The 72089-nt window shown below is 37.4% G+C and overlaps 1 protein-coding gene and 1 pseudogene across 4 annotated transcripts; both read right to left on the bottom strand.

Annotated features, from left to right (window-relative positions):
* Window positions 1–4961: 4961 nt before the first annotated feature.
* LOC117072133 lies at window positions 4962–7206 on the bottom strand (annotated as a pseudogene).
* Window positions 7207–38962: 31756 nt separating this feature from the next.
* On the bottom strand, window positions 38963–68880 carry TMEM168 (transmembrane protein 168). Of its 4 annotated transcripts, XM_033192321.1 has the most exons (7): window positions 68331–68880; window positions 67440–67519; window positions 66616–66707; window positions 61908–63163; window positions 48322–48464; window positions 45985–46259; window positions 40421–40968 (listed from the first exon to the last, which is right to left on the bottom strand). In XM_033192321.1, the coding sequence occupies exons 4-7, from the start codon at window positions 63033–63035 to the stop codon at window positions 40421–40423; spliced, it is 2094 nt and encodes a 697-aa protein (XP_033048212.1). In that variant the 5' UTR covers window positions 63036–63163; window positions 66616–66707; window positions 67440–67519; window positions 68331–68880. The 4 variants fall into 4 exon arrangements, with proteins under 4 accessions (XP_033048210.1, XP_033048214.1, XP_033048213.1 ...); XM_033192319.1 differs by lacking the exon at window positions 67440–67519 and having other exon boundaries at window positions 38963–40968; XM_033192323.1 differs by lacking the exons at window positions 66616–66707; window positions 67440–67519; window positions 68331–68880 and adding an exon at window positions 51259–51448 and having other exon boundaries at window positions 38963–40968; window positions 61908–62029.
* Window positions 68881–72089: the final 3209 nt, after the last annotated feature.

Raw genomic sequence — 72089 nt, 5'->3', positions numbered from 1 at the left:
TACATTAGTATCCTTTTAGTTGCATCCAGTTGTGTCTTGGATTCTGTATTGTCTCTTTTGATAGCATATAGTTGAATGCTGCTATTTAAATCTGGTCTGAAAATCTCTGCCTTTCAATTAGACTGTTAGCGCACTTACTGCAATTATTTATTTCATTGGATATGTGACTGCCATTTTGTTGTTTTTTTTAGATATGTCATGTATTTTTCTATCTATTCCTCTTTTATGGCCTTCTTTGGTGTGAAAAAATACTTTTAGTGTATAATTTTAATTCCTCTTGCAAATTCTTAAGTATGCTTGAGTTATTTTCTTGGCAATTCTGCTACGGATTACTATATACCTCATAATTTATAATTGTCTATGTCAGGTTAATACAGACTTAATTACAGTAAAATATAACTTTTCTCTAATATAGCTTTGTGTTATTATCATATTATAACAATTTATAATATAAACCCAACAATATAGGGTTGTAATTACTGCTTTATATAATCTTACGTCTCTTAAAGCAATTAAAAGAAGAAATTAGAATATGTATACTTTTTTATACTTATCCACATATTTACCATTTCATTTCATTCTGTGGATTCAAGTGACCATCCTATGTTGTTTCCTTTTGGTATGAAGACTTTCTTTAGTGTTTCTTTAGTATTTCTTGTTAGGCAGATCTATGATCTATGATCTCTCAAACTTTGCTGGGTATAAAATTATTGGTTGACAGTTGTTTCTTTTTTTTTAACCTTCAACCTACTCACATCAGATAGTTTTTTTTTTTTTTTTAATTCCAGCACTTTGCATGTTTTTCTGCTCTCCACTGTGAAGATAATCCTAAAGAGATATAACTTCTACCTTCTTTTTGAACTCAAAATCCAAGTCTTTCCTGCTTCATAATCTTGGCTCTTTTATTGTCCTATAGTTGGTTCTCTTGGCCCTATGTTTCCTATTAGTCCTGAAAACCCTTGAGCCTCGGTAATTGTGCCTTCCCATTACTAATGGATTAATCTCTGGAAGAAAAGGTGAACTTTAATTTAATTTTATTTTTTTAATTCACACAATAGTTGTACATATTTATGGGGGTACATAGTAATGTTTCAATATATATAATGTGTAGTGATCAGAGCAGAGTAATTAGCATATCCATCTCAAACTTTTATCATTTCTTGGTGGTGAGAATATTCAATATTCTCCTTCTAGCTGTTTGAAACTATACAATACATTATGTCTAACAATAGTCATCCTACAGTGGTACAGAACACTAGAATTTGTTCCTCTTATCTAGTTATAATTTTGTACCCTTTAACAAATCTCTCCCTATCCCTTATTTCTCTCTACCTTTCCTATCCTCTATTATACTCTGTTCTATTTTTTACTTCTGTGAGATCAAGGTGTTTTTTTTTTTTCATCTTCCACAAATGAATGGAGGACATGTAGTGTTTAACTTTCTGTGCCTGGCTTATTTCACTTAACACAATATCCTCCAGTTTTATCCATGTTGCTGCAAATGACAGGATCTCATTATTTTTTGTGGCTGAATAGTATTTCATTGTGTACATATACCATATTTTCTTTATGCATTCATTCATTGATGGGCACTTAGGATGATTCTGTATCTTTGTGGTCTGAGAAAAGATTTTATGAATAAGACCTCAAAGGCACAGCCAACCAAAAGCAAAAATAAATGGGATTATATAATACTAAAAAGCTTTTGCACAGCAAAAGAATCAATTAACAGAGTTAAAAGACAGCCTATAGGATGGGAGAAAGTGCTTGCAAACTATTAATCTGACAGGGGATTAATATCTAGGATGAACAAGGAACTTAAAATCTCAAGAGAAAAAAATCAAATTCAAAAATGGGCAAATAATCTGAACAGATATTTCTCAAAAGAAGACACACTTATAGCCAACAATTATATGAAAAAATGTTCAATATCACCAATCATCAGGGGAATGCAAATCAAAGCCACAATGTGGTATCATCTCACCCCAGTTAGTATGGCTATGACCAAAAAGACTAAAACCAAATGCTAACAGGGATACAGAGGACAGGGAACTCTTATACATTGTTGGTGGAAATGTAAAATACTATAGCCACTATGGAGAACAGTATGGAGATTTCTCGAAAACTAAAAATAGAACTGCTGTACAATCCTGCCATCCCACTACTGAATATTTACCCAAGGGGCAGGAAATAAGTATATCAAAGAGAAACTTGTACCCCAATGTTGGTAGATTTGGTTTCCTAGTATTTTGTTGAGGATTTTTCTGTCTATGTTATTGGCCCATAGTTTTTTCATTTGTGTCTTTATCTGGTTTTGTTATCAGAGTTATGCTGGCTTCATAGAATGATTTAGAAAGAATTCCCTCTCTTTCAATTTTTTTGGAATAGTTTCAGGAGAACTGGTATACTTTTTTAAAGGTTCAGTAGAAATCAGCTGTGAAGCCATTTTATCCTGGGATTTTCTTTGTTGGGAGACTTTTTTATTACTGATTCAATCTCATTACTTGTCATTGGTCTGTTTAGATTTTCTATTTCTTCTTGGTTCAATTTTGGTAAATTGTATGTGTCCAGGAATTTATCTGTTTTCTTTAGGTTTTCAAAATGACTGGCATAGAGTTGTTCACGGGAGCCTCATAGTCCTTTGTATTTCTCTGGTATCTGTTAAATCTTTCTCATTTATTATTTATTTTTTTCTATTTTTTTCTTAGTCTAGCTAATGGTTTGTCAATTTTTATTTTTAAAAAATTCCATAATAAAAATTAAAAATGGAAAAAAATAAGCTTTTTGTTTCATTGATATTTTTTGTGGTTTTTGTTTTGTAGTCTCAACTTCATTTATTTCTGCTCTGCTCTTTCTTTATACTAATTTTAGGTTTGGTTTGTTTTTGCTTTTCTGCTTCCTTGAGATGCATTACTAGATTGTTTATTTAAAATCTTTCTAGTTTTTCTAGATTTGGGTTCATTTTAAGTTATTTGTTAAATTATTTGAAGAGATGGTGTTCTCACTATGTTGCCCAGGCTTGTCTTGTACCCCTAGTTTCAAACAATCCTCTTGTCTTAGTCTACTGATTGACTGATAGATTGACAGGTCTTACGTTGTCCAGGATGGTCTTGAACTCTTGGCCTAAAGTGATCTTCCTGTCTCAGCCTCCCAAAATGCTGGAACTGAAGATATGGGCAACTGTGCCTGGCCTTTTCTAGCTTTTTGATGTAGGCATGTATTGCTATAAACATTACTTAATACTGTTTTTGCTGTGTCTTATAGGTTTTGGTTTGCTGTGTTTCTATCTTCTTCTTCTTTTTTTTTTTTTAGTTTATTCTTAACATTTTCCTCATCTATTCATCATTCAGGAGCATGTTTAATTTTCTTGTACTTGTATAGTTTCAAATATTCCTCTTGTTAATGATGTCTAGTTTTATTCCATTTTGGTCAGATAAAATACTTGATATAATTTTTATTTTTAAAAATATTTTGGGGGCTTATTTCATGTTTTTATATATGGTCAATCCTGGGCAATGTTCCATATGCTGATGAAAAGAATATATATTCTGCAGCTGTTGGGTGAAATGTTCTTTAAATATATGCTAGGTCCATTTGTTTTATGGCATAATTTAAATTTGATGTTTCTTTGTTGATTTTTCTGTTTTGGTAATCTATCCAATGCTGAGAGTGGGGGGTTGAATTAACTCCCTGACTATTTATTGTATTGCAGTCTATCTCTTTAGATAGAATATTTGCTTTATATATCTGGGTACTGTGGTGTTGGGTATATATATATTTACAATTGTTACATTTTCTTTCCAAAGTGATCCCTTTATTATATAATGTCTTTGTTTGTCTCTTTACAGCTTTTGACTTAAAGTCTGTTTGTATTGCTACTCCTGTTCACTTTTGGCTTCTGTTTGCATAAAATATCTTTTCCAACATTTCACTTTCAGTCTGTGTTTACAGTGAAGTGAATTTCTTGAAGGCAGCATATTATTGGGTCTTGCTTTTATTAATTCAGTCAGTCAGTCTATATATTTTAAATGAGGAATTTAATCCATTTACTTTTGAGGTTATTATTGATAGATGAGGACTTACTCCTGTTATTTATTGATGTTTTTCTGGTTGTTTTGTATATTTACACCTGGTTTGTTTTGTATCTTTGTTCTTTACTTCCTGATTGTTGTTGCAGCTGGGTGATTTTCTGTAGTGATAAGGCTTATTCCTTTCTTTTTCTCCTTTGTGTATTGGCTTTACCAGTGAGTTTTATAGTTTCTCATGTTTTCATCATGGTGGTTACCATTTTTTCACTTCCAAATGTAAGACTCCCTTGGGCATTTCTTGTAAGGCTGATCTAGTGGTAAATTTCCTTAATTTTTGTTTATCTGGGAAAGATTTTATTTCTCCTTCACTTCTAAAGTATAGCTTTGCTGGGTTTAATATTCTTGGCTGACAGATTTTTTTTTTTCCCCCAGAACTTTGAATCTATCATCCTGTTCTTTGCTGGCCTGTAATGTTTTGCTGGAAGTTCACTGTTAGTCTAATGAAGATTCCTTTATATATGAGTTAATGCTTTTCTCCTGCTGTTTTTAAAATTCATTGTCTTTGATTTTTGACAATTTGACTACAATATGCTTCAGAGAGGACCTGCTTGGGTTAAATCTAATTGGGATTCTTTGAGCTTTCTGGATCTGGATGACCATCTATCTCCCAAGACTTGAGAAGTTTTCTGCTGTGGTTTTATTAAATATGTTTTCCTCTCCTTTGCCCTTCTCTTCTCCTTGTAGAACACCCATAATATGAATATTTATTCACTTAATGGTGTCTCATACATCTGTAGGCTTTCTTCATTTCTATATAATTAGAACAAATGATTTATCTCAAGTTCTATGAGTTTAAAGTTTTTCAGAAGTTATTACAGAAGTCAACACTGAAATCAGAAACAAACTTTCACAGCTGTAGCATTTATAAAAAAGTCAGTATCTACATGACCTTAATTTAAGAGATTTAGGGTGTTTCCATGATTCAGAATCCATGACTAAAGTTTCAAAGTCCAGATCCAAGTCAGAAACAAGGGCACTTACAAAGTAATCAGTAGAAGGGCACTTCTGAAGCATACCTTCAACCATGATCATGGGCTCCTTGCCTCCACTGTGGGCCAGCATCTCCCTGCAATAGCACTCCCTGGTGGCCCTGTTGAAAGGATTTTGTAGAAAACATTCCTTCCAAACCACGGAAGTGACTGTCCTAGACATGAGGTAAGAGCAGTATTTGGCACCACAGCCCACGAGGTAGCTGATCCGCAGCTTCCAGGCAGTATTTGGAACATATGGTAAGCCATAGAATGTCTCTTGTGTTTTCTTGAGAATGTCTGTGGTTGAACTCTTCAGGGGATGCTTTCCCTGGTAGATTTGATCCAGAGTGGCATAAAAGACCTGAAGTTTCATATTGGCTGTGGCACAAACCTTTTTAGATTCACAAAGCTGAGACACCATCTTTTTTTGGCAGTAGCCCATTCTAATTATGTCTGGCAAACTGGTTGCTCAATAATCATTTGCAAAGTACTCCATTAGAATAGAAGGAACCTCTGCAAAATCAGTGAGACAGCCTGGTTCCGGTGACGTGTTGGTAACAAATATGTCCTGGCATTCAATGCATAGCATGTCCCATTTCATGGACAAGATTTTCCTTCATTCCAGGAGTTAGCAAAGTTGGTGAACTCCTTGAGGAATGGGGGAGAGTCAGCATAAGAACTATGACTGGGAGTTGATAGTCTCTGTCTTCCTTTAATCTGCCTCCATGGATTGTAAAATGGCAATCCTGATGTGGTTTGTCTGCTTGCTGAAGAAAATCAAAGTTAAATGCACCCCAATAATCCTTCAGATTTATGAATAATGGCCAGTTTTTGGACATCTTCACACATACCTCTCCTTTTGCAGGCTATTCTGCATATAAGGAAATCCACAACAGTTTGTTAAGCCAAATATTCAGGCCTTCCATGCATGCTCCAAGGGAGAAAAACAGGCAATATAAGCCAGGCTCAATATTATACCTATGTTCATGAATCACATCACTGTGGTAGCAGGGGTCCCAAGGCATTACTTTGGAATTTTGAGAATTCTGTTTCATTTTCATCCCTCATATCATCTCAAAATCTTTTTGAGTTCTTTCAGAAAGTTGGTCAGAGAATTTCTCAAGGAACTGGATGACAGTCTCTGAATTTTTAACTATTGTTCCTTGGAGAGCCCTGTGGGAAAACATAGAATACCTACCAACTTTTCCAGAAGATCTCTGTTGCTGAGCAATTCTTCCAAACATTTAATTAATATCCCAGTACTGGGATTTAGAAAAATTTTGTAAGCAGCTTCTCACACCAAGTCACCTTGTGCTTCTGCATGGAGACCATCAATTATGATACTATCCCCATCAGATAAAAGTTATGGTGAATGTGTTCTGGTAAAAGATGCTTCTCAGTCTTGTTGGGAAAGTTGTTTGCCATAAGATGTGGACTACTCAAATCCAAGATTTTAACATTGAGGTCTACTGCTCTTTTACACTTTTCTTTGTTTAGATGGATTCCACTAATTTCAAAATCAAATATAAACAGTTCAGCCACTTGCCTGGTTTCTGGATCAAGGGAATCCACGAGTTTTGTTTTTGTTTTTTTTTTTAAATCAGATAGTAATTTTTGCAAACTTTGACATAATTCCATATTTGTGTTCAACCAAGTCAGCCACTCTGCACAAGGAATCTTAGAGCTCATCAAAGATGCACACAATCTGGGGTCCAGGTGGGGTGGAACATGCATGTTCCACAAGTAATTCTGTCTTCCTCAAGGCTTTTTATTGTGCAATATGAAATCTTTCTGCAGCGCTGAGCCCAGGATATCCAAAAAGATCCCAGTGCTCACTAAACAGGTCCAAGCGTAGCCCTGCAGCTTGACATTGAACGTGGAGTCCACCAGGAACCAGCTGGTGCTGACTCTTCCACATGGGTCTTGGCTCTGAGGCTGCCCCTGCCTACCTGCCCTGGCCACAGGGACACTACTCCAGCTCTGAAGCGGCCTAGCCTTTGGGCACATAGTGTGTGTGGAGTAGCCTCATGCCCAGCTGCAAGACCCTTGCCCCAGTGCTGCAGCTCCAGCCAGGAGTGCACGCTTTGCACTTCTGGGCTTTCTTCATTTTTAAAATGCTTTTTTCTTTTCTTTTATTTCTTTATTTCCTTCTTCCTTTTGTTCACCTGTGATATTTCAAAATACCTGTCTTCAAGTTCAGAAATTATTTCTTCTGCTTGGTCTAGTTCGTTGTTGAAGCTCTCGATTGTATTTTGCCATTTCATTCATTGAATTCTTCAGTTCTAGGATTTCTGTTTGGCTCTTTTTTTAATGATATCTCTCTTTGTTGGATTTCTCATTCAAATTATTACTTTCCTGATTTCACTGAATTGTCTATCTGTATTCTCTTATATCTCACTGAGTTTCCTTAATATTATTATTTATAATTCTTTTTCTGGTAGTTGACAGATTTCATTATGATTGGGGACTATTACTGGAGACATTTTTTTCCTTTAGAGGTGTCATGTTTCCTTTCTTTTTCATGTTCAACATGTTCCTACATTGATTTCTGTGTATCTGGTAGAAAAGTTGCCTCTTCCAATTTTATTAAGTAGGTTTCATAGGGAAAGGCTTATTTGTATGAATGGGCCTTGGAGTGTTGTTGGCCTTGGTTCCGGGTGGACACTCTAGTGTAGTCTCCATGTAGTTGTTTTTTTTGTTTTGTTTTGTTTTCAGCTGTAATCCACACTAGTAACATTTATGAGTGTCTCAGTGGCCTAGACTAAGATTTTGATGGTAGTGGTGTGGCTTTGCTGGGAGTGGGTTCTCCAGGCTGTTTCTTAGGTTGTGGGAGTGTGTGTGCACATGGTGGTTCAGTTACCTTGGGGTCTGGCTCACTGGCAATGGGGCTGTTACTCTGGCTGGGAGCATGGGCACACATTTGCTTGGCTGGCCTTGTGGCATGCCTCCCAGGAGTAGATTTGTGGGATTGTTTCTCAGGCCCAGAATGTAGGCACATAGCTGGTCAACTGGCTTGGGAGTATATCTATCTACCAGGGACAACCTACAGTATTGTTTTCAGGCCTGAGACATGGGTGTAAGGCTGCTCAGATGGCCTAAGGGTATGTCTGCTCTGGGGAAGGGGGACCCACCGGAGTGTTTCTCAATTTTGGGACACAGGTGTTAGGCAGCTCAGCTAGCCCAGGGTAGCCTTTTGGGACTGTTTCTCAGGTCTGGGTCATGGGCTTAAAGCTGCTTGGTTGGCCTAGGGGGGTGCCCACCAGAAGCCAGACTGCAGGACTGTGTCTCAGATCTTGATTGCAGGTGCAGGACCATTGGGCAGGCTAGGGGCATGTCTGCTGGGGAGTGGGAGGACACTACAGGGACAGGGCTATTTTTCAGGTCCTGAGAAGAAGTGCGTAGTTGCTCCACCAGCCTGATGTGTGTATTAGCTGTTCAGAGGCTTGGATGCCTCTCCTACTTTGAGGGGGGCATGCAGTGGTTGGACTGGCTCAAGGTTGAGTTCACCCTGTGTAGGACTGCCAGACTATTCATTCAGCTGGAAGTGTGGCAGCAGGGATGGGTGGGTTACCTTGCTGTGCAAGACCTGAGTCACAGCTTACCCTGGGCCTAAGCTTTGTGCAGCTGGAGTTGTGGCATTTAGCCACCTGTGTAGGCTTGGTGAAATCAAGATGAAGCCCCAGTATTGGAGAGGAACAGTGGCTACTGGCCATCAGAACAAGGTGCACTACAGAGGCAGTTCTGTTCTCATGATGCTGTGCAGCACCAGCTTGTCTTGCAGAGGGCGAGTGGTGGGTGGGAAGTACACACGTCATGCCCTTAAACTGGGGCAATGCAGCTGCATGAATTCCTGGCAGTTCTCCAAACTGGGCTCAGGGCTTGCAAGGAGCATGTGATTCTCCTGTAGTAAGAACTGTGGGTGTTTGTGGTGACAATGGCAACTGGTGGGGATCTTTTGCCTACCTTTTCCCCTGAAATGGGAAGTTCCTTCTAACTCCAGGCAGATTCAATCTGAGCAGGGGAGATGGTTGCAGACATTGGGTACCTCCATGCCATCCTCCTGGATTTCTGATGAATCACCACAGGTGCGTCTCCACTCCCTCGCTGCACACCAGCACTCTCCCTTCAACATCCCAGTAAAATCTTAGCTATTTGTTCGTTGCCTTGGTCCTTTCTTGTGGGAGGGATGAGTATCAAGCATCTCTAGTCAGCCATTTTGATGAAGTCACTTCTTTACTTGTACATAAAAGCAATGATTATTTCCTTGGCTTGCCAGAGAGCTGAAAGTTAAAATTTCATTTGAGAATATAATGCCAGGCTCCCAGTGATCTCCCTTTTTATAGAACTAGCAATCTTTCTACCATTCTTTTAAATTTATTTTTAATTTTCCAATAGCAAATCATTAAATAATCCAGACTTCCCATTGTGTGTAGTTTTTAAGCTGCTAGCACCACCATCTTCATTTTATTTACCAAGCTAACAAACAGAAAAATTAGACCTAGAGTCTGACTTTTCTGACCCATATATAATACATGCAGTCATAGGTCTAATAAAGTTCATTTATACCATAAAAAGGAGCAAATTATAATTTTTACAATAAACATATTTTGCCAAAAATAAAAAAGGGAATAAAATGTCTTACATGCCTCCTTGTTAAAAGAAACTTTAAAAAATATTTTTTTCTTGCTTCCAGTGTGGTTAGGGAAACTTTAACAAAAATTGACTATCATGGGAAGATCTTTGTATTAATAGCTCTGGAAGAGAGTGTACCTATCTTAGGAGGCATGCTGCTTCCCATAAGTGAAGATAATAAGAGAAATGTCCTCTATCCATTGTAGCCATTAAGATCCTGTTAGGATACAGCAGTCACACTACTTATTTAACAGAAAATATAACATAAGGAATTGTTAATTAGGTATAAAGTTGTTAATTAGGTGTCTAAAAAGGCAAAAAGGAAACATAAAGCAACTGCAGGAGCAGATACCACCCCTAGGGCTGGGAGAACAAAGGGAAGAGGTTGTATATACAGGTTTGAGTATTTCCTACCCAAAATGCTTAGGACCAGAAGTGTTTGATTTCAGCTTTCTTCAGATTTTGGAATATTTGCATATACATAATGAGATACCTTGGGGATGGCACCCAAGTCTAAACATGGAATTCACTTATGTTCCATATACATATATATAGCCTGAAGATAATTTTATATAAGATTTTTAATAATTTTGTGGATAAATAATTTTGTGGATAAAAGTTTTGACTGTATTTTGGATGTGACCCATCACATGAGGTCAATTGTGAAAATTTCCACCTGTGGCATCATGTCAGCCCTCAAAGTTTCAGATTTTGGAGCATTTAAAATTTCAGGTTGTTGAATTAGGGATGTTCCATCTGTATTAAAACTTGGAAGCTTGGAGACAAGAAGCTCTGAAACTCAGATCTCTGAAAAGGGGTCTTTAGCTAGCTAGTTGTTGTGTCTTTGATGAGGTTCAAAAAGGCTGGTTCTGTAAAGGTTGTGATGGGAAGGACTTACCCTCTCAGGGGAGGCAGCACTGGGGAGCGGAATTGCCTTTTTAGGGCAAAAAAGCATTGTAGGACTGATGCTTCCAGGAAGAGGAAGCAAGCAAGAGCAAGTAGTTCTTTCTTCCTATCTCCACCTTGTGCTCTCCTTCTAAACAACCTCCTGTCATCACCATAATTGGCAGAACTTAAGAGGGAGCCAGCTGGAATGTAGTTTGTAAAGTCTCAGTTCCAGCATCATGTAGCACAGAATGGATAAGTTTGGTGCTGAGATACAAAAACTTAGTAATGAGCACATTCATTTAATTCTAAATAAAGTGTTTTCCCCACCTATCCAATATCTTTGTTTCCTATGTTCTTGAGATGATCAGAATGTTTTGACATGAAATAATTGAATATTATTGTAACTTACGCTTTACTATCACTTTAACCAAGGCTGAATCAAAGTTAACTTTTACTTCTTTCTGTTACTGTCAGGGAGGGGAGGGGGGTGTACACAGGGATTAGTTGGGAAGAGGGGAAAGATTACTTTTAATTTCTATAACAGAATAATACTTTTATTGTTGACCACCTCAAATATGTTGGCGATACATGGAGTATAAATTATAAATAAATAAAACTCAGCTGTGCCAACTAATAAGAGACTCCCAACAATTCCCCAATTATCTAAGCTTGGGGTGGGGATGGGAATGTACAATTTTACTGGTGAAGAATTAGCAGCAGGAGATGTTGGAAGAAAGATAGTCTGAGCAGACACACACAACACTTCTTCAGTCTGAACTCTGTTTTTCATTCACCCGAAGGCTACCAGCCTAAAGGTGTAGTGCCTTCCAATTTCTGGATGAAAAAGCCACTGGGGCAGGGGTGGTTGCAAGATGACTGAATAGAAACAGCTCCAGCCTCCAGCTCCCAGCGTGAGCGACACTGAAGATGGGTGATTTCTGCATTTCCAACTGAGATACCAGATTCATCTCACTGGGGCATGTCGGACAGTGGGTACGGGACAGTGGGTGTAGCCCATTGAGTGACAGCTGAAGCAGGGAGAGGCATCGCCTCACCTGGGAAGCGCGAGGGGGAAGGGAATTCCCTTTCCTAGTCAAGGGAAACTGTGACACACAACACCTGGAAAATCTGGTCACTCCCACCCTAATACTGCGCTTTACCAAGGGTCTTAGCAAACGGCACACCAGGAGATTATATCCTGCACCTGGCTCAGAGGGTCCCATGCCCACAGAGCCTCCCTCATTGCTAGCATAGCAGTCTGAGATCTAACTGCAAGGTGACAGCGAGGCTGGGGGAGGGGTGCCCGCCATTGCTGAGGCTTAAGTAGGTAAAAAAAAGCAGCCTGGAAGCTCGAACTGGGTGGAGCCCACCGCAGCTCAAGGAGGCCTGCCTGCCTGCCTCTGTAGACTCCACCTCTGGGGACAGGGCATAGCCAAACAAAAGGCAGCAGAAACCTCTGCAGATTTAAATGTCCCTGTCTGACAGCTTTGAAGAGAGTAGTGATTCTCCCAGCACAGAGTTTGAGATCTGAGAATGGACAGACTGTCTGCTCAAGTGGGTCCCTGACCCCTGAGTAGCCTAACTTGGATATATCCCCCACTAGGGGCAGACCGACACCTCACACCTCACACAGTCAGGTACCCCTTGGAGAGGAAGCTTCCAGAGGAATGATCAGGCAGCAACATTTGGTGTTCAGCAGTATTCACTCTTCTGCAGCCTCTGCTGCTGATACCCAGGCAAACAGGGTCTGGAGTGGACCTCCAGCAAACTCCAATAGACCTGCAGCTGAGGGTCCTGACTGTTAGAAGGAAAACTAACAAACAGAAAGGACATCCAAACCAAAACCCCATCTGTACATCACCTTCATCAAAGACCAAAGGTAGATAAAACCACAAAGATGGGGAAAAAGCAGTACAGAAAAGCTGAAAATTCTAAAAATCAGAGCGGCTCTCCCCCTCCTAAGGAATGCAGCTCCTCGCCAGCAACAGAACAAAGCTGGATGGAGAATGACTTTGACGACTTGAGAAAAGAAGGCTTCAGACGATCAAACTTTTCTGAGCTAAAGGAGGAAGTTCGAACCCATCGCAAACAAGCTAAAAACCTTGAAAAAAGGTTAGACGAATGGCTAACTAGAATAACCAATGTAGAGAAGTCCTTAAATGACCTGATAGAGCTGAAAAACGACATGAGAACTATGTGACAAATGCACAAGCTTCAGTAACCAACTCGATCAACTGGAAGAAAGGTTATCAGTGATTAAAGATCAAATGAATGAAATGAAGTGAGAAGAGAAGTTTAGAGAAAAAAGAGTAAAAAGAAATGAATAAAGCCTCCAAGAAACATGGAACTATGTGAAAAGACCAAATCTATGTCTGATTGCTGTACCTGAAAGTGACAGGGAGAATGGCACCAAGTTGGAAAACACTCTACAGAATATTACCAAGGAGAACTTCCCCAACCTAGCAAGGCAGGCCAACATTCAAATTCAGGAAATACAGAAAATGCCACAAAGATACTCCTCAAGAAGAGCAACTCCAAGACACATAATTGTCAGATTCACCAAAGTTGAAATGAAGGAAAAAATGTTAAGGGCAGCCAGAGAGAAAGGTCATGTTACCCACAAAGGGAAGCCCATCAGACTAACAGCAGATCACTTGGCAGAAACTCTACAAGCCAGAAGAGAGTGAGGGCCAATATTCAACATTCTTAAAAGAATTTTCAACCCAGAATTTCATATCCAGCCAAACTAAGTTTTATAAGTGAAGGAGAAATAAAATCCTTTACAGACAAGCAAATGCTTAGAGCTTTTGGCACCATCAGGCCTGCCCTACAAGAGCTCCTGAAGGAAGCACTAAACATGAAAAAGAACAAGTGGTACCAGCCACTGCAAAAACATGCCAAAATGTAAAGACCATTGATGCTAGGAAGAAACTGCATCAACTAATGAGCAAAATAACCAGCTAACATCATAATGACAGGATCAAATTCACACATAACAATATTAACCTTAAATGTAAATGGATTAAATGCTCCAATTAAAAGACACAGATTGGCAAATTGGATACAGAGTGAAGACCCATCAGTTTGCTGTATTTAGGAGACCCATCTCACGTTCAGAGACACACACAGGCTCAAAATGAAGGGATGGAGGAAGATCCACCAAGCATATGGAAAACAAAAAAAGGCAGGGGTTGCAATCCTAGTCTCTGATAAAACAGACTTTAAACCAACAAAGATCAAAAGAGACAAAGAAGGCCACTACATAATGCTAAAGGGATCAATTCAACAAGAGGAGCTAACTATCCTAAATATATATGCACCCAATACAGGGAGCACCCAGATTCATAAAGCAAGTACTTAGGGACTTATAAAGAGACTTAGACTCCCACACAATAATAATGGGAGGCTTTAACACCCCACTGTCAACATTAGACAGATCAATGAGACAGAAAATTAACAAGGATATCCAGAAATTGAACTCAGCTCTGCACCAAGCGGACCTAATAGATATCTACAGAGCTCTCCACCCTAAAGCAACAGAATATACATTCTTCTCAGCACCACATCACACTTATTCCAAAATTGACCACATAGTTGGAAGTAAAGCACTCCTCAGCAAATGTAAAAGAACAGAAATTATAACAAACTGTCTCTCAGACCACAGTGCAATCAAACTAGAACTCAGGATTAAGAAACTCAATCAAAACCGCTCAACTAAATGGAAACTGAACAACCTGCTCCTGAATGACTACTGGGTACATAACAAAATGAAGGCAGAAATAAAGATGTCCTTTGAAACCAATGACAACAAAGACACAACATACCAGAATCTCTGGGACACATGTAAAGCAGTGTGTAGAGGGAAATTTATAGCACTAAATGCCCACAAGAGAAAGCAGGAAAGATCTAAAATTGACACTCTAACATCACAATTAAAAGAACTAGAGAGGCAAGAGCAAACACATTCAAAAGCTAGCAGAAGGCAAGAAATAACTAAGATCAGAGCAGAACTGAAGGAGATAGAGACACAAAAAACCCTTCAAAAAATCCATGAATCCAGGAGCTGGTTTTTTGAAAAGATCAACAAAATTGATGGACTGCTAGCAAGACTAATAAGGAGAAAACAGAGAAGAATCAAATAGACACAATAAAAAATGATAAAGAGGATATCACCACCGACCCCACAGAAATACAAACTACCATCAGAGAATACTATAAACACTTCTACACAAATAAACTAGAAAAGCTAGAAGAAATGGATAAATTCCTGAACACATACACCCTCCCAAGACTAAACCAGGGAGAAGTTGAGTCCCTCAATAGACCAATAACAGGCTCTAAAATTGAGACAATAATTAATAGCCTACCAACCAAAAGAAATCCGGGACCAGATGGATTCACAGCCAAATTCTACCAGAGGTACAAGGAGGAGCTGGTATCATTCCTTTTGAAACTATTCCAATCAATAGACAAAGAGGGAATCCTCCCTAACTCATTTTATGAGGCCAACATCATCCTGATACCAAAGCCTGGCAGAGACACAACAAAAAAAGAGAATTTTAGACCAATATCCCTGATGAACATCGATGCAAAAATCCTCAATAAAATACTGGCAAACTGAATCCAGCAGCACATCAAAAAGCTTATCCACCATGGTCAAGTGAGCTTCATCCCTGGGATGCAAGGTTGGTTCAATATATGCAAATCAATAAACTAATCCAGCATATAAACAGAACCAAAGACATAAACAGTGTGATTATCTCAATAGATACAGAAAAGTCCTTTGACAAAATTCAACAGCGCTTCATGCTAAAAACTCTCAATAAATTCGGTATTGATGGAACATATCTGAAAATAATAACAGCTACTTATGACAAACCCACGGCCAATATCATGCTGAATGGGCAAAAAATAGAAGCATTCCCCTTGAAAGCTCGCACAAGACAGGGATGCCCTCTCTCACCACTTCTATTCAACATAGTGTTGGAAGTTCTGGCCAGGGCAATCAGGCAAGGGAAAGAAAGAAAGGGTATTCAATTAGGAAAAGAGGAAGTCAAATTGTCCCAGTTTGCAGATGACATGATTGTATATTTAGAAAACTCCATCGTCTCAGCCCAAAATCTCCTTCAGCAAAGTCTCAGGATACAAAATCAGTGTACAAAAATCACAAGCATTCTTATACACCAATAACAGACAGAGAGCCAAATCATGAGTGAACTCTCATTCACAATTTCTTCAAAGAGAATAAAATACCTAGGAATCCAACTTACTAGGGATGTGGAGGACCTCTTCAAGGAGAGCTACAAACCACTGCTCAATGAAATAAAAGAGGACACAAACAAATGGAAGAACATTCCATGCTCATGGATAGGAAGAATCAATATCGTGAAAATGGCCATACTGCCCAAGGTAACTTATAGATTCAATGCCATCCTCATTAAGCTACCAATGACTTTCTTCACAGAATTGGAAAAAACTACTTTAAAGTTCATATGGAACCAAAAAGAGCCCGCATTGCCAAGACAATACTAAGCCAAAAGAACAAAGCTGGAGGCATCATGCTACCTGACTTCAAACTATACTACAAGGCTACAGTAACCAAAATAGCATGGTACTGGTACCAACACAGAGATATAGACCAATGGAACAGAACAGAGCCCTCAGAAATAATACCACACATCTACAACCATCTGATCTTTGATAAACCTGACAAAAACAAGAAATGGGGAAAGGATTCCCTATTTAATAAATATTGCTGGGAAAACTGGCTAGCCATAAGTAGAAAGCCGAAACTGGATCCCTTCCTTACACCTTATACAAAAATTAATTCAAGATGGATTGGAGACTTAAATGTTAGACCTAAAACCATAAAAACCCTAGAAGAAAACCTAGGCAATACCATTCAGGACATAGGCATGGGCAAGGACTTCATGTCTAACACACCAAAAGCAATGGCAACAAAAGCCAAAATTGACAAATGGGATTTAATTAAACTAAAGAGCTTCTGCACAGCAAAAGAAACTACCATCAGAGTGAACAGGCAACCTACGGAATGGGAGAAAATTTTTGCAATCTACTCATCTGACAAAAGGCTAATATCCAGAACCTACAAAGAACTCAAAACAAATTTACAAGAAAAAAACAACCCCATCAAAAAGTGGGCAAAGGATATGAACAGACACTTCTCAAAAGAAGACATTTATGCAGCCAACAGACACATGAAAAAATGCTCATCATCACTAGCCATCAGAGAAATGCAAATCAAAACCACAATGAGATTCCATCTCACACCAGTTAGAAGGGCAATCATTAAAAAGTTAGGAAACAACAGGTGCTGGAGAGGGTGTAGAGAAATGGGAACACTTTTACACTGTTGGTGGGACTGTAAACTAGTTCAACCACTGTGGAAGACAGTGTGGCGACTCCTCAAGGATCCAAAACTAGAAATACCATATGACCCAGCCATCCTATTACTGGATATATACCCAAAGGATTATAAATCATGCTGCTATAAAGACTAATGGACATGAACGCAGCTGGAAACCATCATTCTCAGCAAACTATTGCAAGAACAGGAAACCAAACACCGCATGTTCTCACTCATAGGTGGGAATTGAACAATGAGAACACTTGGACACAGGCAGGGGAACATCACACACCAGGGCCTGTTGTGGGGTGGGGGGAGGGGGGAGGGATAGCATTAGGAGATATACCTAATGTAAATGACAAGTTACTGGGTGCAGCACAACAACATGGCACATGTATACATATGTAACAAACCTGCACGTTGTGCACATGTACCCTAGAATATAAAGTACAATAAAAAAAAAAATCCACTTGGGAGATAGAGAAGAGAGAACAACAGAGGAAGTACACAGTTAAAGTAAAAGTGCTAGTTAAGATTCCCTTAAAGTAAAATCAGGATGGAAATCATTTTATTTTGAGAAACTTCAGAGAACACTACTGAATAGTCTATGGTTCCTTAATATAGGAAGGGGTCTTCAATTATCTTTTTTCCTTTAACTGAGATTTTAAAATTAATAGTATCTTTTTCAATTTAGAAATGAAGGAGACTTTAAAATTGCTGCAAATACATACACTGTTATATCTTGTTATGTGATAGTGCTTAACATAAAACAGGATGTTTTACTCATGGCCAGGAAAGCTTGTTATATAAGTGCATTTAAACATAAAGTCGTCCTCCCTGCCTTAAAAAAAATAAAAAAGTCTATAAATTCCTAAGGATTATGAAACTTTTGTTTAAGAATTTTGAGGGATTAGGGAAATGTAGGTTATGCTTGATTTTCAAAAACTGGTTGTTTTCAACAAAACATAATCTTGCAGAAGGTGAGTAGGAGATTAGAAATTATTTAAAAGCTTTTCCTAAGTGACTTTGATATCTGATCCCCACCTCAAACCAGGTGAAGACCAATGGAAAAAATAAACATGGAGGTGGATGGAGAATTGCAATGCCAGGAGAGATATTATCCTTTAATAAAAATCTTTTCCATGTTTATGATTATTTTATTTTTTATGTTATAACATAAATAATAAAATAACATCTTAATGATAACCAGAGCACTAACAACCACCACCCCACCACCAAGAAAAAAAAAAACAACAAAAATACCACACAGGTACCTGGGTATTAAAAGGGCCTGTCAAGGCAGGCAGCTCAGTGTGATCAGAATTCACTACAGGGAATATTAGATTGAACAGAGAACTAGAATAGAAGCATTGACAAAATTTAATTAGGAGAGGGCTGGTAGACACTCAAGCACGGCCAGAGAACACAGAGATCAGAGCCTGTGGAGCCTCCCTCTAAGTGGGCATAGGAGGTAGTGTTTGGAGTTGAGCTGCTGCAGCCTGGAGCACTTCTCTGGGGAGAGAGCTCTTCTTTCTAATTTTCCTAGAATATAGCTAAAAAGGTGAATGTTACCAACCCAGCTGAGGTTTTTTTTTTTTTTTCCTGCTGCTGAGGTTTGTAATTCTACAATTTTAAATGTCCTTAACTATAAAAAACAGTCTATGAACCAACCCAACTTCCACATTACCCAAGTATCATTACCCTACTATATATCTCTTACGTTAACTTATTATGTAGTTTGTTCTTCTATAGTAGTGCTTCCCATTGCAATTCTTATAGAACCAGATATGTTGATATTTGTGGTTTCAGATTTTTTAGGCGAAATTTTTTCATAAACCTATAAAAAGGATATAGTAATATATAAATCCGTTGGCATTTTCAGAATTTATATTTGTGGTGTCCACCCTCATTTTGTAAAAGTCCATGTCATGTGTTAATTTAAATGGAGAAAACAAAATCCACTCTAGTCTATAGGGTTGTTATGAGGATTAAATGAGATAACAGAGTATTTAGTAAGAATTTAAATGTCAGGGGTTGAATGCTTGCAGATTACAGGGTTAATCTTTTTGTTAGGGAAGAATCCAGTGAAAGTTTGATATTCCCACTAATGTTTGGTTCAATTTTGAAGATTCTTTAAGGCCTCCCACATATACTAGAATTCTTCCGAATATACTTCTGTGCCTTTAATGAAAGAACATTGCCACTTGATTCGAACACTCAATTGAAGAGAGCTTACCATAAGTGGTTAGAATCAGGCTTCAGAGCCAGATCACCCAGAGTGGACCCCTCCCTCTCCTACATGATGATCTCAGGTGAATTATTTTTACCTCATTTTACCTCTCTGCCTCATTTTCTCACTCCTAAAATAAGAATAATAGTACCTCCTTGAAAGGATTGTGAAAAGATTAAATGAGTTAACACATGTCAAGGGCTTACAAGAGGCTGGCTATGTTAGCCAATGTTAGCTATCCTCTAGTGGTAAGTTCAAAAATATCTCTTAAATCAACCTAGCTTCTGGCAATTTATTTTTAACTTACTTCCAGTAACAACAAAGCTATATTTAACAGTTTTGCCCCATCACTGGTTAAAAGCAGGCTTATAAAACCCTGTTTTAAAACTTTATTTTCTACACAGATGGAGTTTCGCTCTTGTTCCCCAGGCTGGAGTGCAGTGGCATGATCTCAGCTCACTGCAACCTTCGCCTTCCAATTTCAAGCGATTCTCCTGCCTCAGCCTCCCAAGTAGCTGGGATTACAGGCACCCACCATCATGCCCAGCTAAGTTTTGTATTTTTAGTAGAGATGGGGTTTCACCATGTTGGCCAGGCTGATCTCGAACTCCTGACTTCGTGATCTGCCCACCCCAGCCTCCCAAAGTTCTGGGATTACAGGTGTGAGCCACCGCGCCTGGCCTGCATTTGCTTTTTAAATTCCTATTTAAAAGAATTATTCCAGACAACTCTACGAATCTCAGTGGATTGTTTACTGTGTCTGTGGAATTGTTATTTCTAGAACCCATCTTGATAACTAGTGTGCTTGGCTCACTTTAATCTACTTTGCTTTGACTTGCAGCAATTTCCAAATTCATATCTTTCTATCAATAATAAATATATTGTGATGCAGATGGCCTCACTGTTATATTGCTAGGAACCTTGACTGAAAGATACCATTGAAATATAATCAAAGAAAGCAGTGTAATCTTGATTTTTCCAAAAGTATACTTCACAATATGTTGGCAATTTTTAAGGTCATTTCAAATAGAGTGGCATTTATAGCTGCCACATTTGACATTTAGTAATTTGCATCACAAAACCACAGGCTTATAATAAGCTTTCTGTTTCTCCTCTGTGAATTACTCTTTGAGATGCTTTATATAGATGATACAGTGAGAGTCACCGTATAACTAGTTCATTTTATAAAGCTTAATTTAAAATGTATGTAAAGAATACTAAGAGCTCATAAATGATGAACACAGGCGTTAAAAATCAATCGCTGATAGAAGTTGGGCATAAAGTTAATGAAGCAGTTCATGTTTTCTAGTAACGTTTCATCTCTTGCATGGGATTTTCCATTAGAAACAGGGTTTAGGGGCCAATATGTCATCCATTTATCTTTTCTAGCAATGAATTTTCTTTCTCCAACTTATTCTCTTGTAATGATCTTGGAACAAGCTACAGTCACTTCATGTGTATATTAGAATACAGTTAACAAGTCAGTGTAGAAGGCATCAGGATTCAAATAGTAAAAATGTGAAGGAAATAAAAGTGAATGTACCTGGAAATAAATAACTGGAAAAAAAAAACAACCAAAGCCTCCCTTTTTTATAGTTTGGGCAAAGTTCTCATTTTGAGGTAAATAGGTAATGCAATCTTCATTTCTGAAGCAGCATAAACACAGATTGGTGCTTTTCAAAAGCAATATGGTTGAAAGATAACTGCTGTGTGAAGAATTATAGCCAACATCAGTTTCTTCCTGGGAAGTCATTAAAAGAGAATTGATCAGCAGGTTTGATATTCTTTAGCATCTTAGCTGGAATTGAATTTGCAAATTAAAATGTCTTCTAATGTAATTACATTGTCTTCTATTATAAATCATTTCAGAAATGAAAACTCCACTTTTAACAAGAAATGAATGCATGTTCTTAGCAGAATTAAATGGAGATCCAAGCAAGACCTGAGATGCATATGCAGTGTGGGCCACAATATGGGGAAAATATAAGATGTGTAACACCTCCATAAATTCCTGAATATGAGTAGCTGTGTACAGAACTACAGGCTAAGTTTAGTACATTTGTTTTGAAGACCTATTTTGTAACTTAATAGATCTCAGGGATTTTTTTTTAAGAAGGTTGGTTTGTTGCAAAATGTCCATCTGTTTCTTCTGAATAATTAAGAACTCAGGATATATTTGAACATCATGACTAAACTTTATACTGTTAAATGCCTAAGTCTCATAGTGGGATGTGTGTTGGAGTTGGGATGAGTTAGACCTGGTTTTGAATCCTGTTTTTGTCGCTTACTATCTGAGCAACTTTAGGCAATCCTTACCTCTAAATTGGGGATAAACAATTCTAGGTCCTCAAAGTTCATCGTGAGGACTAAGAGATCTGATGGATACAGAAGGCCTTGTTGGTGCTCTTTTGGTACCTAAAGTATCCAAGAAGTAACCATTTTAAAACTTCTGTGCATGGGAACTTATTAAAAAGTTCTTAGGGCAGGGTAAATTGAATTAACTAAATCAGGTACATTCTTTTCTATCATACTCCCTGATGTGTTTGGATCTGTGTCCCCACCAAATCTCACGTCGAATTGTAATGCCCAGTGTTGGAGGCTGGGCCTGTTGGGAGGTGATTGGATCATGGGGGCAGTTTCTCATGAATGATTTAGCACCATCTGCTTGGTACTGTCCTCATGATAGTGAGTAAGTCCTCCTGAGATCTGGTTGTTTAAAAGTGTGTGGCACCTCCCTCCTCTCACTGTTCCTCCTGCTCTGGCCATGTGACATGTCTGCTCCCACTTTACCTTCCACCATAATTGTAAGTTTCCTGAGGCCTCCCCAGAAGCCAAGCAGATGCCAGCATCATGCTTCTTATACAACTTGCCGAACCATGAGCCAATTAAACCTCTTTTCTTTTTTTTTTTTTGAGAGGGAGTCTCGCTCTGTCGCCCAGGCTGGAGTGCAGTGGCCGGATCTCAGCTCACTGCAAGCTCCGCCTCCCAGGTTTACGCCATTCTCCTGCCTCAGCCTCCCGAGTAGCTGGGACTACAGGCGCCCGCCACCTCGCCCGGCTAGTTTTTTGTATTTTTTTTTTTTAGTAGAGACGGGGTTTCACCGTGTTCGCCAGGATGGTCTCGATCTCCTGACCTTGTGATCCGCCCGTCTCGGCCTTCCAAAGTGCTGGGATTACAGGCTTGAGCCACCGCGCCCGGCCCTCTTTTCTTTATAAATTACCCAGTCTCAGGTATTTCTGTATAGCAATGAGAGAAAGGACTAATAAACTCCTATATGTCATCCTCAAAAGTCTTGAAGTGGTAAATGCAGGTTTAAATCAACCTTCTTACTGTGCTATTTGTCCTGCTTATTCTATGTTTTGTTTTCTCTCTCTTCTTTCCTTCTTATGAAGTGATTGATTTTTCAATTTTATTTTTTCCTGTTAGTCTGAAAACTATGCAATTTTTTTACCCTAGAAATGACAAATTAATTAGTACCTTAACCCTCTAGTAGGAAAATACAACTAATATACTATTGTTGGACATATGATCTTTATTTTGAATCTCTCTATATTTTAAACTCCACAAAACTTTACTGTTATTATTTTACATCATCAATGTTCATTTAGATTTATCTACTGATTTATGGCTTTTTTTCATATTCTTTCTTGCCGGCATAGCTGGTCTTTTTCTTATGCCCAACATCCCTATTTCCTTCCTGGAAGACTGCTGGTAGCAAATTCTCTCAATTTTTGACTGACAATGTCTTTATTCATTTTCATTCCTGAAGGATATTTTTGCTGGGCATAGAATTCTATATTAATTATTATTTTCTTTTAGTATATTGGTTATATAATTGTTGTCCCTTGATTTTTCTTGTTGCTGCTAAGCCAGAGCTGACAGGGTACATTTTGCCTCTTTGAAGACAATCTGTTACTTTAAAAATCTATTTGCCAGCCTGGGCAACATGGAGAAACCCCATCTCTATAAAAAATACAAAAATTAGTTGGGCGTAGTGGCTCATAACTGTAGTCCCAGCTACTTGGGAGGCTGACGCGAGGGTATCACTTGAGCCTGGGAGGTGGAGGCTGCAGTGAGCTGAGCTCATGCCACTGCACTCCAGCCTGGGCAACAGAAAGAGACTGTGTCTCAAAAAACAAACAAACAAACAAATAAAAAATCTATTTGTTTTAGATTTTTTTCTTTTTTTTCCCTGCAATTTCACTGTGAAATATCTAGATACAGACTTAACAAATTTTTATCCTGATTAGGATCCATCACTAAAATTATTCCTTTTCACATGCTAACCAAAGTTATAAGTTCATTCCTAGTTGGCAATGCCTTATATGCAAAATACTAGTTATAACCATAATTTTCTGCAATCCCAACACTGACTACACTCAATACAATTTCTGGACTTATCAAATAACATTGAATTCTTTATGAAATAACATTGAATTTCTTTATTCTCTGTTCTGAATAACTAAATGTTAACATGACATTTATAACCTTCTTTAGCCTTCCATTCTTATAAGTGTGAGGTTAAAAATGAAGGGGTAAGTGACTGCCCAAGGATGCAAGGAAATCATTTAAATGGTTTTGATGAACTCTTTCTTTGACCATCCAAAGCTAGTTTGGCTTGAGAATGGGTTTTAGAATCTATTATAGCAAGTATGATCCTAGGGTTAAGTGAATATGTGTACTACATAGGAGTTCTGTTTGGGATTCTAGGCAGCAATTTGCATAAGTCAGATAAAAATAATTGAGTGAGAACTACAGGTGTTCAGGAAATACTCACAGGCAGTCACGGATTTTGATGAAGTTCTATAATGGGAAGACTTTTATCCTATCCAGGGCAAAGTTGTCAAAACCAGCCTATGGTAGAAATGTCTAATTTTGAAGTGTCAGAATAAGCTAAGCTGTATCTCCACAGTAAATGATCACAGTCAGGCAAGAAACTTCAGTTATTGTATTCAAGGGTGAAAATCACTTTCTAGAGTCAGATTAGACACTCAATTGAAACATCATCCTCTGAAAATAAGTAGAGAGAATGGTTTCATGTGAGGAAAGTTCTGAGTTCATTCTCTTTTGGAGGTTTTATCGTCTGTGACTCTATAATGCTCCATAAGGGGGACACCAGGGACCCTGGATTTGAAAAATGGCTTCAGGTTTTTTATGCAGTAGTGTGCAGCATAACAACATTTTAGTCAAGGATGAAGCACATCAATGATGGTGGCTACAACATATAACTTAGGTGTTTAGCAGGCTATACCATCTAGATTTATGTAAGCACACTCTGATATTCACACAACAAGGAAATCACCTAATGATGCATTTCTCAGAATGTATCCCCATTATTAAGCAATACATGACTATATATTGATACTTAGCAAAATCTTATGATTTGATTGTTATCTTAAATATGCCTTTAGACATAAACAGACACTTCTCAAAAGAAGACATACAGCTGAAAAGCATATGAAAAAAATGCTCAACATTATTCATCATTAGAGAAATGCCAATCAAACCACAATGAAATACCATCTCACACCAGTCACAATGGCTATTACCAAAGAGTCGAAAAGCAAGGTTGTGGATAGAAGAGAACATTTACACACTGTTGGTAGGAATATAAATTAGTTCGGCCACTGCAGAAAGTAGTTTGGAGATTTCTCTAAGAACTTAAAACAGAACTACCATTCGACCCAGCAATCCCATTACTGGGTATATAACCAAAGGAATATAAATTGTTCTACCATAAAGACACATGCATGTGTATGTTCATTGCAGCACTTCTCATTCACAATAGCAAAGACATGGAGCTTAACTAGATGCCCATCAACGGTGGACTGGATAAAGAAAATGTGGTACATGTACACTATACAATATTACATGGCCATAAAAATAATAAAATCATGTCCTTTACAGCAACATGGATGCTGCTGGAGACTATTACCCTAAGTGAATTAATGCAGGAACAGAAAACCAAATATTGCATATTCTTATAGACTTATAAGTGTGAGCTAAACACTGAGTACATATGGACATAAAGAAAGGAACAACAGATACTGGGATCTACTTGAGGGTAGAGGGCGGGAGGAAGGTGAGGATTGAAACACTACCTATTGGGTACTATGCTCACTACCTGGATGATGAAATCATTAGATACCAAACCCCAGCTACACACAACTTACTCAAGTAACAAATCTGCACAGGTACCCTCTGAACATAAAATAAAAGTCGGGAAGAGAAAAAAAAAACATTTTAACATTAAGTAGATATTCAAAAAGTAAAAAAAATTGTTTAAAGAATAAAACAAGATAAAATATCTTATAAAATTTATAATTTTTATCATCTGAAAGAAAACTGTCACACCTATTAAAAATACTGTATCTCAGTCTTGACAGTTGTTCAAAATCAAAAAATATTGAGTTGATTTGCAAATTTATCTTGCATCAATATCTTTAAAGCATTTGAAAGTTCCGAAAAACTTTTTTTTTTCAAAGGCGTCTGTCATCTGATGGAAAATTTTTCACACACAATTATTTTCATTCCACTAGCATTATTTTTGGTGAGACTATTTGAAAACATCAATCAAACCAGTGTCTTTTGATGTCAGATATTGTGAAAGATTTAAAAAAGTAAAGAGACAACAGTAAAATATGCCTTTGCATATACATTAATTGACAAACTTTTTTTTCAGTTATTATTGAACTTGTACCTATAGTAAAAAAAATGAATTTCTATATTCTACATACTGGCATGAAAATAATCCTGCATCAGTGCTTGCTTTACTTACTTGCTTAAAGTACCAGCAAATCAGGGATACTTTAAAACCAAATTATTTCGAAGAACTTTGACATCATTTGAAAATATTTTTAAGTTTCCCTTGTGATTCTTTGGCCCAAAGAAAATCCTATGGGTCACAAAAACATCTTCGATCTAAAAAAAGATTCTACTTCTATTGGAAGTATGTTACTATAAAATACTTGTGGATTTTTCTAGATATCTTTTCATTACGATTTTTAATTTATTTCTGTTGTGGTCAGAAAATAATATTTTGTTTGGTTGCAGTCACTTGTAATTTAATAAGACTTGTTTGTTGGCCCATTATATGCTCTTTCTTGGTGAATATTCTGGGTGACTTTGAAATAAATGTATAGTCTGCAATTGTTGAGTGTAATATTGTGAAGGTATCATTTAGGTCAGGTTGGTTGATAGCATTGTTCAAGTAGTCTATTATCTTACTGATTTGCATCTAGTTGCTCTAGCAATATTGAAAGAGCAGTGTTTAAATTGTCAAATATGATAATGGAGTTGTCTATGTTTTTCCTTTATGTCTATATATTCTTGGTGTATTTTGAAGTTCTGTTATCAGGTACTCGCACATTTAGTTCCCTTTGACAGAGACAGTTCATGATGATAAAAGGATCTACCTATCTCTGGTAATGTTCTTTGTCTTCAAATCTACCTTGTCTGATATTAGCATAGCCCCATCAGCTAAAAATTAATAAAAAAAATTTTTTTTTGAGAGACAGGTTCTCCTGTTACCCAAGCTGGAGTGCAGTAGCATGGCCATAGCTCTCTCAACCTCAAACTCCTTAGCACAAGTGATCCTCTCACCTCAGCCTCCCAAGTAGCTGAGCTACCATGCCTGGTAGCTATTTCATTTTTAATATTTGCATGGAATATCTTTTTTAATCCTTTTCTTTAAAACTATTCATATCTTTGTATTTAATATGTATTTCTTTTAAACAACATATTACTAGATTTGAGTTTTTATCTAGTCAAGTGTTTCTCAACCAGGGGTGTTTTCTTTCCCCCCACCATGGGGCATGATATAGTTTGGCTGTATCCCCATCCACATCTCATCTTGAATTCCCATGTGTTGTGGGAGGGACCCAGTGGGAAGTAATTGAATCATGGGGGCAGCTCTTTTCCATGCTGTTCTTGTGATATTGTGTCTCACAAGATCTGACGGTATCATAAAGGGGAGTTTCCCTGTTGGCAATACCTAGAAATAATTTTAGTTATCACAAGTGAAGGGGAGGAGAGTAGTACTACTGATATCTAGTGGGTAGAGGTCAGGGATCCTGTTAAACATTTTGCAACGCACAGAACAGCCTCTACATCAAAGAATTATCTGTTCCAAAATGTCAACAGTGCTGAGACTGAGAAACTCTAGTTTGATAATCTGATTTTTAATTAAAGCCATTAGTGTAATTTCATTTAATATAGTTATCAATGTGCTTTAATGTAAACCTAGCATTTGCTATTTGTTTTCTGTTCATCCTATCCGTTCTTTGTTCATTTGTTCTTCTTGCCTCCTATTGGATCAAACCAGTTATTTCTTTAGTATTCTGTTTTCTTCTCTTCTTTTATGCCTCTTCTTGTTTTAATGTAAATATTCTGTTCTTTGAAGTTTTCATTTATACATTTATTTATCAGTATAGGTACATTATTTCTAATATTACTCAATGGGCTATAGTCCATTACTGGAATTATTTGTTTTGATACTCAATTTCCCCATCTCTGGCCAATGGGAGTTGTTTCAAACTACTGTGTTTTTTCAATTTGTTTCTTATCATTCTTTGAACACTTTTTCCTTTCTAGAACTAACATTTTCCAAGCTTACCTTGTATTTCTGCTGCCTCAGTGAAAGTATTCAGATGTAATCAGTTATTTCTCCAAGAAGCCCTTATTCCTTTTGGTGGGGAATAATATTCAGAAGCCAAGATCTGAGATATAGGTATGTTCACTGCTATTGGGGACTGGTAGTCTCAGGCCCTTTTAGTAGACAGATCTATCAAATATGTGTGAAAAAATACACACACACGGTTACATATATTTATATCTACATTCATTTCTATATATACCTGACACTTTATCTTTCAATCCAACACCTTAGGGATCATTCTAGTTTTCTCCATTTCCATATTTGCAATTTCTTTCTTCATCAGAAGAACCTGCTCCCCATGATCTTATTTGATAAGTCTGCCTTTATAAATGTAGACAATCTCTCATCATCATCTCACGTCTATCGCTGGTGTAGATGCCCTCCTCAGCCCATGTCAGACCATTCCTTTTTTGTGGACTCCTTCTACATGCTCTGATATCCTATGCCAGGTACCCTTCCTCCCCTAACACACAATGAGTGACATCCAGTAATTTACTTTAAAATTTAAGATATATTTATCAGTCATAAAACTTCCATTTGGTTCTGAAATGTCCTATCTAGCCTCATGCAGCACAACTCGGGAGAGGCCTCAGAGATTGCTGGTAAATTGAGGAAGGATATTTGTGCAACTAATAATTGAAGATCTTTCTATCGACCAAATGCCCTTCTCCCCTATGCTCATGTGCTTATAGCCAAGTGTTTTACTCTTCAGGCAAAAAACTCAAACAGTTCTCTAAAGGGCATGTAGGTATTTATACTTGAGAGTAAAACCTGCCTTTTTCTGGCATATGGAAAATCCCCATAATATAAAAGCTGGCTTCCTACCCTTTCACTTAAATATGAAGCCCTCTGGTTGACAGCTTCCACTATGGACAAAGAGATTTAAATCAGCCTTTTTAGTATTCACTTAGGCAGCACATACACCAGCCTTTTTATTGCTCCCTCCTTAAACATGAATAGCTAGCCAAAGATCTTCAGCTATTTGAGAAAAGCCTGGAATTTAAAAGAGAAACTGAGGAAACTAACATGAATGTCAACAAATGCCAAAGGAAGCAAAGGAAATTCAGAAATCCAAAGAGAACTTTAAAAAATCTTTCCTAATGCTATCCCTCCCCTAGCTCCCCACCCACCGACAGGCCCCAGTGTGTGATGTTCCCCTCCCTGTGTCCATGTGTTCTCATTGTTCAACTCCCACTTATGAGTGAAAACATACCTAATGTAGATGATGGGTTGATGGATGCAGCAAACCACCAAGGCATGCATATACCTATGTAACAAACCTGCATGTTCTGTACATGTATCCCAGAACTTAAATTAAAAAAAAAAAAAAAAAAAGGTAGTTCAAGGTCTTCTTCACTCTAAATCTAACTTCTAAATCTCTAACTTCTTACCATTAATTTGAATTTAGGTGTCATTTCCATGTATATTTTTATAAAATATTACATTACCCTTACTCTCTTAAAATATTACTTTCATTATATATGTATCCAAAATCAACATATAGCATTGCTTTCCAAGTTTTAAAATTTTATATAAATGGTATCATGCTTAATGTATCTACAACTTTTTAAAAAGTATGTTTTTGAGATTTATCTATATTAGTATAGCTCTAATTTCTTCATTTAAATGGATGTATAAATATGTTTATCCATTTTCCTGTAAACATTTATTTTGCTTCTTTAAAAAAACTTTGCTATTAAAAATGCTACAATATTCTTTTAAAACAATCTCTAATTAGCATTTAGACAAATCTAAGATGCTAAATCCATGTCATGAAAAAGGAATTATAAAGAATGAAAAAGAGTTTTTGGAAATTAAATGTATGATTGCTGGAAGAAAAAAAAAAAACAACTCAGAAGTATTGGAAAGCAAACCCAAGAAAATCTTCCAAAATACAGAACAACAGCAAAACAAAAACAAAAACAAAACAAAACAAAACAAAAAAAACAAGTCCTACATCCCAGTAGTAGGATATTAATAAAGTGAGCACACAGAAAATAGAGAAAAGAGAAAATAATGGAAGATAATTCTCAGAGCTCTAGGAAGATATACATCTTCAAATGAAAAGGGCTTGCTATGGAATGCTAAGAATGATTACAATATATGCCCATGCCCCAAACAGTTATAATTTCAGAACCAAGATAAAGAGAAGTTATTTTAAGAGGATATCATAAAAGCTTCTATAGAGAAAAAAAAGACTAGAATATTGACCACTGATAAAATGGAGCAATAAGGGGCAAAGCCTGTAAGTTTCTATGGACTAGAGTTCTCTATCCAGTCATACCAGCAAGGACAGAAAACAGAATAATAACTCTGTGGGACAAACACGGTCTAAGAACATTTATATTCCATGCATCATTTCTTTAGAATTTGCTTCATAAAGTGTTCCAATCAAAATGAGCAAATGAAGAGAAAGATGTGGGGTCCAGGAAATATTAGATCTAGCATAGGAAAATAATCAAGGGAAGTCCTAGGATGGCAGCCTTGCAGAAGCTCTAGAGAATAAATGGTACTGACTAGAAGAGGCAGAGTGGGATCCAAGAGAAAGAATTTGGGGAAAACAAGATTCCACGCATTATATAATTTAATGGGAGATTCAGGAAGAAAATAAGAAAAATTAGGATTTCAGATGGGATGAGGTAGACAATCAGAAACTTCAGGTGAAAAAGGTTATACAAAAGAGGAAATGTAGTCACAGCACATTTGGCTATGCTATGAACAATATAATGAAGTCATACTAATGGAATTGTTAGTTCTTAGAATCAACCATTAAATAAAGCAGGAGATGTGACTGTGGTTATTCTACCAAAGAGACTAAAGTCACAAGTTGGTGGTAGTAGGGGAAGTAAAAGGTGAGGAAAGACCTCAAGTGCTAATTCCCTCATCACAAAAGGAGGGGAGTCAAGAGAGTGTCCACAACTGAGGAAATAAGAAATAGAGTTTTTGAGTATATTAAAACATAATAATTTTATAGAACCATTTGGAAGGATGAGTAAACTGTGTAAGTGAAATAAGCCCTCATCTATCATAGTGGGCCATTAATAATATCTAAAGTTGATAAATTGAGGAAAAGACAGCATTATAAATTATAAAATAACACATTATTTACAGACATGGAGTTGATTACCATAAGAAATAATATTGGTTTCCTCTTGGGAGTGGGACTTGGGTCAGAAATGTTGGAATAGGGGACTGTTACATTTCATTATGATTCCTTCGGTATGACTTGATTCCCTTGATGTATTTAACTTTATTCTTAAGGGTATAAGATTAAACAAATTTATAGTCAAAATTTCAGAAAATGGGAAAAAACTGAAAACACTTGGACTATAGGTAACTACTGTTGACATTTTACTTATGATTGTATTAAACTTATTTTACTACCCTGTTAAGATCTGAGATATTTACAGTATTTATTCATTCCCTAAAAAAAATGCTGTCTCTGTATTTAGTAATCTTCTCTATATTTTAGTGCAGTTATGCTTTTCTTATAGGACCCAAGTATTTCTGATTAATCTTACATTCTCTATTTCTGTTGGTAGAAGAAATCTTTTTCCCATTATATTTCAAATAGTTATGGGTGGTGAAAAGGAGGTTTAAGCAGAGTGAGAGACTCTCAGCAAAAAAGGGTAACTGACAGACTGGTAAGTCAGACAAAGAAGAAAAATGCCAAAGAAGAGGGTCAAGAACCACTCATATGACTGAAATCCCTCACCCACATAGGAGTTATAAAAAGTTCAGGAGCTGGAGATGAAAGGCAGGTTCATAAAGAGGATTCCTTAGAGAGAGTTGTTATAATGCTGTGAGTACCCCCACTGGGAGGGGGTAATGGGGTGACTACCCCTTGCCTCAAATCCTAGTGGAAAGGGATTTAATTGGGCCCTCAGAGAGATTGGTACATGGCCCTGCAGTTGGTAGGTCCAGTGCACCAGTGTTGATTCTTGCCCGTGAAACCAGAAGAGCGTTGGCCAGGTGCTGAGAAACGAGTTCAAGAGGCAGCTGTGGATCTGCATGGGTGCCCAGACTTGCAAGGGCAAAGGTTGTGAAAGGGTTTCCCACAGACCACAGAGGGCCATGAATAGAGTGCCAATATATGGCCATGGGAGGTCCTGCCCATGAGGGCCACCTGGATCAGCAAACCGACCTCAGAGAGAAGCTAGGGTATCAAATGCATTCCTAAAAGTCATGGAAAGAGTAAGGCAAAGAAGCAACTGCATACAGGTGGGAGATCCCCAGTATCAGGAGTATCAGTGCAGGATGCCACTGTAAATATCAGAAGATGCAGTCTGCCAGAGCCAGGTTACCATGGTCCTAGTCAAGTTCAAACTCTTCTGCCTTCCTTATGTCTCTTTCCTCCCCTCCACCTCTCTTCCAACCCTTGAGGAGTCGAAGACTGCAAGCTGAAGAAGGAAGAGAAGGAAAGAAGCAGCTATCTCTATTTCCTTCTCCAGCTAGAGGAGTTAAGAGTAGCTGTAATTTTGACAAGGCTGGAATCTTTGCCCTTTACATGGAAATGGTCCATTCTCATTACTATAGTGAGACTGTATCTTCAAAACATATCCTGGGGAAAAAAAAGAAGAAACAGTTTAAATTTTCAGTCAACCTGCCAGAACAACCATACCTACCAAATTTTTCTTAAGTCCTGATTATTTATAAGACCAGTTGCACTACTCTACTTCAGGAAACAAAAAAAGTGCACAGCTTTTCTCCCTTGCTCTTGTGACTTCTCTGTACCCTTTCTTTGTCATCTCAAAATCCCTATTGCTTTCATCTGGTTTTTGTCCTGTCGTTCCAAGGCTGAATTATTTCATTCTACCTAACTCCTGAGTGATATTCAATTTAACACTTTGCTTGGTTTTAATTTATGTCTCTCTCCAAGGGGCTGTCTTGGCTCTTTGCTCCTTTGGGTTCCACACACTTGACCAGCTAAGCTCCTGGGACACCATATCCCAATGTCAGACCCCTGTCACTGTCCAGGAGTAAGGGAAGAGAGTAATTACCTAAAACAAGATGATTGTTCTTCCAAAGAACAAAGCCAGGTTAACAACATTCGATTGTAAATGATACACTGGAATTGTGCCTTTTCTACCACACTGGATGAAATAAACTTGTCAAAAAAAAAAAAAAAGAGGGTTATTACTTTTTTTTTTTTGGACAGTGACAGTGGTTTAGTTCCTTGGAGTTTTTAACTTTTCTCCAATTCTGACACTACGACCAAACCAGACATCTTGATGTCTTTCAGGGTTTTACTGCTGAGCTTTACCCTCTATTTGTGATCAGTAGGTCAGCCAAGACCCTCACTCCACATCCCATCCTTGGCTGCACCTACAGCTTTAGTAGTCACTTCTAAATATAAGTATGGGCCCTTGAGTGCAGCAGACTGACAGAACCTCATCCTCTGACTGAAAAGTGACTTCAAGGTAGCTGTTTCTGCCCGTATCTTTCAGAGCTGAGATCTGAGCTCTGGTCTGGTGTAAACAGAACATTTTACTCTTCTGAAGCTACTGAGCCTGCCTCTCCAAATAAAACAGGAAGCCTGGTACCCTGCAAAGCACTCTCATTCAGAAATTCTAGATATCTTAGGCACCAAATTCAAGGAGGCAACAGAACACACAGCATTTCCAGTCTGAAGTCTGGCAGAAGACACAAACAGGTGTCTCAAAAAAAAAATTTTTTTTTTTTTCCTGAGCCTCTAGGGCTGAGCTTTGGGTCTGGTGGCTCTGCTGGGAAAGAGCTGGCTGACGACCCCATGAAGGGGATGGTAGGAGTAGGTCATGGTTCCCTTCACTGTGGAGTTTGGGTTATTTCTCAGGACTTTGTGTGGAATGACCAAGGCCTGAGGATGGAGTTCTTCAAAGGTTCAGGGGGTGGGAGTGGTGCCCCCTGACTGTGAAACTGTCATTCATAATGAAGCAGAGTATTTATTCTACCAGTTACTGGATAACATGGAATGAGAAGAGTCCTGCATATTAACTAGCATAGCTCCAGAATCCCTACTCTTTCTGAATTGATAAGCCTCACTGAGGACAGAAGGCCATGTAGGGACTGCTCTTAGTGTTTCACAGATGTTGGCCATGCAGCTCTGTTGCCAGCTGTGCTGAAATAGCACTACCTGCCATGGGTCAAAAAAAGAAAAATCACAAAACAAAATGGTGCATGGTTTGCAAGGGGGCTGCTTACTTCACCCCTGGACTTCACAGCTCCCATCCTATTTTGCACTGTCTGGGTAATTAGCATTTTCCTATGTTTGGGCAAAACTAGAGTGGCAAGCAAGCTCCTGCCTTTGGATTGAAGAGAGACTTAGTGATGCCACATAGTTATGTGGACCAAGCCTTGCACTCTGGACCTACCTCCTCACCAGCTGTTAAGGCTCTCCCCTCTACCTGCCATGATCCTCTCATCTCCAACATGTGGTGGGGACCAATGACATAAAAAGTCAGTTAAGCTGTTAGATTCATTAGTCACTGTCCATGATTCTCTACTCTCGAGTATCTCTCCTGGATGCAAACCTGACTCATAAATAACATGGGAAAACATTTTTCATGCCAGATTTATGCCACCAGCACGATCTATTCTCCCGGCTGAGCCTTGCTTCACTTGACTAATGTGTTTTGAGACCAGCATGTATTTTGAACCCATGTGCAACTGGTTTTTTAAAAAAAAAACGTAACATTTTCAGAGATTTACAAACAGTTCTAAATGACAGGAAGGTGACTGAGATGACGAACAGTTAGAGATTTTGGAAACAGGCTAATCACAAGGCAGGCCTGATATGCTAACACAAGGAATGTATCCTTTATGGTGAAAGTTATAGGGAGTATAGACAGGTTGTTTTGGCAAAACTATGGAAGTTATAGTGGAGCAAAATGAGACTTGAGAAAGGAGAATAAAAACAGTTAACAAGCTATAACAATAACTAGTGGAAAAAATGGTGAAGGCCTTTATAGGGTAAAGGCAGTAGAAATGGAGATGAGGGGATGGTTATATAAAATACTAGGTAGGAGGTGGAATTAGTAGGACTTGGAGACTAATGGGATGTGGGTAACGAGGAAGAGGGAGAGTCAAGGATAAAGCCCAAATTTTCGTTTGGGTAATAAAGTATGAATGGTACCATCCACATGTACATGAATAGAGGGAACTAAGCAATTTGGATGAGGCTCTACCTGATTTGAATTTGAGTTTGAGGAACCTGTGAAATGAGATGTTTAGTACATGACAGAATACATGTACCTGGAGTGCCAGAGATGTCTAGGTTGGAGACAGATGTTTGCGAGTAACCAGTGGAACGTGTTATAGCTGAAATCCCAGGTGTGAATGAGATTACTGAAAGCAGGTGATGGAATGAGCAGAGAAGGAATATGAGAAAACCCAAAATATAGGGTAGAGAAAGAAGAGCTGATAAAACACACTAAGGAATGTCCAGAAAAACGGCAGAAAAAAATCAAGAACAGTATTTACAGAAGCCAAAACAAACAAACAAACAAAAACAAAGAAAATAAAGGAAGTGGTTAATAAATGCTCTAGAGATCAGATGTCTCTTTATTTGGCAATATGGAGGTCACTGGTGATTTAGTAAGAACACTGTCAGTGGAGTGCCGAGTGGAACCAGACTGCTATGGATACAAGATAAAATGGAAGCTGAGAAATTGGAGACTGAATACAGAATACTCACTTTCAAATAACCTCACTGTAAGCAAAAAATAAAGATCTGATATAAAATTGTGGGAGGATTTCTTTACTACTAAAAGGCCTTGAGAATTTCATACTGTATTCTGATGGAAAAGTGCCAGTAGAGACCCTGAAGATACCAAATTGATAGGATTACAAAGCAGTTTTTTTTCTTTTTCTAAGGAGTTTAGGGTTAAAGCTGACTTTGATACCCAATTTCTTAGACATAGCTTTGTCATTCTGGTAAAGTTATGCCTCAGTTTCCTCATTCATAAAAGTATATCTACCACAAAAGGTGGGTGGGAGGATTCAACGAAATCAATATACAGAAGTGCTTACCACAGTGGTCGAACCTATCGAACAATAAGTAATAGCTATTGTCATTTTAAGTTGTTTCATGAGGAAGGGAAGAGAGAAATCCAAAGGTTAGGTGTTGTAAAAAATACCTCTTCTAATTAGGTAGGAGAGAAATAGGAGAGAACGTGTATCAATACACATGGATGTGGATTACAAATTAAAATCCGTATCCTGTATTTTCCTTACCAATACCCAAGTGTATAGAACAAATTATGTATAAGGACTTTGAAGAATCCAGAAATATTATAAAATCCCATTAAAATGGCATCTATCTGAAATTCTATGTATAAACAAAAGTATTTGTTTAGTGAAAATTAATTGTGCTATTTGTATTCCAAGTCAAAAGAAAAAGGTTTTTAAAAAAAAAAAAAAAAAAAACTTGTTTAGAGTGTCATTAACATGCAATATTAGGTCCAAAGTGTTTGGGGATGAGGAGGATGAATCAAATGACCCATTGCAAGATTAAAATTGCTTTGAAGTCTATAGTTTATATTAAAAATTAATGCAAATTTTGTTTATCAATACATTGGTATGTTTTAATATCAAAATATTTTTAAACTTAGAAAAGTTTACTTGGCATTGAGTGAATACTGCTTGTCTAGGAAGCTATGCCGTACTCATTTATCCCTCGCAGGCTGCTAAAAATCTTTGAGATAAATCAATGTCTTTTAGGCTAGACCAAATAAAAACAAAAGCTTACTAAAATTGTCTACTTCTAACTATTTTAAGTTCAAACTTATAAAATATGAGGTCATTATACAAGATGACTAGTCAACTTCAATTTTAAAACTCAGAATGGCTTTTAGGTATTGAATATTTCAAAACAAAAAACCTTACGGTAGCCCACAGTTTTCAATTTTAAATCAACTTCGGTCTAAGTAATAAAAACAATTATTTCCTAATAAATAGAAATGTAAATTATCAACAGAATGGTTTCTCAAAACAATTACTGCTTAAACTTCATTGTTTTATATTGTTTCTATGTGTTGTAATTAGTGAATAGGTTAAGACAATATAAAAAAGGAGATACTTGTAGTTTCCCTAGCTTGTCCTTACCTTGCTTACGTTTATAGGCCTGTTTTACTGACCTTACAATTTAGTTGTCACTGATATGCATAGCCAGATTCCTTCTTTGTTCATCAGACTTTTAATAATTTCCGTTTGTGATAAATTTCGATCTGTCTAGATATAATAGTGAGGAAATGAATGATTCAATCTTAATGATATTAGAGTCATGATGGAAATGGACTCAACCCACAAAAAGCCATTTTTTGGCAACATCAGCTATGTTTTCATTCAAACCAGTTCTGAAACAGTTTTTCCTTCCCTAATCTTAACACTTATTAACTACAAATTTGAGATTTGCTTTCCTTTTACGGATTCTGTAAGTTTTTACTAAATTACTTGCTTAATGAAGATCTTGAAATAATATCCATTTAAGTAAAACTAAAGAAAATGTAGTAACTTACAATCAAGTTATTCCAATTTCTCCTTAGGATTCTAAATTTATTCACTCAGCCCAAAATATTTATTAAATGCTTCTCATTATGGACAAGGCACTCTTCTCGGTAACTGTGTACCAGAAATACTAACACGTGTAAGCCTTTGCCTAAAAAGAGGTGACAGTCTAATAGTTTCCAATACAGGAGACATTCAAAAGTACTGACAGATCTAACTCCTTTGAGCATTTACTGTCAAATATATCTAATCACATTCTTAGAATTAAATCGTTTTCTTCTGGCATACATTATATTAACTATCATCACTTGTGGGAAAGTAATGTAGAATATTACTTTAAAAGAGACTAAGCTATAAATTTGAATACATATAAAAAAGCAGTACCCAAGAGTAAATATGTTTAAGTCCAAAATTACAAAATATCCAGTTACAAATAGATTCTAATGAACATTTTACTCACAATGAAAATCTACCCACTAATGCATTAAATATAAGTGCATTTTAATTAAGAATGTAATTTGTTTAAGCATAACTGGTCATAAGAATAATCTTCTGAAATGCATCTTTTCCAAAGAATTTTGAATTTATTAAGAGCAAGACAGAATTCTATGGAGATATAACCCCAAGTAGTCTAGGGAAGAGTTTAGATAGGAGCAAACTAAAAATTTTTGAATAAAATGACAGTATAACTGAAAAGCCATGGGGAGAGAAAGAACTTGGCTCCTTATTTATTTTGCAACAGTGTGTACACAATTTTAAAAGATGTTTTTAGAAGCTAGTGGTTTTGTGGTTTTAGCAAGGCATCACACGAGGAAACAAATATTAAATAAAATTATGTTGAAAATATCTCCAAGTTACCTCTTTCTTTTTAATAGAATGGTAAAGTTTCACCCTAAAATAATTTCTTTCACTCCAAGCAACTCTTTCTTAAACTTGACAGCCATGGACAAATTAGTCTCATTAATTGTCAGATCTATTTTTTAATCTTTAGGTGAAAGTAACCAATCACTTTATCCTTCTTATAATATTTCTTTTCTACACCCTTAGTTATTGTTTTTAAAATGTCAGCTTTGTGGTACCATCCCAAAAAGTCATTTATAGGTTTTTGTTTGTTTGGGTAGGAGAATTCATCAAAGTGGATATTCTATAAATTTTTGGTTAACGAATTGGCTCAAGTCACATTCTTGGCCCAAAGACCATTTTTGGTTTTACTTTCACAGAAAATACATATCAAAAAGTTAGGTTTGTGGCTGTCAAACTGTCAGCTGTTTTTAGAATGTAATTTTTAGTACCACCTTAATACTACCTTATAAAGAATGCAGAATATACTTTTGTATTTGACTTTGTTACAGTGAAGAGATAATGTTTTAGTTAAAGCTAACTTGCTCACAAAGAGCTGAGAAATTTAAAAGGAGATTTTACTTAACATTAACTTTTTTTAAGCTAAAAGCTCACAATTTTAACATGTGGCTTTTCTACTACACTATTGCTGAACAGAACAATAAAAAAAACTATACTGTTTGGACAATGCTAATATAAATCCTTAACCTATATTGGAAACTTTCAAACGTGAACTCTAAAACATGGGCATTTTTAATGACTACCACTTTTAATATACTATTCAATATTTGCACATTAAATGGAAAATTAATTTTTAACAAAATTTTATTTAGAGCATTAGGAAGATCATACTCAAAACACAGACATAATTGGACTATAACAATGCTGCATAGATAGATAGTGGTATACAAGTTCCCCGACTCTTCTTCCTAACTGAAAAGTTCAATTTTCAAGTCACCAGGTAGAAAATGGTGGAGGCATTATTTCCTCTTTCTGAGGCTAGAAAAAATGGCTTCAATGGTGAGAAGTCGAACCATTTAAACAACGAAGATTAGATTATTCTCCAATTTAGTTCTATTCCCTTCTTGTTATTTCTCATAGATGAAAATTTAGAATGTAATAATTATTGGAAAGGAATTAGAAGTGAATTACCTCTTAGGAGATACCCTGATCAGTGCCTGCTTTAATAAGACAAACACTAAGTTTTAAAAATTACAACCACACTATTATGCCTAACTAAAATTGCCAATATGAATACTTTTTTACATAATACATTACATGTATACAAGAAGAGAAATGACTTGTTTCCTATCCTTTGACCTTCAGTAGAAAAAAAATGTTATCACTAACAAGGATCAGAAAAATAATTTTCATGGCAGAGCATTAACTCAATAGGGATCAAAATCTTTTCTGAATACTTAAAACAGATCGAGTCAGTAAATGAGTAACTGCTAAATTTCTTCTATGAGAGTACTTTTCAAAAAGGAAGACAGTTTATTGGAAGAATTTGTAGCTGGAAACATTGTTCATTAAGAAAACATTAAGTTACCCTGAGAAAGACTCTTAATATTACCAGTGTTTTCAGGGCCCCCTGACCAAAGCATGAAAGGGCAATTTGTAGGTGCTAGCCTTTTAACAATACCGACATTAACAATGTTTTGATCTAAAATGTAACTTGGGTTCTCTGCTACACTGGTAATAGGTCACAACCAAGACATCTGAGTGTGATGGAGTAGAAGCAAATTTTGTGTTTATTTTAGGCAGCCCTCTTTCTTTTCTAAGAGAAAGAGTTTGCAGTTCTTCAAATGGTCTTGGATGAAACCTACTGTTTGGAAAAAAGAATCTTCTGTAAGTAAACTGGTAGTTTTCTTAAAATAGTAAACAAATTTATCTGGTCTACATTCTCTAAACTATTATATGCCTAGAAAATAAGGCATTAGTAATTCATCATTGGCCATTGCAGAGCATAGACAACTGTTTTCTTACTAATCAGGACCATAAGCAAACATTCCTGAAAGTGCAGTGTTATTTTTAACATCTCTTATGCATTTACAGTCAGCATTTGACTCCCTACATACTTTCATTATAAAATGTTTTTTCCCAACACCTTACATATACCATAATTACTTAAGAAAAGACAAAGTGAGAGCAGCTACAGAAGTAGCAAGGTATTTTCCACAAATAAAAATACAGCATACAAAAAATGGCAAGTTAGTGATAATTGGTAGTATGAGTGCTTATTAATATTCCGCTTTGGGGTCCAAATTAAGATTTGACAAGTTTGAAGCCTTGTCCTGTGTCCAGCACAGTAGGAAGAAACCAACTCATTTTTAATCTTTTCAAGCACCTAAAACAAGTTTTGCAGATCCAAAAAAGGTTCAGACCGCATAACCAATTTGCCAAATGTACTAGGGGATATGTAATACGAGGAAAGTGTAACATCCAGTGCTTGGCCACATCGCTTCCCGTTGGCAAATGCAGAGTGTAGTCACTCCACCGTTTTGACACACCGTATACTGCTTTCACTGTGCGTCCCTTTTCAGTCCAGCAGATGTTATTACTGGAGTTGCAGTTATATTCTACCCAGTCTTTTGTAAAGTCACCTAGCTGTGGCGGGTCAGCTTCTTCAATATCTATTGTTTTTACCAACTCTGCTCCTTGCACTGCAATATACTGGTCATTAATTTTCCTCACTTCTTTCACCCAAGGGGTTGAATTTTCGCTGTCTAATACAATAATAAGCCGGGAACAGAAGGAACCGTTCTTTTCTCTCCACCATTCTAAAAGTGTGTCAAGTCGTAGTGTATCTCCACCTGTGAACAAGAGAAAATTCAATGCAGCAATAATTTCTGCAGCCTCTCATTAAGAAAACCCTCTTAATCATTTTCTCCTAGTGGGAACATACTCATCTTACATGTATTTTCCTTAAGTTCTTAGAATTAAATAAGCAAAAAATAAAGTATTTAAATGACACTTTCAAAGTATCTTTTGAAAAGGTATTTTTTACAACAGATTTTCAACTTCAGGTAAAAAAAAAAAAATCTGTATTAATTACATAAAAAGGAATCTGCTAGTATAAATTAAGAAAATACTTTGTATTTAGTGAAAACAACTATACAGAAAAGCTAACATTCTATACCAGGGGCAGCAACTACAACTCATGGGCCAGATCCAGCCTGCCACCTCTTTCTGTATGGCCTGAAAGCGAAGAGTTGATTTTATATTTTTACATGGTTGAAAGAAAATCAGAATATTTTGTGGCAGTAAAAATTGTATGCAATTTAAGTTTCATATAATTATTTTCATAAATAACAGTTTATTGGAACACAACTACATTCATTCACACTGTCTATGGCTGCTATTGCTCTAAAGTAGCAGAGCTGAATAGCTGCAACAGGGATCTAAACCCACAGAGCCAAAACTATCTGGCCCTTTACAGGAAAAAGTTTGGCCCCCATTCTGTATCATTGTTTCCTTCTCTTCCTCATACGTAGGTACCTACTGAATGAAAATAAACCCTATTCCTACCTGTACAAGCATGAGTTTAAGAACAGATTTACATTTAAATCAGTTTTATAGCTGAAGAACAAGGGATTAAAAAAATATATACCCAGAAAGTTCTAAAGTAAATAAACTTCTGACTACAGGTTTTACATCTGGTTCATTGTGGATCTTTTTTGCATTAATTTTGATTTTTAAGTGTACTACATTAAAATGTTCATTTTGATTATTGAGTTTTTTGGCATTCCCTTCTGTTTTGTGCCTGAGGCAACTGCCACCCGCACCTCATTTGGCCCTGCCTCAATGGTACACTGATAATGATCATTCCAATTCTACGAATCTATCCTAAGAACAGAACAGACATAGGGACAAGAAATTACAAAAAAGACTTCTTTCCCATTCGGGAAGTGGGAATAAACTATGCCCTAAAACCTTAGGAGGAAATCTTATCACAAAATATTTATAAAGAAAATTTATTGATGAGCAAATGTATTAGAAAAAGCATGACAGGGCATCTACAAAAATTACAACAGCAGCTATTGCTAGGTGTTTCACTTCCAGGTGGTTTTTAAAATACTTTTCTGAAATTTTTACATTGAGCATAAGTTACTTTTACAATCTGTCAGCACAAGATCCAACAACCTAACTCCAGAATACATATTTCCCCCAAATCAGCTGTCCTCTTGGTTTCACCGTTAAAAATGGACACCACCAGAGAGAGAATCCTTTAGAATTGGGATTCTATCATATTCTTTATGTGTAATTGATTAATGTTTTATTAATCAGCCCACAATAGCTTAAGAACATGAAAATAAACTTGTTTTATTAATGGCTCTAACACTCACACATATTATCTCAGAGACAGTATTTCAGTACATGTCTCCACATATTACTAATGTGTTATTCCACTGATACCTCCAAAAGATACTTTTTCAAAAATGGCCAAACGTTAACTCTCCATTATTGCCAGCTCTATTAAATTTCTCTAGAGATCAGAGGATGACACAGATTACAAAAACTATTATATAAATTCCATCTGCCACAAAACATCATTGCCCAACATGCCATCCACAACTATTTCAATAAATACTCTTTAGCATATTCTACCTTAATTCTCTTACATAAATGCTCTTTAGATATCAACAAGAGACTTAAAGCAGCATTAAAGTTTTCTAAACGATTTCTCTTCTTTTGCTCTGCTTTCTCCTATGAATAGGTTCTTTGCTACATTTGGCTTTTGGCCCAGATTCAAAGTACTTACATCTATCTAAGATAACAGCCACCTGATGCATTTCAAGTAATTGAGACTGCTTTTTAAAGGCTTTATTTGTAATAAACTACTTTATAAATTATGTACATTTTTTCCATTTATTTCTGTCTCTCTTGTAATTACCATGATTGTTTTCTATCCTCAAGCAAAGGCAAAAATATTAGGTTCCATATCATGAAACTCCATAAATATAAGAAGACTACATATTCTAAGTATGTATGGGATAAAGGGCAAATATAGATTCTCTTTTCCACAGTGATATTAATACTGGGTCTGCTACTAACTTGCTAACCCAACTAAAATCCAGTTGTGATGTTTCCTATTTCAAAGTCGGCTGAAAAAACAACAACAAAAAACAAAACAAAACCAAAAAACCCCAACTATTAATAAATTAGCAGAGCTTAAAGCTCTTTGTCATGTAATTTGGAATAGATTAAAGCATTTTCCTCAGAGCAGAGATATTCAATATTATTTGTGAGGCAGAATCAGCCCTTGAGGGTTATGTCTAAAGCAGGTCAGGGCATGAACTAACTGAAAAGCAGGCTTTTCTGGGCCTGGTTCAACATGACTACCCACAAGTATGCCAGATGCCTCAGGCCATGCTTGACAGTGTGCAGTTGCTGAATTACAAGATAAAATCTACGTTTCTCAGGGAAGGGAGATCAGTGTGCTTTCTCTCTCTATTTTTTTAAACTTCTTATAATAAGCTCTCAAAGTTACATAAGAACAAATCTTAGCTAACAGATGAATTCTGTAATGATCAATTTACTGGTAGCATACTTCAAAAAAATTATAAAGACATAATTCTAGAATGTAACTGCTAAACATTTACCTAAAATACAACTCTATTTTAGAGTTCTTAAAGTCTTCAAAAATTATTCCTAACTTAATGATGAATGAAAATTTAGAAAAACTGATACATATATACGTGTGTATCTTAGTGTTTTTTTTTTATTTTCTTAGAAAAATAAACGCTGATATAAGAATTAGTAAATGAACATCTAGAACTGATTTCCATAGCTATCTTTAAGAAATACTTAATGAATTTTAAATTACTTAAGAAAACTGCAAACTTTTTGAAAAGTGTTTCCATTAAGTAATAAATCTTTCATATAAACACACACAAAAAACTTACTTCTAAAATTACTCTCTTATAACACTTTAAAATAACTAGGGATATATGCATGGCCACCAAAAATTAGCCCTGTTTTTTCCATTTGATCTGGGTAGAGTTTATTATTATAAGGATTACAGTAAGTTTTCAGTAATCCCTACTTTTAGATCTAAAATTCTATTTCTGTAAAGACTATTTTAATTGACTAAAGCTTTCTCTTGTGCTCTGAGTTGGAATACACAGAATGTTATACTTTACCTGAAACTGAAGTAGCCATAAAGGTTAAAAAGATGTTTTCTACATTGTAATTAAAAAGTTATAGTCAAATAAATGATTTTATAAACTATATTCAAGTAGTTTTAATGTTCAGTACATCTTTTAGTCTTGTACATTCTAATTTTTTGAAATGGGTGACCCATGCTAAAAAAAATACCCATTTAACCAGAACATACCATTTCTTTATCATCACGGCTTTCACCCTTGGAAACAACATGGTACAGTGGGGGGAAAAATATACTTTAGGAACCGGGCAGATCTGGTCTTAAATCATAAGTTGCATAACAACTTATAATTTCCATTTCATCCTTTCAAAAATGAAGATAACAGAAGTGGTGGTATCCATCTCAAAGGATTTCACATAAAGACTAACAATGTGTGTAAGGTACTAAGTACAGTAAGCTGATGCTTAAAATGTGTCCAATAAATATTAGCTCCTCTTTCTACTAGAAGGCCACTGAGTTATTCAATATTTATTTGCAAAAAAGAAAAATTTCAAAAAAATATTTCTCTTTATGATAAAAACTCCAGTTACAAATCTGACATGAAATTAGTGAGATCACACTGGTTTAAAATCATTTCTACCTTAACCTTTTGTTTGTTTCTTTATGGAGTTCTTATATTGGCAACTCTGCCTCTGGCCTTCCATACTACTTCTATTTATCTTTTTCTTCATCATGAATGTTTCCAATTTATTCATGACTATTTTATTATTTATACATTCTTGGTTTAAAACATCTATACTCTTTCATGGAAAAAAATCATGTAATTAAATCTAAAATAACTATTTCTAATCTAAAATAAGAAAATTACCTTTCTTTTTTAATGATTTATTCAATGATTTCATCTATCAGCTACTTAAGGATCCTCTACTATGTATTGGGCTCTGTTATAGGTCCTAAGCAAGTAACAATTCATAAAACAAAGCCCTTGACTTACTCTCTATTAATAGTTGGAAAGCCTGATAAATTTATATATTATATAAAGAGATCTCATTTCTCTCTTGGCAATAACTAAGAAGTTTTCTATTTCCCATAATGCATGTAAACCAAAGTTATTTTATGGTTTTTCAAATGCAAAACAATCCCTACAGAATTTTGTACCTTAGAATAAAATTCAATGATCATTTAAAATTACTGCCTTATTTTACAGGCGAGAAAACTGAAGCCAACAGAAGTTAATTAACTTGCCTAAAATAACACAGTTGTGGCAATTAGGACCAGAACCAAGGTCTCCTGACCTAAATGCTACTCCCACCATACTACATGATCTGCTGTTTAAAATTTTGGTGAGCTTTATAAACATAAATAAAACTACAGATGTGAAGGACTACTGAAATCTGCATCCATAACATTTCAAAACTTAAAAATACTAGTCAACGAAGTTTATCAGCTTCTGAAAAATATATTTAGCAATTCTGAAAATATTTTCAGGGAAACTATAAGTCTCAAAGCATTTTTTCCTTCTAATCACTACAAGACATATTTCTGAATCTTATCATTAGAGATGGCTAAACAGGGATGCTAGAGCAAAGAAAAACAAATTAAAGTCATATGTACAGTTCAGTAAACTGAGAATCCTGGAAATTTAATGACTGTGTGTGAAGTACAGATTTCTACATATACATGTGTATCTCTACAATAGTGAAACTGCCAAAGGTGAGTTTACCTGCTAGAGCCCACTCTCCTGTACCATGGGTGTGCCCACTGTAATACAAAATATACGTATCATGTCTGGGTCCATCCACAGTCCGAAGTTCGAGGAAAGCTTTCAGTTTGGAATGCAGCGTATCAAATGACAGTCCACTTGTGGAATAGTCACATCCATAGGTCTCAATCATATGATATGCAAAAAATCTTTGGATAGCATTGAGCATGCCAGTAGACCTCAAATTTAACTCCTGTACATGTTCTGGGGGAAGCAGTGTTGGCTGACCATCAGGACTGAAGTAGGAGAAAAAACAATTATTTTGGTGTTTAAGAAGTATTCATTCTGTATCACATTCTCATCTGTCATTTATAACTGATTATCTAAGAATCAGTTATAATATAGTTGCTGCTAAGAGGCAGGCTTTTTTAAAAAAAATCATCCTTTCTAAAATTCCTATAGTACTAAGAATTAAGCTTAGAAAATCAAAACCTGGTTTCTAAATACTCACTATCATTAAAACAATAATCAAATTAAAAGCTGGGATAATACCTCCAAATGTAGATAGTACTACTCTTTGTTCCTTATTTGTATTTTCTTACATGACAGATATTGGACAAGGCTTTTTAAAAGCAGGATTACACTGTTTCAAGAACATCTAGGTGGGGAATATTAAAAAAACTATTGTTTAAAAATATTATAACACACAAAATATAAAAGCAATATTTTAATTATATATTTCTGTATTGAAAAATAGTCTATAAAAATTGTGTTCAAATTTCATTAACTTAAGGTACATAAATAGAAGAAATTATTAATAGGCATTTAAAAAGTTATTAAAATTTAGGTCCATTGCTTTATACTGAACACTAGTTGAAGACTTAGATTTGCTCCTGGAACAAATATAAAACGGTACTCTAGTAGATAAAGCAAGTTTTATAACTAGCAAAATACCATTAATATTGAGAAAGAAAAAACCATCATTCCTATCCAGAAAAGGGATTTCTGTCAGGATTTTTGAAAACCTTAGATTTTGCTTCATGTACCATCAATAGTATTCTACTAACTTTTAAAATTACAGTCACAAAAGAGTAAGCACTACATTTAAAAAAATTACAATGTAATAAATATCTAACTGTGCATATTACTATTTCCATACATTCTTTCTTTCTACAAGGTTGTCATTTCTCACTTTATGGGACATTTCCAAATCTGTTTCCCTCAGTTCTTGAACCTTCAACTTTTGATTAAGTCTTTAACACAAAGGAAAATATTTCCTACAAATAGTCTATTTGGAGATTTTTATGTTAAATACTTGAAATTAGAAAAAAAACTTTACTTCAACTCTCCCCTCCCCCAGGGAAAGTGTGATGAAAACTGTCATCAGAATTCATGGTATTTAGCTATAAAATAAAAAACAAAATGTAGCACATTTACAGATTTATACAGATGTCACCACCTTTGTGGGTAAAATTTATTTTGGAATAAAACTGCAATAAACATTTATTAAACTTCACTGCCAATCCCCTGAATTCCTAGTATTTGTATGGCACTTTTCAGTGTGCAGAGTGTTTTTACATTCACTTTTTTTTTTTTTTTTTAGTTCTTCATACCATTCCTGTCAGATGAACAGGAATGATGTCTTTAGGTAAAGACAGATAATAAGGTTCAGAGTTCTAATGTACCGAAGGTAACACAGAACTAGACCTCCAGCCTCTCAGGCCCAGTGCACATTTTATTATATTTCACTATGCTGTTTCGGACTTTTTTTTGTTTTGAGACGAAGTCTTGCTCTTGTCCCCCAGGCTGGAGTGCAATGGTGCGATCTTAGCTCACTGCAACGTTCGCCTCCCAGGTTCAAGTGAATCTCCTGCCTCAGCCTCCCGAGTAGCTGGGATTACAGGTGCCTGTCACCACCCTCAGCTAATTTTTGTATTTTTAGTAGAGATGGGGTTTCACCATGTTGGCCAGGCTGGTCTCAAACTCCTGACCTCAGGTGATCCGCCCACCTCAGCCTCCTAAAGTGCTGGGATTACAGGTGTGAGCCACTGCGCCTGGCCAGAGGACACTTTCTTAAACAAAATATTCCCTTTAGGGTAAGATCTTTCCTCAGAAAAGTTATACATGAATATTTTATGGTTTCTAGCTAAAATATAAGCTTATCATATTTATCAAAATATCTCAACTGAACTCTGAAGATATTATCACTTGGAATAAAGTTTGTTAAAAATCTGGAAGAAACGCAAAAGTTATATTTTGAAAATACGGTTTTGAAAAGGAGCTATATTTTATTCATATAAATATTAAGAAAATGTTATGAACTGAATAGTTACCACTAACTATACTAGATTACTGTACCTGCAGAAGTTGGTGGGAATCACAATAGCATATCCAACAGATGTTCCTCCTAAACAGTTACCCAATTCATGGAAGAGCCCATGAGCCATGGATTCCAATGGCAAAACAATTAGAAACATGCTCAAGAAAATTCCATTTGTTGGCTAAAAGAAATCCAAAACATGTTTACACAGTACACGTACATATGTGTATATATTTACATACATGCACATTGATTTACATTTTTTAGCTTCTACTTTCAAAAAGGATAAAAGGAACAATTAATGATCTAAAAACAATGTTCAGTTAAAGCAGGCAAGTATACATGGATGAGCTAACTAGTGCAATAAATCCTAAATGTATCTCTGTTTTTTTGAAAGTTGTGGCAAAACACAGTATATCATTTTTAAAAAAGATTTGTCAAATAATATCCTATCCAAACTAGAAGAAAAAAAAAAAAAACACTCTTCGATATGACAGAGAAAATGCCAGATAACAAATATCTTGTTAAAACCCATGTGCCTATGTCATTTTTCAAATAACAGATTTATTTACTTTATCAAAAAGGGTACTTTAGAAAGGGCTCATTTTCTTAAGGAAATTTAAGACCCTAAAGCTTAAAAACTAATTCCGTTTATATGGCATAGTTTACCTTATAAAGCACTGCACTGTCTAGATGTACAAATTCAAAATTTTAACAGAAGAAAATATTAAGGACACGTAAGCATTGTAAAAGCAGAATGGGAAGTAGAGAAGCAGAAGAAATAAGGAGGAGGCAATCAGGCATCAATTGCAATGAAAAAGCAGAAAAAATTAATACTCATTTTTAGTGAAAAGAAAATGGATGACAGTCACTTGAACATATCTTTAGAATATTAAACGATTACATTATTTCTACATTCTTTCTGTATAAATTCTTAAGGAAATTTAAGACTCTAAAGCTATAAAAACGAATTCCGTTTATATATATAGTTTACCTTATAAAGCACTGAACTCTCTAGGTGTGCAATCAAAATTTTAACAGAAGAAAATTTAAGGACATATAAGCATGGTAAAAGCAGAATGGAAAGTAGAGAGGCAGAAGAAATAAGGAGAAGGCAATCAGGTATTAACCGCAACGAAAAAGCAGAAAAAATTAAGACCCATTTAAGTGAAAAGAAAATGGATAGTCACTTGAACATACGTTTAGAATATTAAACTATCACATTCTTTCTGTATTGCTACTGCACATACTATATGCCTAGGTGCATGAACACATGCTTTTAACACTAAGGGGTGGTTCATTTGATCAAAATTTAATTAAAAAATTTATTCCTGCAATAGAAAAATGAATATACTGCCCTATTTTGGTACATCCTATTTTGTCAATGACATAAATAACACAGTACATGCTCCATTTAGAAACACTATAAAATACAAATAAGTAAAAAAGATATGTGATTAAAATCATTCCAAATACCATCATCTATACGCACAACTACTCTGAAATATTCCCAGACTTCATGCAATGTATTTTTCACAAATACATATTCATGTGTAATTTTTTTTACCGAAATGGGATACCTAATCTGTGAACATTTTAATCTAAACTTACATAACTCTAAGTCACTTGTAAAGATCAAATGGCATTCCTATAATACATATAAAACTTTAATTGGTGGATCCTATTATTGGTATTTAAACTGCTTACAGTTTGCCATTATACCAAAACTAGAATAAATATCAAGTTCTGATTATTAATGAGGTTAAGTACCTTTCACCACGTGGGTATCATGTGATGAAGTGTTAAATATTATGCCCACCTTTCTATGAGGTTGACCTTTTCTTCATTGATTTAGCTTTGTTTGGTTCTGAACACAGTTTAAATGAAAGTCTTTTGCTGGTGACTCTGTGACTACCTTAATGCTGTTTTTTGCTTAACAAGAGTTCTTAATTATAATATAGTCACTTTATGCCTTGTTGAAAAAAATCCCTCTATCCAACCATTAAGAAGATATTTTAACATTATCCTCTAAAGGCTTTATTGTTTTGCCTTTCACATTTAAATCTATAGTCCAAATATAATTGATTTTATGATAATGGCCCAGTTTTTTCTTCTACAGAAACACTCAATTGTCCAAGCAGCAATTACTGAAAATATCAACCACTCCACATTACAGTGCCACTTTTGTCATAAGTATTCACGGATCTGTTTTTGGTCTCTCTTCTTCCGTTCTGTTGGTCTATTTTTTATCCTTTCACATGTCCTTTGGCTTTCATTTCTTCTCTCTATTTTTGGGACTCTAATCAAACAAATATGAGATCTTCTTAACATATCCTCTGAGTCTTATCCTTTCCTTCTGTTCACTATTTTCCATACTTCTCCTCTTTCATGCTGCTTCTTGTATAGCTTCTTCTGAACTGTATCTTCCAGTTCACTAATGCTCAATTCAGCTTTGTCTAATGTTATGTTTGTAATACTGAAATAATTTATTTCCTGATCCTAAAATTTCTATTTAGTTCTTTTTAAAATCTGCCCTGTCATTTTTTAAAGTTTTCAGTATACTACCATTATGTCCTGATCTCTCCTTTTATTTTTGCAACTTAGCATGATGGTTTTCTGTTTGATAATTCCAATACCTAAAGATTTTTTTCTGTTGTCTGTTGATTTTGCTGCTTCTTGCACTTGGTGCTGTGTGTGTACCTGGTTAAATTTATAAGCTGAACGCTGGATATGAAAATTACATTATTATTAATTTTAGGCCTAGATAATGACACTTTCTCCTAGGGACAACTGTTTCTTCCAGAGAGCTGCGGACATCACAAGTCTACATATCTTAATCCGGGTTTGACCACTGAATCCCAGGTTGAACCACCAACAGGACACAACGGCAGAAAGCAAGTTCATGAAAGGGCTATAACACACATGGCTCCACCCTCTTCTTTCACTGTGTAAGCGTAAAATGGGAGGTAATTTACCAGAGATCTCACTTCTGGAGGCCCTGGGCTTGGCTTTTATTTTTGCCACTCTTGAGGGGGCCAAAAGTGCAGCTCAGCTTTGAAAACAGTTTCCTCTATGTATACAAATGTCTGCAAGGCCCAGCATCGAGTCTTTTCATCCCAGGAAGTATGGTGTGTTTTTTCATTTATTCAAGTCTTCCTTTATAACCTACATTGAGGTTTACAGTAATTTTAAAATAAAAGTTTGGTAAGTTTAAAACTTATTTTATGTTTCTATTCTTACAAATTGAATCAGTTCCAATTTTCTGATGACTGATTTCCAGGCTATTACATTTTATATATTTACATATTTTTTCTAAACCAGTGCTTCTCATCTTCAGTATGTTTTTACTATTAGAAAAAGTATTGAACAGTTTCATTTAGCAGCAAACTAAGCAAATGATAAAGTTCAATTGCCAATCAATTTGTAGATGACTTAAATGAAAAGCCTAATAATCCAAAATTCCAATTAAAATGTTAATTGATATTGATGTTATTCAATACCCTAATGTTGGTTATGTAACACTGACGATGATATTTGATACAGTAGGACTAAATAAGTAGATATTCGGGGGTTTACTGATCACAATTCATAAATAACAGATGATCTGTTACTACTTGCTTTTTATATTAAAAAATCTTAGAAACTGAGAATTTTATGCTGATTGACGGGGTCTCACTCTGTCATCCAGGCTGGAGTGCAGTGGCTTGATCACAATTCACTGCAGCCTCAACCTCTCAGGCTCATGTGATCCTGCCACCTCAGCCGCCCAAGTAGCCTGGGACCACAGGCGAATGCACCACCATGCCTGGCTAATTTTTTCATTTTTGTAGAGACGAAGTCTCCCTATGTTGCCCAAGCTGGTCTCAAACTCCTGGGTTCAAGCAATCCTCCCGCCTTGGCCTCCCAAACTGTTGGAATTACAAACATGAGTCATCGTGCCTGGCCCTGTCATACATTTTTAATAAAGCAAATTTATCAGGAAAAAATCATTAAGCACTTCTATTAGGTTATTTTGAAAAAGCAAGCTTAGAAAAACAGTATTAAATATTCTATTAAGATCACGCACAAGTTAATGTTTTGGCAATACAAAAATTCATAATTTTAACTGAACAGATGGCAAGTATGTCCAGGGGAAGCCAAAATAAATTTAGGATGTTTTATCCACTTGCCACTTTCAGAGAGCTTCAATTTTATTGGCCTGCAAACCTTTACTCTATAGCTTCAATCAAGAAGTCATTTGTGACTTTGGAGTACTCCTTACACCTTAATTCCAAGTAACAAATAAGATCAATTGATTAAAGCCTATAAGTACTTTTTCTCCTTTGCTTCTCCAAATTATCCTCAGCTCACTATCAAATTTTAAGACATGGCTCATATTTCAGAGCAGATACAAAGTCAGCACAAAAGAAGACCAATAAACAACCTGTAAGTAATGCCCTTTGAATAAAAGTTATTACTAGTTATTAGATCTCTATCCAGCTGGGCTTTCAAGTCACGGTCAAAGTATTCAACGTTTCATATTCTAAAATTTTTCAGGTAACAGGAACAAAATTTCTTTATGCAATGTCGTTTTTAAAATGTAACATTTACATAAACATATACGGCTTGTTTGTTTAGAAGTATTTTTTTATGAGTCACCTTATGCAAACCAGATTTGGAAAACATACATAGAAGCCTAAAGAAAGTAAAGCCCAACTAAGAAATAGAATACATAAATGCAGCAATATATAAATGGAGAGACTGTGAGAAATCTAGCTTTAAGAAACCACAGGCAACTTTCAAAACTTTGCTTGGTTCAGGAAATTTAAGAACATTATGAAGACTACTGTATAATTTTAAAGCCAAATGACTTCTTTATGCAGAAGAAGTAGGGCATAGTGGAAAGGACCCAAGCTTCAGAGTTAGACTTTGGTTCAATCCCAGCTCAGCCACTTGCTATGTGTACACGAATAAGTTACTTAACCTTTTCAGTCTTGATTTCTGGAATATATACATAGATAATTTATGTCACGAGCTTATTCTGTAGATTAGAAATACATATGTATGGCAGTATAAAGTTAAAACAAATGCTTTCCACATGACCCAGCAATCCCACATCACACTAAAATAAAAGCTTATGTTAACACAAAACCTTGTCTACAAAGGTTTATAGCAGCTTTATTCATAATTACCAAAAAACTACAAATAATTTCAGTGTCTCTCAACTGGGTAAGGGATAAACTGGAACATCCATACAATGGGATATTGCTCACAATAAAAGTAACTAACTTACTGATGGCACACAGTAACACAGATGAATCTCAAATGATGTAAATAAGAAATCAGACTTAGGGCCAGGTGCAGTGGCTCACACCTATAATCCCAGCACTTTGGAAGGCCAAGGCAGGGAGGACTGCTTGAGCCCAGGAGGTCGAGGCTGCAGTGAGCCATGATTGTGCCACTGTACTCTAGTCCACACTGCAGAGCAAAATCCTGTCTCAAAAACAAAAGTCAGGCTCAAAAGACTACAATGTTAAATGATTTTATGAATATGACATTCTGGAAAAGGAAAATTTCTAGGAACGGAAAACAAATCAGGTTGCCAAGTACCTGGGGGTTGGGAGAAGGACTGACTACAAGGAAGCAAGAGGGAATTTTGGTGGTGATTTAACTGCTCTACACATTGACTGTGGTAGTGGTGGTCACACAAATATATGTGTTTGTCAAAATCACAGAATTACACACTAAAAAAGGTGAATGTTTCTATATGTAAATTTTTCCTTAATAAAAAAATTTTTATGTTAAGCTAAGTAAAACAAAACCCAAAAGTTTTCATATGCAAAACCTTAAAAAAATGGCTAAACCCATTTTTTGGAATTATGATCTAAATTACAACTGTGCTCCATAAGGCATGTTAATCTTGCATGTTTTTACTTCTCTAATAGTAAAACAAAAGTACATTTGAGTCCCTAAAAATATATTTTAAAAGATAAAGAAACCTATAAGGTATTTAATAAATTCCAAATGTCCACTAGGTCATTACCTCAGTGAGATCCATCATCATGTCTTCTCTCATCCTACATTCTTATCTGCTCTCTTCAGTTTCTCAACATCTTTTTAACATTTTGACTATCTACCACGTCCAAACTTTCAACTTTACATTTTATCAACTAATATAAAATTTGCTTTAAATTTACTTCTCAACAAAATCTACTAGTTTTTCCTCTGATAATACTCTCAGTTTTATCCTTATCATAGCCCTTTTCCCTATCACCTTAGTCCAAGTCCTTATCTCTTGCTCCTGGCTAGCCTTCTTGATTTCAGTCTATGTCTGCTTTCATAGATTCTGTCATAGCTGGCAAACTGATCTGCTCAAAGCCTTCTTTAATTCCTCATTTTTTTCTTGGCACATTGGGTCTGCCCTCACCTAATCAGTGGCACAGTTTTTCTAGTGAAAATAGACTGAAGGATATTTTAATGGGACGGGGAGAAAAATTGGTTTACTACCTTAGTATTACTCTCACAGAAATATGACAAATGGTTTTAGATTATATTAAAAACGTAATATCATTTAGGAAATAAGTAAAAATAGTTCAATTTTAAAAATCAATTAAAATCCAATTTAAATAATCTGAGAGCCCTCAGAATTTATTTGCATTAAATGATGTTATCCCCAAAACAGTCATTCCTAACAAAGCTCTTAATAATTTGCCTTTCTACATAATTTTCTGGTTCTTTCATTATTCAAGAGGTCTGGAACATGTATAAATTCAGCAGATACTTCCCAAATTATGTTTCACATAGAGGTTAAAAGGTATGGGTGTGGGGATTTGTGTAATGTAAGTAATGAGGGTAGAGCAAGGACTTCACCGTCAAGTTAGTTTGGAAATGTTTTTCTTTCTGTACTTTAAACATTTTTTTCTCAGAGTACACTCACTAACATCTCACAGAACACTGGGCAGAGCAGAGTTTGAAATCTTTCTACAGAGGATTGGTTAAATTAAGTCAAAAAAATTTAGTTACCTTTAAGACATAATGCCTATGCCATGGGCAGCAGTTTCCAAATAGCAAACAATTGGGGAATGCAGACACAACTTATGTAGATTTACACTGGTCTTGAATAGCTAAATGAATATATTGCCACTAAATGAGTACGCTGGTGACCGGAAGTGTTTGCATCACGTTGAAGATTTTTTAGAGACACAGAGTCTCATGTTCTTCCCCAAAATTACTGAATTCCAATCTTCAGAATTTTAACAAGATCCCTACATGATTCACATGCATACTGAGGACTGAGAAACACTGGTCTAGAAAAAAGGTTGGCAAACTTTTTCTTAAAAGGGCCAGATAGGGGGCCAGGTGCAGTGGCTCATACCTGTAATCCCAGCACTTTGGGAGTCCGAGGCAGGTGGATTACCAGAGGTCAGGAGTTAGAGACCAGCCTGGCCAACATGGCGAAACCCGGTCTCTACCAAAAATACAAAAATTAGCCAGGCCTAGTGGCGGGTGCCTGTAATCCCAGCTACTTGAGAGGCTGAGACAGGAGAATTACTTGAATCCAGGAGGCGGAGGTTGCAGTGAGCAGCAATGGCGCCTTTGCACTGCAGCCTTGGTGACAAGAGTGAAACTCCGTGTCAAAAAAAATAAAAAAACAGAGGGGGGCGCAGATAGTTAATATTTTCTTTTGCAGGTCATTGCAATCTCTGTTTTAACTACTCAACTATGCTGTTTACCATAATTACAAAAGTTAATATGGTAAGAAGACATAACAAAGATGCATTTACATCTAGGAACAGTGCTTCAAAACACAAGAAGCAAAAAAAAAAAAAAAAAGAATTGAAAAGAAAGTAGACAATTGAGGAACTATAATAGAGATTTTAATCTCTCTATTACAGAACTAGACAGAAAATTAACAAGGCTATAGATATATGAATAACACTACCAACCAACTTAATCTAGCTGATATTTATAGTACACTGTACCCAACAACAGAAGACTCATTATTTTCAAGTGAACATGGAATAAAACATGCCATGCCACAAAGCAAGTGGCCTAAAAGACTAAAATCATACAATGTTCTCCAGCCACATGGAATTAGAAATCAACGGAAAGAAATGTGAGAAACTTTCAAATATTAGGATATCACACAACAAACTTATAAATAACCCATGAGTCAAAGAAGAAATTTCAAAGGAAATTAGAAAACATCTCACCAGGTGGCATAGTACTAACATAATGGGAGACATACAGGTCAGTATAACAAAAGAACTCAAAAATATAACCTTACATTTATGTTTAATTGATTTTAAACAAAGGCACTAAGGCAATTCAATAGGGGAAATGTTAATCTTTTCAACAAATGGTGCTGGGAACAATGAGACATTTATATATTTAAAAAAAAAAACTTAGGTCCTTATCTCATACTATAACTCAAAATGGATCATACACCTAAATGTAACAGTTAAAACAATAATGCTTTTGAAAGAACTGTGACCTAGTGTTGAGCAAAGACTTCTTAGATAAGCTACTAAAAGCAGAGCCCATAAAAGAAAAAGTGGATAAATTGGATTCTGTAAAATTAAAAACTTTTAGTCTTGAAAACTCTTCAAAAAGTGTCATTCAGAAAATAAAAACGGAAGCCAGACAGGGAGTAAACATTTCCAAATCATTTATCTGACAAAGGGCTTGTATCCAGAATATATAAGGAACTCTTAAAACTCAATCAAGACAAATAACCCAGCTTTAAAATAGGCAAAAGATGTGAATATTGAAACAACAAAGTAAATGGCTAATACACACATAAAAAGATGCTCAACATCATTAATCATTAGAGACATAAATTAAAACCACAATGCTATCACCCTACATCTAAATCAAGGGATTCTCAAATAGATCAACTTTAGGAAAGAGCAGAATTGAAGGTGAAAATCAGGAAACTGATGCTCTTAAAATTATCTCTGCTGACAGACTCCTTGGAAAGTTTTTGTGTACCTCCAGTGGTACACACCATATCTGAAGACCACTAGATAATAAAAAGTTTGAGGGCGGAGCAAGATGGCCGAATAGGAACAGCTCCAGTCTCCAACTCCCAGCGCGAGCGACACAGAAGACTGGTGATTTCTGCATTTTCAACTGAGGTACTGGGGTCATCTCACTGGGGAGTGCCAGACAATCGGTGCTGGTCAGCTGCTGCAGCCTGACCAGCGAGAGTTGAAGCAGGGCAAGGCATTGCCTCACCTGGAAAGCGCAAGGGGGAAGGGAATCCCTTTTCCTAGCCAGGGGAACTGAGACACACAACACCTGGAAAATCAGGTAATTCCCACCCCAATACCGTGCTTTAAGCAAACGGGCACACCAGGAGATTATACCCACACCTGGCCGGGAGGGTCCCACGGCCACAGAGCCTCCCTCATTGCTAGCACAGCAGTCTGCGATCTAACCACAAGGCAGCAGCGAGGCTGGGGGAGGGGCGCCCGCCACTGCTGAGGCTTAAGTAGGTAAACAAAGCCCCTGGGAAGTTCGAACTGGGTGGAGCTCACAGCAGCTCAAGGAAACCTGCCTGTCTCTGTAGACTCCACCTCTGGGGACAGGGCACAGCTAAAAAACAACAGGGGAAGTAGCAGAGGCCTGTGCAGACGCTAACGACTCTATCTGACAGCTTTGAAGAGAGCAGTGGATCTCCCAACACGGAGGCTGAGATCTGAGAACGGACAGATTGCCTGCTCAAGTGGGTCCCTGACCCCTGAGTAGCCTAACTGGGAGACATCCCCCACTAGGGGCAGTCTGACACCCCACACCTCACAGGGTGGAGTACACCCCTGAGAGGAAGCTTCCAAAGGAAGAATCAGACAGGTACACTCACTATTCAGCAATATTCTACCTTCTGCAACCTCTGCTGCTGATACCCAGGCAAACAGGGTCTGGAGTGGACCTCAAGCAATCTCCAACAGAGCTACAGCTGAGGGTCCTGACTATTAGAAGAAAAACTATCAAACAGGAAGAACACCTATACCAAAACCCCATCAGTATGTCACCATCATCAAAGACCAGAGGCAGATAACACCACATGGATGGGGAAGAAGCAGGGCAGAAAAGCTGGAAATTCAAAAAATAAGAGCGCATCTCCCCCTGCAAAGGAGCGCAGCTCATCGCCAGCAACGGATCAAAGCTGGTCAGAGAATGACTTTGACGAGATGAGAGAAGAAGGCTTTAGTCCATCAAACTTCTCAGAGCTAAAGGAGGAATTACGTACCCAACGCACACAAACTAAAAATCTTGAAAAAGGAGTGGAAGAATTGATAGCTAGAATAATTAATGCAGAGAAGGTCATAAATGAAATGACAGAGATGAAAACCATGACACAGGAAATACGTGACAAATCCACAAGCTTCAGTAACGGACTCGATCAACTGGAAGAAAGAGTATAAGCGATTGAGGATCAAATGAATGAAATGAAGCGAGAAGAGAAACCAAAAGAAAAAGGAAGAAAAAGAAATGAACAAAGCCTGCAAGAAGTATGGGATTATGTAAAAAGACCAAATCTACGTCTGATTGGGGTGCCTGAAAGTGAGGGGGAAAATGGAACCAAGTTGGAAAACACTCTTCAGGATATCATCCAGGAGAACTTCCCCAACCTAGTAGGGCAGGCCAACATTCAAATTCAGGAAATACAGAGAACACCACAAAGATACTCCTCCAGAAGAGCAACTCCAAGACACATAATTGCCAGATTCACCAAAGTTGAAATGAAGGAAAAAATCTTAAGGGCAGCCAGAGAGAAAGGTCGGGTTACCCACAAAGGGAAGCCCATCAGACTAACAGCAGACCTCTCGGCAGAAACTCTACAAGCCAGAAGAGAGTGGGGGCCAATATTCAACGTTCTTAAAGAAAAGAATTTTAAACCCAGAATTTCATATCCAGCCAAACTAAGTTTCATAAGTGAAGGAGAAATAAAATCCTTTACAGATAAGCAAATGCTCAGAGATTTTGTCACCACCAGGCCTGCCTTACAAGAGACCCTGAAGGAAGCACTAAACATGGAAAGGAATAACCGGTACCAGCCATTGCAAAAACATGCCAAAATGTAAAGACCATCGAGGCTAGGAAGAAACTGCATCAACTAACGAGCAAAATAACCAGTTAATATCATAATGGCAGGATCAAGTTCACACATAACAATATTAACCTTAAATGTTAATGGACTAAATGCTCCAATTAAAAGACACAGACTGGCAAACTGGATAAAGAGTCAAGACCCATCAGTCTGCTGTATTCAGGAGACCCATCTCACATGCAGAGACATACATAGGCTCAAAATAAAGGGATGGAGGAAGATCTACCAAGCAAATGGAAAACAAAAAACAGCAGGGGTTGCAATCCTAGTCTCTGATAAAATAGACTTTAAACCATCAAAGATCAAGAGAGACAAAGAAGGCCATTACATAATGGTAAAGGGATCAATTCAACAGGAAGAGCTAACTATCCTAAATACATATGCACCCAATACAGGAGCACCCAGATTCATAAAGCAAGTCCTTAGAGACTTACAAAGAGACTTAGACTCCCATACAATAATAATGGGAGACTTCAACACTCCACTGTCAACATTAGACAGATCAACGAGACAGAAAGTTAACAAGGATATCCAGGAATTGAACTCATCTCTGCACCAAGCGGACCTAATAGACATCTATAGAACTCTCCACCCCAAATCAACACAATATACATTCTTCTCAGCACCACATCACACTTATTCCAAAATTGACCACATAATTGGAAGTAAAGCACTCCTTAGCAAATGGAAAAGAACAGAAATTATAACAAACTGTCTCTCAGACCACAGTGCAATCAAACTAGAACTCAGGACTAAGAAACTCAATCAAAACCACTCAACTACATGGAAACTGAACAACCTGCTTCTGAATGACTACTGGGTACGCAGCGAAATGAAGGCAGAAAGAAAGATGTTCTTTGAAACCAATGAGAACAAAGATACAACATACCAGAATCTCTGGGACACATTTAAAGCAGTGTGTAGAGGGAAATTTATAGCACTAAATGCCCACAAGAGAAAGCTGGAAAGATCTAAAATTGACACTCTAACATCACAATTAAAAGAACTGGAGGCCGGGCGCGGTGGCTCAAGCCTGTAATCCCAGTACTTTGGGAGGCCGAGATGGGCGGATCACGGGGTCAGGAGATCGAGACCATCCTGGCTAACACAGTGAAACCCCGTCTCTACTAAAAATACAAAAACTAGCCGGGCGAGGTGGCGGGCGCCTGTAGTCCCAGCTCCTCGGGAGGCTGAGGCAGGAGAATGGCGTAAACCCGGGAGGCGGAGCTTGCAGTGAGCTGAGATCCGGCCACTGCACTCCAGTCCGGGCGACAGAGCGAGACTCCGCCTCAAAAAAAAAAAACTGGAGAAGCAAGAGCAAACACATTCAAAAGCTAGCAGAAGGCAAGAAATAACTAAGATCAGAGCAGAACTGAAGGAGATAGAGACACAAAAAACCCTCCAAAAAATCAATGAATCCAGGAGATGGTTTTTTGAAAAAATCAACAAAATTGACAGACCGCTAGCAAGAATAATAAAGAAAAGAGAGAAGAATCAAATAGACGCAATAAAAAATGATAAAGGGGATATCACCACCGACCCCACAGAAATACAAACTACCATCAGAGAATACTATAAACACCTCTACGCAAATAAATTAGAAAATCTAGAAGAAATGGATAATTTCCTGGACACTTACACTCTTCCAAGCTAAACCAGGAAGAAGTTGAATCCCTGAATAGACCAATAGCAGGCTCTGAAATTGAGGCAATAATTAATAGCCTACCAACCAAAAAAAGCCCAGGACCAAATGGATTCACAGCTGAATTCTACCAGAGATACAAGGAGGAGCTGGTACCATTCCTTCTGAAACTATTCTAATCAATAGAAAAAGAGGGAATCCTCCCTAACTCATTTTATGAGGCCAACATCATCCTGATACCAAAGCCTGGCAGAGACACAACAAAAAAAGAAAATTTTAGACCAATATCCCTGATGAACATCGATGCAAAAATCCTCAATAAAATACTGGCAAACCGGATTCAGCAGCACATCAAAAAGCTTATCCACCATGATCAAGTGGGCTTCATCCCTGGGATGCAAGGCTGGTTCAACATTCGCAAATCAATAAATGTAATCCAGCATATAAACAGAACCAAAGACAAGAACCACATGATTATCTCAATAGATGCAGAAAAGGCTTTTGACAAAATTCAACAGCCCTTCATGCTAAAAACGCTCAATAAATTCAGTATTGATGGAACGTACCTCAAAATAATAAGAGCTATTTATGACAAATGTTAGTTTTCTAAGACTCTTTAATCGATGAATGTTTCACTAATGAACAGTCAGGAAGTGGGAGGCATCTCAATGCTGAGTGTTCATAACATTTTGGTACATCTTTGCTAAAGATCAAACAAATTATCCTCTTGAAACACATTCAGTGCTTCAATTCCATGAACAAAATTAAATAAGAGCAAATATGAGTATCCTTTTGAAATCAGGAACTTGACCTTACAACTTTAATTTCAATTATTGAAGTTAGCATTTTATTACATGTCATTGGGGTTGATGGACAAACAATAAGCTTACCTGCCAGGAAACTGCTCCCAAAATCGCTGTTGCAAGAAGACTAAAAAACACCAACTGCTCAGAAATCAAGCAAAAATGGCGCATCCCTTTGGATGCCATGATTCTATCAAGGCTATTGTAATCTGTCCTGTGGGTAAAATATACTTTATGGCAGTCATTTAATTTGGTATGGAATCCCCAAAGAGTTAAAAGAAAAATAATATGACAAATCATCCAGAAAATTCCAAAAATGGAAAAGCCAGGTATTACAAAATACCAGAGATGAGTGTCTCTAAGTTTAAATGCTGAAAGAATAAAAAATGTAAGCTCAATCATTCCAGCAAAAACAACTGAAAGTCTTCTACAAATTCTTCCACGGTACAAAAAGGGTTTCCATCTTTCAGTTACTGAAAGTCCACTAAAATAAATGTCAAGGAAAGGATCAGTTATCAGGCAAATAAAAAAACATGCAAAAGCAATCAGATTTTTGGGAGTTTCCAATGAGGAAAAAAATAACAAAACTGCAAAAATAACTAAGTTTGGAATAGCTAAGAAAGATTTCATTCTCAGATCAATAATCAGCATAGCCAGAGCCACAACAAGCAAAATGACACTCAGAGACTTCTCCACCAACATAGTTGTGCTGGCAATGGCAAATCCAACAAGCTCCAGAAATTCAATTGTGGTTAGTAAAGTGGGTCGATGACGGACGTAACCAGAAATTCTCTCCACCAGAGAGCACAATATCCTTAATACTATGGATGTCAGAAGCAAATATTTGGTTGATTCTTCTTTTACATCATTTTTAAAGAATGAATTATCAAGAAAACATAGGAGGCCAAGCAAGAATCCAAACCAAAGATTGGAGAGACTTAAACTTGCTGCTTCCATTGAAAAATAATAATAGAGTATGCTGGCGATTCCAAGAACAAAAAGACCAAGAATAAAAATTACCAAAATTAAGGAATTTGCTGTTTTTTCCCATCTTACGTATAGACCTAAGCATATAGCAACCAATAAATTGATTCTGGCTAAATAGCCAAGATACCGCACTGAAGAATGCATGTTTACTTCTCTATTTACTTCTTCCAGTCTTGTCATTGCTAAATAGAGACAATGACTAAAGCAGTAACGCAGTGATTTACACATGTAACCAGCAATGTGGGCTTTTCCCTCACGTTACAAAAATTAACCGCTTGTATTTCATCCAGTATATCCAGTGTATCCGCAACTCCTATTTCAACATTTTCTCTCGTGGAAATTTTGTTTATAGTGATCTAAAAAGAAAAAGAAAAGATTTCAGAGTTAATTTTATATAATTTACTCATTATTTTATATAAAGATGCATATAAAAAGTGAAAAAATCCAGTTTAAAAACTGAAATCCAGTTTACAACCTGATTTGCAATATCTTAATGATTACTGTTTCTGGCTTAAAACTTGGCAGTTTATCCAAACAGACATGGCTGTGCCTTCTACTTATCATATGCTATGACTGCATGAATAGAATTGTTCTTCCAGAGATAGTGAAGAATTCACCTAATCCATTCTGGTTTAAATATCTGGCTTTTCAACAACAAGTAAATGTGATATGTTAGCTTTAGCTTAGATTGTAGCGGGTTTTGGTACAACATACAGCTACTTAGTTCTTAAAGCAAATGAAGGACTTCATTGTTACCTCTAATTTGAAAAGCACTTGTATATACTAGTAGTAACAGCAACCATTACTACCTGCCAAATATCCCCTACATCTTTTTACAAGGCAGCTCTAGAATGTTACACAAGGTCTTTACATTGTTTAACTAATAAACTCACTAGAATTAAAGTTACTCAGTCCCTAAAGTTGAGCCATAATTCTCCCTGTACTTTTACCTCTATTAAATTACTCTGATTACTAAACACTATCTCTATAGAAACCAATTCCTGATCAATTCCAAGTCAAAAATGAAAAACTGAAATGCTCATTCTATAGTCATTATAAAGTAAATGAAGAACTTTTCAATTCTACTTAAACAAATGTTACTACAATTATTTGTTAGAGGACCCAGGAAATTAAAGCTTCCAAAAGTCACATCTAAAAAATGATAGTAGTCAAAAAATGATTTAACCATCTATTATAATTCTTCAAAATTTCCTAGTATACTGTTTCAAAAGAACTGATCAATGGTTCATGGTAACTCTATCTAAAGAGAACCCAATCAGATACTTAAAAAGAAACTAGAGCCAGGCATGGTGGCTCTCTCCTATAATCCCAGAACTTTGGGAGGCTGAGGCAGGCGGATCACTTGAGGTCAGGAGTTAGAGACCAGCCTGGCCAACATGATAAAACCCCGTCTCTACTAAAAATACAAAAATTAGCTGGGTGTGGTGGCAGGCATCTGTAATCCCAGCTACTCGAGAGGCTGAGGCAGGAGAATCGCTTGAACCCAGGAGGCGGAGGTTGCAGTGAGCCGAGATTGCGCCACTGGATTCCAGCCTGGGGGATAGAGTGAGACTCTGCCTCCAAAAAACAAACAAACAAACAAACAAAAAATACTAGTTTGTGATTAGTTTATTTGTACTTTCTTAATAGCTGTACACTAAAAGGCTCATGAGAAATATGAGAACCTAGAATCAACTCTTAGTACTCATTTGGCTGGAGAGGAATGTTACTAAAGCAATCTTAGCGTCTCTGGGAAGTTCCAAGTATTATTACTTACTTTGCTGTTATATGTTCAACAAGCATTTTTTTTTGAATTTTTACAACTAAGTCTATTTAAGTATTCCAACTTATTTGCCTTAATTAAATTTGTATTCACTTATGTCTTAAGGTACCACATGTTAAAGAAAATGTCTTCCTTTGGTATATTTTGGTTTATCTTTTTAACTTGAGTGTGAGAAACTGACAAAATCTGGAATGCACTGAGGTTTTTTAAAAACATCACTATTGTGTGTTATAAAATAATTCAACAAATACATTAGAATATTTATCCTCAAAGAGCTGATGGTACAATCTGGGCTCAGACTACTGAACACTGCTGGACAGGAGGGAAAAAAAATCACACACTAGGCTAAATAGTACCACTCTAAATCCATGGAACATCCTTCCCTGGTCAACATTCTTCTCCATTCTTGTGACTACTCAAAACCCTACTTACTCTCTTCAAATCTCTGATACCCTACTTCTTCCTATTGCATTCTCACCAGATGATTCTGCCTCCTAGAGAGTCATCAAAAGGGAGTTCACTTGAGTTCCCAAGTCCACAAACCCATCTCTGCTTATATGTACAAATATAAGGAAAGATGGCTGTTGCTTCTCTCTCTAAGGTTAAATCTTTCAGCCATGTTGTGCATCTTTCCTTCTGCCTCTTCCAGAACATCAGACTCTCTCCTCTCCACAAACTCTCACTTTTATCTATTAGTATTTAAACATTTATAAACCTGTTTCTTTTAAAAACAATACCAAAAAAGTCAAGAAACAAAACAAAAACAATCCTTGCTAATCCCCATATCCTATATGAAACTCAATCTTGTGTCCTTTTGACAGCTGGGAGGTAGTTGCTTTACTTCTTACCCACTCACTTTTCAAACCACTAAATGGTGTTTCCCACCACACAACTGCTCTGCTAAGTGCTGAAATGACCTGTAAATTCCTAAATCCAATGGGTACTTTTCACTCAGTATCCTGCATACCCTTTTCTCGGGGGTTGGGGGGGAGATGGGGGAACGGAGTCTCGATCTGTTGTCCAGGCCGAGTGCAGTGTCAGGATCTCGGCTTGCTGCAACCTCCGACTATCGGGTTCAGGTGATTCTCCTGCTATCGGGTTCAAGCGATTCTCCTGCCTCAGCCTCCAGAGTAGCTGGGATTACAGGCGCCCATCACCATACCCAGTTAATTTTTGTATTTTTAGTAGAGATGGGGTTTCACCATATTGGCCAGGCTGGTCTCAAACTCCTCACATCAGGTGATCCACCGGCCTCGCCATCCAAAGTTCTGGGATTACAGGCACAAGCTACCGCGCCTGGCCTTTTTTTTTTTTTTTTTTGAGACGGAGTTTCACTCTTGTTGCCCAGGCTGGAATACAATGGAGTGATCTCGTCTCACCGCAACCTCGGCCTCCCAGGTTAAAGAGATTCTCCTGCCTCAGCCTCCCAAGTAGCTGGATTACAGGCATGCGCCACCACACCCAGCTAATTTTGCATTTTTAGTAGAGACAGGGTTTCTCCATGTTGGTCAGGCTGCTCTCCAACTCCCGACCTCAGGTGATCCGCCGGCCTTTGCCTCCTGAAGTGCTAGGATTACAGGCGTGAGCTACTGCGCCCGGCCGTATCCTGCATATTCTTTAAACAAACTTACATTGTTGATTTCTCTCTCTTTCCAAACCATTCCTTTTCGTGGGCATCCAAAGACTAAGTCTCCAGATTTTTTTTCTTAATTCATTGGTTTTCCCTCTTCCGTCTCCTTGAAGGCTCTTCATTCTCAATCCATCCTTTGTAATGTTCAACCCCAAACCTAGGCTTTTCTCTCACTACATACTTTCTCTAAGCAATGTCATTTATTTCTATGTCTTCAATTATTATCTCTCTACTTAAGTGCACACATATATTAATCTACTACAGAAACTGAAGCACCAGCTCTGTTCTGCACTGTTAACAGAGGTAAATACCTGGAAACAAAGTAAATGTAAACATGTAAAAAAAAAAAATTAGTCAAGTACAGTGCATCCATATAATGCAATATATGCAGTTACCTTCTGACGGACCAAAATCAACATGGCAGATTGTTTTTAAATGGCTAATTTACAAAAGTCTTTCCCCATCCTGATCTTCTTCAAAAGACAGCCTGAGTTAGAGAATAATAGAAAAACATTACAATCCTTTTCAATTGGTTTGCCATCATTAATGATTCAATGGACAATTATTCCAGAGGTAGATTAAAATGGAGCATAGAAGATTCAATATGCATATGGGAAAAATTAACTAATCACTGCCAAAGTCTGATTATTTAATAAAGCCTTACATACTACTCTAACCCTCCTCTCCACCATCATCTACATTTAACCCTCACCAAGTCCTGTCTACTATTCTTCCCAAACATTTTTTAAGTGTTTCTACTTCTCGTCCCCAGGGTCACCATCCCGATTTTGGCCACCATCATGTTGAACATTTCCCTGTATCCACTCTTGCCCTTTCTAAGAAGTGTACTTTTTAAAACAAAAATGTAGCACTCCACTATGTAAAATGCTCCAATGGCGTCCCATCACCCTTAACAATAAAGTCAAAACTCCTTCAACGCCTTATAAGGCTCTCCGCGTTGAGCCTGAATAACTCTCCTGCCTCATCTGTTACCACTCTTCCTCTCACAGTTTGTTTTCCAAACTTACTGACCTTTCAATTACAAACTGCACAAATGCTATTCCCAAGCCAGGTACACTCCTTTTCCTCCTCCTGGCCCCACCCCAGTGCTCACACCTGGCTTACTCCAACTTTTCAGGTCTCAGATAAAACATTTTCTTAAGAGATTATCCTTGCCCCCTTCCCATTACATGACCCCCGTACTTTCTCTGTTACATACCATCACTTATTTCATGTCTGCTTTTCCCACTAGATCAAAAGGTCTCTGAGGGTTTGTCTTCAATACTGTACACCCAGTGACTAGTAAAAATTCGGCATCAAGAAGGTATTCAATAAATGCTTGTTGAAAAATAAAGACTAATACAGAAATAACTACATTTAACAACAATGGTCGCCATTGGACACTTATTAATGCATAAAGAAAATACAGAACTTAGCTAATATCTCACAACTAATAACTGGTAGTACTAAGGGAGATTCCATAAATGTTTGGTTTCTCTTTCAGCTTTCCACCAGTCTTTACTTAATTCACCCAAATTCTTCCAAACCAATTCTCTCTCCATGTCCTACCTCTAGGGAATGACTTGAGGCATACCGTATTACTTGCATTATCTTTCACTCAGAAACTTTCTGTCCCATCTAGAAGTGTCAAGGCTGAAACAACTACACTGAAAAAACAGGGCCAGGGAATTTCAGTGCTTCGGTTCTGAGTTACTGATAACTATTTGAGCCATCTCATACGAGGAAAATGGTATCTCGAATATTAAACTCCTCGGCACTAGAGCAGCAATAGCAATTTCTCTCCCTTTCGGCCTCCTTTTTAGCGAGATGTAGGAGGTCCGACAAGGAGCTTGGCTGTTCTCCACCATTCTCTACCTCGGGAGAACGCGACCACAACGTGGCGCCCAGTTAAGGGGGAACCCTGGCAAGATACGGAGAGGCGCTCACATACCCTCCAATCTCCAACCACCACTGTCAACTCCTCCAGGGACAGGTATCCTACCCCAGCCCTGGGAGGCCGGCTGGGCGGAGCTTGGGGTCCACCACACGGAGCCCTGGCGGTGTCTGTACCTAGATCTCGTCGCCCTGCCGTCCATCCATTTCTCCCTACCTGACTCGGCCGTCGCCACCAACGCGCTCTCCCAAACCTCGGAATCAGTTCCAAAACCAAACCAAAAAGGGGGAGGGCAGACAAGGCTTCAGCCTGCGACTGAGAACAGGGAGGCGGCACGCCTTGGGGAACGAGGGCCCGAGCCCATACGCGCTAATACAGGCCAGTGTTTGTGGAAACTTTCTCCGTTACCGGCCCGGCCGCGACCGCCATGTTTCCGCTGCCAAAAATCCGCGACGGTACGGAACGCCGCCGGGGTCAAACTGCGCGGCGCGCGTCCTTCCCGAGGCCCGGCCCCCTCCCCGCCCAAACCCGCGCGCCGCCGCGCACCGAGGTGAGCAAGGCGCTCAGGGAGTGTCAACTGCCCCACCTAAGGCGCCTGACTTCCTCGAGCCAAAGTCGACTCTTGGGACCTGGAATCAGTGGCTGAGAACAGACAGCGGGAAGACCACCAAAGATCAGGCTGACAGTGCCCGTCAAGCATCTAGGCCACCGCCTCGGGCTGGACCAAACGGGGACAGGGCGGACGGGACTGCTACGCGTGGGCTGTAAATACTGCGGGAGGCGTTGCTGCCCTTTAATATATATGGCATAATATATGGCTTTGTAACCAGCTCAGCCCCAAGCTCCTTAGGCTCGCCCTCAGAACCCTTCAGTTCCTCAAATGCCGGGACATGTCGGGTTTTGCTAAACATTAAATCACCTCAGCATAGTGCCTGACACAAAGTTAACACTTAAATACTTGTAAAATAATAATGTACAATAGGCTCTCCACATCCCTAGTTCTCTCCTCCCACTTATTTTGCATATATTATCTATATTTTTCCTATTTTCGATAATAGAGTGTGAATTTCCTAATTTTCATAATAGATGTTGGGGGTTGGTGTGGCCAGCACTTCTATAGGAATTAACAACCCTCAGATTGAGATTCTGCATATGTAGATGAAAATTTTGAGTTAGATTCTCTCTAGACTCCTAAAAGCAATCACAACTCAACTTCCCAAATCTGTAACTAGCTCTCTGGGAACACCAGTGTCACATTTCCAACTACTGCTAGATGTTTCTACTCAAATATATTGTCATCACGTCCAACTCAACTTGCCTTTAATGGACATTTATATATATTTATTATGCTTTCCATTTGAATCCCCTTCCGTATTTGGAGAATTCCCCACCTTAGTTAAGAGTCTCATGGCTGCGGCTGAAATGCTGAACCCTTGTTTAACCAATCGTGTACCCGCTGGAAGCCATGAGTCAAAAAAGGTACAGAAAGCTACACTCCCAGGTCACCTATAGGAGTATAGCAAGTGTAGAAACCGAGAACCCATCCCCAACAGCAAAGTAAGCTTCTGGGGCAGTAGTGAGAGTATTGGCATCCACCATTAACATGTCAGAGATGGAAGATGCCTATGCTTGGTGAAGGTCACAACCCCAGAACCCTTTCCCAATCTGTTCTGTAGCCTGTTAACAGTCTCTGTGTACATTTCTGGGTAGCCTGTGACAGACTCTGTACTATATAGCCATGAGGCAGGAGAATAGGGTCTGAAGGCAAGGAACTTAAGGCTGATTCATGCTGACTTCCTAGAACTAAATCAAAAGGAAAGCCCCAACTTTCCACACCTGAGGAACAAAAGAACCCGTCCCCCTCCCCCACCACCTGCCTTTTCTGCGTGGCAGACGGAAAATTGAAAGTACCTCTGATTGGTTGCTTTCCACAACTAATCAGATGTTTACATAGTGTGTAACCTTTGTAACTTCGCTTCAGGCTCTGATTGGTTGCTTTCCGCTATCAGACTGATTGTGGGCCACTATATTTGCGTGGGGTGTACACCAAGTGGCCAATGGGAAAGCTCTAGGGGTATTTATACCCCAGAAAATTCTATAACCCGGCCGCCCAGCTCTTGAGTCCCATGTTCCGGCTGCTCACGCCCTGTGGAGTGTACTTTCATTTTCAGTCTCTGCTTTTGTTACTTCCTTCCTTGCTTTGTTTGTGCGTTTTGTCCAATTCCTTGTTCAAGATGCCAAGAACCTGGACACCCTCCACCAGTAACAGCCAGAGGTAGTTTCTGGCCATGTAGGTGCAAGCCTCAATCTCCAGTTATCCTTTGAGCTACTTAGCGTCCTCCAGTAAACTTACTTTCTGCTTAAATTAGCTACAGCTGCGTTCTGTTGCTTAGCGCTAAGACCAGCTCACTAAATCAGTGGTTTTTCATCATCTTCCTCTGACCTGGTCTTCTGCCTTATGACTTTAAAACCATTTTTGATGCTTGTTATCTTGTCCTTATACTTTAGAATACTTCAGTGAGATGTGTGTATGTTTGAAAGTTAATCTGCACAGCTCAGGGTGGGTAATTGGCATTTGAAAGACTAATAAAAAATGTTCACTGCAGAGTTGAATGCACAGATGCTTCCAGTATCACCATGTAAATCTGCACTAGATGTACCTTAGCATAAAGGATTAGAAAGAATTCTTCATTGTGGAAACAAGATATTCAAGATATGTGACTGGCTAGAATATTGTACAAGCGCCTCTTTGCATAACTATGGAGTAGAAATCTGAGTGTTGCAGACTGACACCCTTCAGAATGGCTGTTAGTCTAGACTTAATATTTTGCCACAAAGTACTGTTTGTACTGTTTTTTTGTGTCTGCTTGCTTATAAGATTTGTGTAGTAGCATTCAGTCTGAGACTTGTTTTAACTGTAGGACACTACTTAGTACCAAGGGAAAAGAAAGATAGCCTTGTCAATCTTTATTGAAGGCTACCGGTATTTACCAAAAAAAATTTCACAGTTATGAATGACCAAGTGCTGTTCATTTTCATCCACCCTCTCTCTTGCATTTATTATTTCCCATCAACTTCTGTTGCTTCTACTCTGTTACGGTATTACTTCAGTAACCTCTATGCTGGTCATCTTGATTTCAGCCTCAGCTCAGTCTAATCCATTACACAGGCCCCTGGCTGATACTCTCAGAGTACCACACTTTGTCACATCTGGGATTAAAACCAGTGACTTGGCCGGGTGCAGTGGCTCATGCCTGTAATCCCAGCACTTTGTGAGGCTGAGGCGGGCGGATCACAAGGTCAGGAGATCGAGACCTCCTGGCTACCACGGTGAAACCCCGTCTCTACTGAAAATACAAAAAATTAGCCAGGCGTGGTGGTGGGAGCCTGTAGTCTCAGCTACTCGGGAGGCTGAGGCAGGAGAATGGCGTGAACCCGGGAGGCGGAGCTTGCAGTGAGCCTAGATCACGCCACTGCACTCCAGCCTGGGCCACAGAGCGAGACTCTGTCTCAAAAAAAAAAAAAAAAAAGTGACTTACACAGGCTACAGAATAAAGTCCAAATTCATTCTGGCACCTGAGGCCCTCAAGGACCCGATCTAAATCCCCCTTTATCCTGAAAGTAGAAGTGTCAGGGTAAGATTCTGACATCTGGTACATCCACAGCCAAACACCTAAATATAAAACAGCCACCTGGGAAACATTGCAGAGACTGGTGATTTCAGGTTCTGGTTAATGATGGCGGTATAATGATCCTAATCACTGGAATATCCATTCTTTAACACCTGCTTCTATACAGACAAAGTCTGTGTGCTTCAGGCCAGGAATATCACCTGAGGAGTTATTTCAGACTAGGAACACCTGATGAAAATAAATCATGATAATAAGAAAAGGAAGAGGGAGCAGCACCCATCACAGGAGGTACTCCGATCCTATCACACATTCCAGTCCTCCGGCAGGGAGTCACAGATGAATC

Source organism: Trachypithecus francoisi, unplaced genomic scaffold (assembly GCF_009764315.1).
Source record: "Trachypithecus francoisi isolate TF-2019V2 unplaced genomic scaffold, Tfra_2.0 Lachesis_group4, whole genome shotgun sequence".
NCBI classification, from domain to species: Eukaryota; Metazoa; Chordata; class Mammalia; order Primates; family Cercopithecidae; genus Trachypithecus; species Trachypithecus francoisi.
The sequence above is the reverse complement of the archived record's forward strand: the minus strand, read 5'-3'. Positions and strand labels throughout refer to the sequence as shown.

Excerpts from the sequence above, each read along its gene's own strand:
- TMEM168 (XM_033192319.1), bottom strand. The coding sequence starts at position 63,035 with ATGTGTAAATCACTGCGTTACTGCTTTAGTCATTGTCTCTATTTAGCA. Across the intron at positions 46,260-48,321 it reads ATTCCCACCAACTTCTGCAG|TCCTGATGGTCAGCCAACAC; the intron begins GTACAGTAATCT and ends CTCCTACTTCAG. Across the intron at positions 40,969-45,984 it reads AGGAGAGTGGGCTCTAGCAG|GTGGAGATACACTACGACTT; the intron begins GTAAACTCACCT and ends TCTTGTTCACAG.